At 41.3% G+C, this 72,089-nt stretch overlaps 3 protein-coding genes across 7 annotated transcripts; all 3 read left to right on the forward strand.

The window, feature by feature from the left end:
* Positions 1-27,225: 27,225 nt before the first annotated feature.
* Positions 27,226-34,324, forward strand: nrl (neural retina leucine zipper). The gene is made up of 4 exons (XM_066677882.1): positions 27,226-27,846; positions 29,316-29,609; positions 32,690-32,905; positions 34,178-34,324. Exons 1-4 carry the CDS (start codon positions 27,226-27,228, stop codon positions 34,322-34,324), a joined length of 1,278 nt encoding a protein of 425 aa, XP_066533979.1.
* A 4,728-nt stretch (positions 34,325-39,052) lies between these two features.
* LOC136702335 (GTP-binding protein REM 2-like) lies at positions 39,053-55,586 on the forward strand. Of its 5 annotated transcripts, XR_010803912.1 has the most exons (8): positions 39,106-39,191; positions 39,477-39,516; positions 41,404-41,705; positions 44,652-44,725; positions 48,144-48,321; positions 54,082-54,441; positions 54,965-55,070; positions 55,335-55,586. XR_010803912.1 is itself a non-coding variant. In XM_066677359.1 (6 exons), exons 1-6 carry the CDS (start codon positions 39,179-39,181, stop codon positions 54,378-54,380), a joined length of 906 nt encoding a protein of 301 aa, XP_066533456.1. In that variant the 5' UTR covers positions 39,106-39,178; the 3' UTR covers positions 54,381-55,586. The 5 variants fall into 5 exon arrangements, 2 of the variants coding, with proteins under 2 accessions (XP_066533457.1, XP_066533456.1); XR_010803910.1 differs by having other exon boundaries at positions 54,082-55,070; XR_010803911.1 differs by having other exon boundaries at positions 54,965-55,586.
* A 7,377-nt stretch (positions 55,587-62,963) lies between these two features.
* On the forward strand, positions 62,964-65,803 carry LOC136702740 (carbohydrate sulfotransferase 12-like). Its single transcript, XM_066677884.1, has 2 exons — positions 62,964-62,967; positions 64,713-65,803. The coding sequence occupies exons 1-2, from the start codon at positions 62,964-62,966 to the stop codon at positions 65,801-65,803; spliced, it is 1,095 nt and encodes a 364-aa protein (XP_066533981.1).
* Positions 65,804-72,089: the final 6,286 nt, after the last annotated feature.

A 72,089-nucleotide genomic window follows, 5' to 3' on the forward strand; every position in this document is an offset into this window, starting at 1 on the left:
CGATTCAGTTGAGTTTATTCCAGTTCAGTTGGACCTTAGTTGGGTTTTCAGTGATGTAACCGCACTGATGTAACCAGTTTGGCTGTTTTTCCATGTGCTCTGCTTTAATGTTGTAGTCCAGTAAAACTAGATGACTTCCACTCACACACTGATATCACCAAGAGAATCCCTCATAGTGGAAATATGTGAGTCAGTGAGGTATATGAGTCAGAGAGATGTGTGGAATGTGTTCTCTTTTTGCGTCATGGCTTAAAAAAGAGAGAAACAAACCACCCAGCAGATCAGGGGTGGGGGGTGTTTTCACATCTGTGGGAATATCACATTCTTGCAGGTATTCTGGCTGTGTGGGTGCAAGTGGCCAGGCAATTATAAAGTGTCAGTGTATGGCTGCAGGTGTGTGATGTGACGTACAGGGAATATGTTCCATTGTGGGGACTTATTACAACAAGCTGGTCCCCACTGTGTACATCATTACATTTGAAAGTAAAGGCTTAGGGTGAGTGTTGGGGTAAGAGTTAGGCTTAGGGTAGGAGTACGTACAGATATATTAAGGGTAATGAATAGAGATCTATTTAATGTCCCCACAGTTCACAGAAACAAACTTATGTGTGTGTATGTGTGAGTGTGCGATAGTGAGTGTGACCATGTCCCTTGTTGCAGTGTGTATATGTGTATCATCAGAGAAAATAGAAAAGCTGCTATGACCCATAAAAAGAGGGAAAACCGCCTAGATGCCGGTAATTACTCTTTAGCTGTTACTTAGCAACATGATTTCAGTTTCTAAAGGAGCTACAGGAAAAGAGATTGTGGGATAAGCGTGAGTGGGTAGAGGGAGGGATGAAAAAAGCAGCATGAGAAGAACTGTCTCTGTAAAAGTGTGTCCTTCTCTCGAGGTTATGAAATACACACACACACACACACACTGTTTCTTTCTGCGAGGTACGTTCAGTTCCATTCCAATCACAGGGAGCAGATCTGACAGGGGCATTGCAGACCCATGCCACGTTATTACTCCTAGTGTCACGCCTAGTGTCAATATCTGAGGTATAACACATTCTTGAATGTAGTATGGGATGTGTTTTAAATGTTATGGCACAATAAACTGTGCTTTATGACACAGTACATGACCTAACAAGATAAACACACTCCATTTTGAGTTCAGCTTGAATTTAAAGATGTTTACACTAGGGATTGCAAAGACTAGTCGATTCATCTCCAAGGACATCCATTAATCATCGCAGTGAGGAGCAGTCAGAAGGAGAAAACAAACAGTAGTAAGGATGCAGGCAGATGCTGAAGAAAGCAGTCAAAGATGAACTGGGAACTGAAAAACTGAAGAAATAAGACCACAGAAGATTACAGTGTAGTGCTCAAGTGTTGACACCTTGAACCTTCCATAACCTGGTAGTGCGACTGTCTGAGGGACATTCTATGAGTGCCAATATCTACTGATATCTTCCCAAGTATCACTCCACCTTCCTCCTGTAACGTAGCAACACCGGTCTGTCCATAAGAGCCTCAGTGAAGTGTATTACAAGTGAGAAATCCGGCGAAAAGACCACCTCATCCTAACTGTGACAGAAAATGACGAACCCAGAGTCCCTCCACTATAATCAAAGAAGCAGTTTACAGAGCACTGGTTTTGAGAGATGACAGGTTCCACCTTAAACACTCCAGTTGAATCTGTTACTTTATGTTGAAATTAGCCGAGATTGGGTGAGGAAGATCATTCTTTAGGAGAAATGTTAGCTGTGTGACTTTTCCTCTGGTTTTTACATTTTTTTATTTAAGGAATAAGCCACGAGAGGTTGTGTTACTGCGATTTTTCACAGGGAAGGGTGTTTTTGGAACAATACGAAGCACCTCAAAGTGCGTAAAACTCACTTCCCTGTGAAAAAATCAGTGTAATGCACTGTCTCAAGTTTTATCAGTATACGTTATCACCACTGTCTTGTCAAAATGTCAAAACGAATCAAGTGTATCCAATAGGATAATAGCTTAAGAACACTTCTAATGGACAGTCCTCAAATCTGGGCTTAAGCTATCTAGCTAACTCATGAACCCTGCTTTGTAGAACAGCACACTGGTCCAAAATGGACTCCAGTAATGTCCATTAAGACTCATGTAAAATGACAGTCATTTTGACGGTGATATTACGTAAATATATTTGTTGACGCTATCAGCTAACAGCAACCTGCATTCACTCAGGTTCTTTCAGGACACAGAAGTGGTTCTTCAAAGGCTTTGCTCCAGAGAAGTCTTTCTGACACCTTCATTTTTAAGGGGGTGTTACGGCCAAGTTTCTGCTCAGTGATTCATTAGCAGGTAACGAGCTATCAGTCTGTCTGAGCCATGAGTCATATATCATTGCCGCTGAGAGACGAGGAACTGGACAAGGTTAGCTGACCCTCTACAACGGTGTGCAGGACACTGTCGAGGTGCCACCTTAGCTGGACTGTCCAGCGTCACAACTTCTCAGCAGTGTGGGAGGATGAGGTATGAGCCACGGCGCATGAACTGTCAAAATGAATTGTGGAAATGACTGGACGTTTTTAAAGGGCCAATATCGTGGAACACTGAAATGGAAAAGTAGTACATAAACCTCGTTACTGCTTCAAAAGGTAACAAGGCACTGTACTTCACAGCCCGAATGAGGACACAAATACAGTCTGAATATACCCTGTGTGTGATGTGGCGGCATGGTGGTCTAAGAGCTAGTGTCATCAGGTTTCATCAGGTCACTGCCCGTGAGGAGTTGGATGTGGTCTCCCAATGTCTGAATGGGAGACGCTCTGGTTTCCTCCAACAGTCCAAAAGTAAATGCTGGTATGTAGTTTGCGTATGCAAAATTGTCCACAGGTGCGAGCGTGCAAGTGACTGGGGCATTGTGTGATGCCCTGTGACTCGGCTGGCACCATGTTCAGGGTATTTTCTTGCCTTGCACCCGAATGAATACAAGAGTGTCCCAAAACCCTTACATTGGCCTATTGAGACTGTTTTTTGAGACAGCAGAAGTTATAATAATATTTATTAGTATTCATTCATTGTATTTAACCCTTATCCAGTTCAGGGTCGCGGTGGGTCCGGAGCCTACCCAGAATCACTGGGTGCAAGGTAGGAACAGTCCTTTACAGGGAGACACTCACTCACACACTCACACCTATGGACACATTTGAATCGCCAATCCACCGACCAATGTGTGTTTTTGGACCGTGGGAGGAAACCGGAGCACCCGGAAAAAATCCACGTGGACACAGGGAGAACACACCACACTCCTCACAGACAGTCACCCGGAGGAAACCCACACAGACACAGAGAGAACACACCACACTCCTCATAGACAGTCACCCGGAGGAAACCCACACAGACACAGAGAGAACACACCACACTCCTCATAGACAGTCACCCGGAGGAAACCCACGCAGACACAGGGAGAACACACCACACTCCTCACAGACAGTCACCCGGAGGAAACCCACACAAACACAGAGAGAACACACCACACTCCTCACACACAGTCACCCGGAGGAAACCCACGCAGACACAGGGAGAACACACCACACTCCTCACAGACAGTCACCCGGAGGAAACCCACACAAACACAGAGAGAACACACCACACTCCTCACACACAGTCACCCGGAGGAAACCCACGCAGACACAGGGAGAACACACCACACTCCTCACAGACAGTCACCCGGAGGAAACCCACGCAGACACAGGGAGAACACACCACACTCCTCACAGACATTCACCCGGAGGAAACCCACGCAGACACAGGGAGAACACACCACACTCCTCACACACAGTCACCCGGAGGAAACCCACGCAGACACAGGGAGAACACACCACACTCCTCACACACAGTCACCCGGAGGAAACCCACGCAGACACAGGGAGAACACACCACACTCCTCAAAAACAGTTTGGGAGTAACAATGCGGAAAGAGCTACCACCCACAGTAGAAATTATAAGTAAAGGCTATAAGCAAAGCTTTCCTACTTTGGAAACAGTCACAATTACAATCCACCAAACAGAACACACTGAGTTGGAGTGATGTCTGTTATCTAAAATCTTTCATCCAACCTCTGTACCTGACCACCACTATGTTCTCAAGCTGCAGCCATGTCCAGAATGTACCATACAGCGTTCCTAAATCACGAGAAGGTGCAACAACAGGGGGCAAATAAAATATTTGTGTATTTTCTCAAAGAAACACGAATATATGGGCAATTTAACCAAAGTCTTTTACATGTTGCATCCAACAGGGATGCACACACAAGCCACACCCAAACCCTCAATGCAAAACGCTTTGGTTTGATCGTTATGAGCCCACCAATTCTTAGCAGAAACCACAGGATTTTAATTTTTTCCTCATATTCACACTCAACACTCACCACATGTTTTTTTTAGAATGCTAAATAAGGTTTAGAGCTTTCACACTGATATTTAAGACTGTTTATCTTACTGGGCACTGATTACTAAAGATGAGTTCCTGTGTGTAAAGAAGCAGAGATTGGTACATAAACAAACCCCATAAAGCCAAAAGATGGTGGACAAATGCTCAACAACGTTTTTGAACAAAGTTAAGGCACCATCCTTTACCTTTGTGGTGAGCTGGAGTGCAGTTTATGACCCACAGCTTATCACCATCAGTACCTGACCTCAAAGATTCAAAGAAAAGTCTCTTTCTAAGCTATAGCCTCACCTTTATCTGCTATGTGTCTCTTGTTCCCTTTTTTGTCTCATTTTTCTCCTAAGAAATCTCAGGAGAATCACCATTACGTCTCCTGAGCCATTACAGAGCAACATAGGAGCAATGTTTCTGCTTTCATAACCCGACAAACTTGGCCTCAGCCACAGACACTCCACCCACAAGTGGATGGAGAGTTTGATACCTTTAGGACGTTAAGCTGGCCTCACTTTCAAGATTCTGCTAGTTGCATTCTGATTGGCTCTCTGTACATATGCATAAACACACTTCTGTGTATCAAACTTGTAGTCAAACTTCTTTTCCTGCAGTAGTATTAAATGTGAGACTAGCCTGAGCCCAGCAACTAACTCATAAAATGTACAACGTTAGTTCCAGAAGCAACCACAGTTCCTGAGGAAGAAAGGGCAGTAGAATGCCCTTTGCTCACACAGTAGAATGCAGTGGAATAACCCTAGCGCCCCCCGTGATGCAGTCTCTGGAAATCTACATGCCACAAAATCCATAAAATCATGGAAAGAAGAAACTCAGTTGGTAACATCCTTAACTCTGAAGAAGTTTATTTGGAAAGGAACAGACTTTAGATTTTAGAGAGCGCTAAGATGAAAAACAAGTACCCGAGACCCCACAAAATAGTGCAGTCGTCCATGAAAGACATCCTTGTAGTGCAGACAATGCATGCCCCTACGTGTCCTGCAGAGGTTTCACAAGTAAAACTACCAGGGCTAATCGCGCTATACCACAGCACCCCAAACAAACAAATGTAAACATGCATTTGATTATTAGATACTGGTCCATTTGGTTTGTCTGTTTGTTTTTGACCATTCCCAAGACAGCTGCAGTGTGAAACTTGGTGGAGTGTTTGTTTGGTGTGCTTTAGCTCTGGAGATCCTCCTTGCTATGCAAGGGCAGAATCACAGGGATGTCCTATTTAGGATTATATTTAGGTCCATATTAGTCCTCGTCTAATGTGATCTAAGGTTCCTACTTAAACAGAAGGTACTTGTCCGTTCCTTTGGCACAGCTGAGCAATTCTCTGCCTGAAGAGAGACTGACCCACTCCGAGGTTTATGGTGGTAGCCAGTGAGTAGAGATCAAAGAGTGTCCACATCCAGATTTCCTGATCAAGGGTCACTTTATGGTACCTGCAATACATATCGATAAATATGCCTGCCGAGCAGATGAGGTAGAGGAATCCTTGTATGAAGCCAGTGATTGTCACTCGTATCTGGTTCCAGAGAAGCTGAGACACCCCGCTGTTGCTCATCTTCTTGATGTGCTCATAGAGGTACCGTCCGGTGACACCAGTGGCTGTCAGCATCATGCTCAAGCTCAGCAAAGCCATGACCATCGTAAGAGAATCCAGGATGTTTAGAACTTGATTGATTGTGTCTTTAGGGAGCCAAGGAATAAAGGAATTGTTCCCAATGCTGTTGTTGAACTCGGATGAATTGGTCACTGGATCGTTGTTGTAATTCAACAGGAAATCCAGGATAACGTACACTAAGAAATATACCTTGGTGGCCATGAGAAGAAAGAACACTATGGCTTTGATGTGCTTTTTCAGCCAGATAAGAGGCGCCTTCTTGAGGGGGACGATCTGGCTGCAATAGAAAATGTTGAGCCACAGGCTGGAGGGAATACTAATCCGAACTGAGTAGGACATACATATATCCACAGCATTTTTCAGGTTCTGGCTCACAGTCATCAGCTTCAAGCTCAGGTAGAAGATGAGATTCAGTTGGAACAAACTGGTGGAGAAGACCGTAAGCGCCAGGAGGGTCGTCAAAGGCTGCTTGATGTGTATGTCTCCTCCAGGAGGAAACACCAAGCAGAAAACGTAAAAAATGTTCATCAGGAGACCCAGCAACACAAAAGGGAGGTTTACACAAATATACGTCTGGGGATCCATGGGGAAAGCTGTGCCAGAGGCTGGAGGCTTTCGTTTGAGGTGCGTCCTCCCTGCATGCAGATGTTTATGGTGCAGGATGCTCAATGAGCCGTTAATGATTTACATCCAATTAGAATATATGTAAATACATTCCTTAGCAGGTATATCTGAATTGTTTTAAACACCACAGTCCCTACATCTACGGTTTTGGAGACTCGGTGACCCCAAGACGGTACTTATTTTACTGTAATTGGGAATGTTTTTGCATGTCTTACATATCTCCTCAAAGTGAGTGGAGGTGAAATGAACGTCGTCCAGGGGAATTTGTCACACTTCCAGTGGTTTGGTCATTTTTAATTATCGTCTTAACAGTTGGTACAGGGATTTTCAGGTGAATAGCTCTTTGTAATAGACATATGAAGCTCCACACCATTAACATGTCCTTCCCATGAAGCATGACTAAGGGAATCTGATGTCTGTGTCACCATATATACAGTACCAGTCAAAAGTTTGGACACGTCTTCTCATTAGTCATTGGTGGAAGAGGGCTGTTATAGAGCACTGTATAGAGCTGTGTACCAGCCCCTACCTCTGCACAACCCCAGTTACGGTCAGAAGGGGGCTACTTTGAAGAATCTAAAATATTATATAATGAGATAAAAAGTATATTATACATATTCTGGTTTGTTTAAAACCTTTTTATTTCACGTGTTCCTTCATAGATTTAATGACTTCCATGAAATAATAAAATAAAAACAAAGGAAAACCGTTGAAGAAGAAGATGTCCATTCACGACATGTGGAAAATGGCCCAAAACAAAGGAAACCCTCCCTGAATGGGCGTGTCCAAACATTTGACTGGTGCTGTCACAGTGAAACAGCTAAAAAATTCCTAGACATTACACATTATTAATTAAAAAAGATGCTTTGCATGTTGTGTCTAATGATTTCTAGTGCTGGCTATAACTACTGTAACTGTATTTTTTAAAATATATTGTAAATTTTTGGGGGCGGCACGGTGGCGCAGCAGGTAGGTGTCGCAGTCACACAGCTCCAGGGACCTGGACGTTGTGGGTTCGATTCCCGCTCCGGGTGACTGTCTGTGGGGAGTTGGTGTGTTCTCCCTGTGTCTGCGTGGGTTTCCTCCGGGTGACTGTCTGTGAGGAGTGTGGTGTGTTCTCCCTGTGTCTGCGTGGGTTTCCTCCGGGTGACTGTCTGTGAGGAGTGTGGTGTGTTCTCCCTGTGTCTGCGTGGGTTTCCTCCGGGTGACTGTCTGTGAGGAGTGTGGTGTGTTCTCCCTGTGTCTGCGTGGGTTTCCTCCGGGTGACTGTCTGTGAGGAGTGTGGTGTGTTCTCCCTGTGTCTGCGTGGGTTTCCTCCGAGTGACTGTCTGTGAGGAGTGTGGTGTGTTCTCCCTGTGTCTGCGTGGGTTTCCTCCAGGTGCTCCGGTTTCTGGTAGGTGGATTGGCGACTCAAAGGTTTTCAGAGGTGTGAATGTGTGAGTGAAAGTGAGTGTGTGAGTGAATGTGTGTGTGTCTGTGTTGCCCTGTGAAGGACTGGCGCCCCCTCCAGGGTGTATTCCCGCCTTGCGCCCAATGATTTCAGGTAGGCTCTGGACCCACCGCGACCCTGAACTGGATAAACGCTTACAGATAATGAATGAATGAATTAATTAATTAATTAATGTATGTTTTTGATAAGGCCTTTTCTTTTTTAGAATATTAAAACATGGTTCAATTGAAGGTTGGATTTTGTCTCACTTTCACAGTGTGAGGTTACACCAGTTCATCAAAAGGTTGAGTTTTTATAAGATTTTTTAACGCTTCTTTACCAGGTACCAGGGGGTTCAAAAATTGTGGAGGAGACTGTATTTCATCTCTCAGGGAAAAGCTCTGCAAACATCAGGCCAATCTCTCATGAAAGATTCCAGTGCATAATAAAAGCATGGCTTTCCAAAAATGAGCGGAATTCATCCAGAATGGTCCATAAATGTCATTCTTCTTATTAATATTTATAATTCTCATGTTTTGAATAACTGTCAATACTGTAGCGAAATGATTCAAGGCGACAGTAATGAGGCAAAATGGAGCAGAAAGGAAGAGTCTCAAGTCTCTGGGGGGCGAGTCCACCCCAGTATTTATAGTCACTGCTTACATATTGTGCTGATTTCTAAGTAAATATATTTTCTATAGGTAATAAAGTTGAATATGGCTTTTTAATAAATTTATATTTATTACATATTTCCCAATATATTAAATTCAGCAAATGAAGAGTAAACTTTTTATTTACTAAATCAACACTTAATCAGAAATTCCCAAACTTAGGAGCACTTTATACATCTGTAATTACGATTCATCTGTTGTTCTGCATTCACACTTTAATTTACAGAGCCTCATAAGACCACCACAGAGCAGGTACGATTTGGGTGGTGGGTCATTCTCAACAAGGGTGGCACGGTGTCGCAGCAGGTAGGTGTCGCAGTCACACAGCTCCAGGGACCTGAAGGTTGTGGGTTCGATTCCTGCTCAGGGTGACTGTCTGTGAGGAGTGTGGTGTGTTCTCTCTGTGTCTGCGTGGGTTTCCTCCGGGTGACTGTCTGTGAGGAGTGTGGTGTGTTCTCTCTGTGTCTGCGTGGGTTTCCTCAGGGTGACTGTCTGTGAGGAGTGTGGTGTGTTCACCCTGTGTCTGCGTGGGTTTCCTCCGGGTGACTGTCTGTGAGGAGTGTGGTGTGTTCTCTCTGTGTCTGCGTGGGTTTCCTCTGGGTGACTGTCTGTGAGGAGTGTGGTGTGTTCTCCCTGTGTTTGTGTGGGTTTCCTCCGGGTGACTGTCTGTGAGGAGTGTGGTGTGTTCTCTCTGTGTCTGCGTGGGTTTCCTCTGGGTGACTGTCTGTGAGGAGTGTGGTGTGTTCTCCCTGTGTTTGTGTGGGTTTCCTCCGGGTGACTGTCTGTGAGGAGTGTGGTGTGTTCTCTCTGTGTCTGCGTGGGTTTCCTCCTGTGATATTTACACAGCAATGTATTATTTTTTCTATGACCTTTTTTAAATAAAGTCCTTCTCTATTGTATCAGCTTTTCTGACCGTACAGGTACAGTTTAAAATTCTACATTTTCAGTTTGTTGTCCATCTGTTGCTCTGTATACTTTGTTCCCCTCCATTCAGTCTGATCTTTGTGATCAGGACCCACACGAGACGACTGCAGAGCAGGGTTTGAGGGTCTCCACTGCACTAAACTTTTGGTGTTAGACTATGGCCGCGTTTTGAAAGGTACATTTGGCAGGAGGAAAGAGAAGCAGAGGGAGAGTTACTAACACAAATGACCCAACCCCTGGTGCTGGACATTTCCCATGAGCTGCTACAGCTTACCATTAAAATGTCTGTTGCCTTGGTTACAGGCAGAGCAGGTCACAGGTGACCTTTATCAGAGGCAGATATAATTACAAGCTTCAAGCAGGTCATATTAGAAGGCAGCCTCCACTGACCTTTTGCACCGAATAAAGAGAGTGCCCTGATACATGTGGCAAGTGTTGTGTTTAACACAGACAGACAGGCCTTGAAACCAAGCAGAGCTGAGATGATGCTGTGTGGACTGACTGGTGGAAGGCTGTCCGTTATGGTGTTTTTGCAACGTAGACATGATTAAAGTAGCGCAAAACTGTGGCCCAGCATTCAAGGGATGTAAAACAGCAAGAAAGTAGACAAAACAAAGAGGAGAGACAGGTAGAAGCACATTACAGTAGCCAATTAAACTCCAAAAACTCCAGTAGCAGTGCTTTGTCTGATCCACTCAAACCAGCACAACACACAGTGTCACTGCAGTGTTGAGAATGATTAATTCATTCATTATCTGTAACCCTTATCCAGTTCAAGGTGGCGGTGGGTCCAGAGCCTACCTGGAATCATTGGGCGCAAGGCGGGAATACACTCTGGAGGGGGCTCCAGTCCTTCACAGGGCAACACAGACACACACACACACTCACACCTATGGACATTTTTGAGTCACCAATCCACCTACCAACGTGTGTTTTTGGACTGTGGGAGGAAACCGGAGCACCCAGAGGAAACCCACGCAGACACAGGGAGAACACACCACACTCCTCACAGACAGTCACCTGGAGCGGGACTCAAACCCACAACCTCCAGGTCCCTAGAGCTGTGTGGTGCAGCAGGTAGGTGTCGCAGTCACACATCTCTAGGGACCTGGAGGTTGTGGGTTTGAGTCCCACTCCAGGTGACTGTCTGTGAGGAGTGTGGTGTGTTCTCTTTGTGTCTGCGTGGGTTTCCTCCAGGTGACTGTTTGTGAGGAGTGTGGTGTATTCTCCCTGTGTCTGCGTGGTTTTCCTTCGGGTAACTGTCTGTGAGGAGTGTGGTGTGTTCTCTCTGTGTTTGCGTGGGTTTCATCCGGGTGACTGTCTGTGAGGAGTGTGGTGTGTTCTCCCTGTGTCTGCGTGGGTTTCCTTCGGGTGACTGTCTGTGAGGAGTTTGGTGTGTTTTCCTCGTGTCCTCCGGGGGCTCAGGTCCAAAAACACACGTTGGTAGTTGGATTCGCGACTCCAAAAGTGTCTATAGGTGTGTCTATAGGTGTGACCTTATAGGTGTCTATAGGTGTGACCCTCCTGGCACCCCCTCCAGGGTGTGTTCCTGACTTGCGCCCAATGATTCTGTGTAGACTCCAGACCCACCGTGACCCTGAAGTGGATTAGCGGTTACAGAAAACTTATGGAACACCTCTTGCGCCAAAAATAAACACACATACAGAGAATGTGAATGCAGCTGTTCATTCTTTCATCTTCTCTATCCTTTTCGTTCTGATCTCTGTCTCTAGGTACAAAAGCCTACCTAGAATCATTGTGTGTAGGGAAGGAACCTAGACAGGGTGCGAGTCCATCACAGTCCAACACACTCACCCAGCCACTCACACATTCAAACCTGTGGACAATTTTAAATGGCCAATCCACCTACCAACATGTGTGTCTTTGGATTGTGGGAGGAAACCCATGCCAGCACTGGGAGAACACATCATAATCCTCACAGCGACCCGAGGAGAGAATTGTACCAAGAACACTGGCACATTCGCACAAACATGCTGCCCTGAATAAGACCAACGGGAAAAATATACAGCAAAATGAAATCAACAGAAAAACACATGAAAACTTCCTCAGTAAACAATGTGTTATGGGAGACATGATGCCACCCACTGCTCGCTCTCCCCCTCACTTTTCTCCCACACACAGCTCAGTGTGTGCTGCTCAACACCCATGGCAGGAGATGCTTGTATTATTTTGAAGCAAACAAAGCTATTTAAATAATTTTATACAAAAAATAACATCTCTGAACAACACTTGGTTTTATATTTTGAATATTTCACTTCAAAAGCTGAAAAGCTGAGACTGAAACTGTCACGACAGCGAGTGATAAAGAGGAGGTCGAAGCACCTACACAGGAGCTTTAAAGGCGTGAACTGACTCTGCAAAGCATTGCTAATGCCCCATCTATGCTCGGTTCTCCTGTGTAGGCCGCCCTCACGGTTCCTTTATTAAATATTAAACTCCGCGAGGGTCTGTTCTTCTCCTTTAGGGTCAAAGCGAGAGGTGTGGAGTAAGGTTGAAGGTTAAATTATACTCCGTTCCAAGGGCTGAAAGCAAAGTGAGAGAAAAGCAGAGGCTTCCCTCATAAATATGCATACATCATTTGGCCTCGGATTCCTTCCCATTTCACAGTGATTACGGTGACCAAAGCCGAGGCCAGATTAGCCCTCCTACTCTGCCTCCTCTGACTTCCTTGGTGAATGTAGGCCCAGAGGTTTGTATGTGCAGTGATCTAGCAGTGGATGACTCACGCGTTTTCCATCTCGCCTCTCTGACAGACTCCCCCTCTGGCCTGCCTCCACAATTACAATCATTATCCAGTCACTTAAATGCCATGATTACACCTTGCAGTCATCAAATCCCTGCCCATGTCTTTCTGTGTGTATACAGGCCATTTCGGAGGACGGCTGATTCCCGGGTGATTTTCTGAACTTTGCTGAGGAACTTACTTCCCCCATTTGTTTATGGTGCACCAAATTTTCAGCTGGTACAAAAGCTGTAAAATGCAGTAGTGATACCAGAATGACGCTAGTGTCATCGTAGTGTCAAGCTTTTCAAGCGCGTACAGCTTATGATTGAGGCATCACACAACACTAGAGTTGTCCAGTAGAGAATGAACCATCCTAACTACAGCAAGGTAGCTGGCATAAAGCCAACAGAGCATTTATACATTTATAACAAAGTATTTCAGACACGATGAGGCCTTCTAATATTTAAAACACTACTCAGATGAGGTTAAAACTTGATTTTGTTTTACTGGAGGTGGTCTTTAATAATGCATTCATGGTGGGGAGATACATGCAGGGTGTGATAAGGCAAAGTAGTCCCCAAAGCAAGCTCTCCCTTAACATCTCAGTTAAAACCTGTTGATGGTAGTAGTGTTACTCATACTCAGACGCCTGGAATGTATCAGGTTAGGTCTGGTTCTGAACTGATGGAACATTTTTGCTTGGGAGATCTGAGATTTTTAATGTAAATTATTTATCTTTATCCCCTTAGAATTGATTCCAATATCTTCTTTCATTCATTCATTCATTATCTGTAATGCTTATCCAGTTCAGGGTCGCAGTGGATCTGGAGCCCACCCAGAATCACTGGGCGGAAGGTGGGATCACACCCTGGAGGTGGCGCCAGTTCTTTGGACTGTGGGAGGAAACCGGAGCACCCAGAGGAAACCCACGTGGACACGGAGAACACACCACACTCCTCACAGACAGTCACCCGGAAGAAACCCACACAGACACACGGAGAACACACCACACTCCTCACAGACAGTCACCCGGAGGAAACCCACACAGACACAGGGAGAACACACCACAGTCCTCACAGACAGTTACCCGGAGGAAACCCACACAGACACAGGGAGAACACACCACAGTCCTCACAGACAGTCACCCGGAGGAAACCCACGCAGACACAGAGAGAACACACCACACTCCTCACAGACAGTCACCCGGAGGAATCCCACACAAACACAGGGAGAACACACCACAGTCCTCACAGACAGTCACCTGGAGGAAACCCACACAGACACAGGGAGAACACACCACAGTCCTCACAGACAGTCACCCGGAGTGGGACTTGAACCCACAACCTCCAGCTGTGACATTACCAGCCACCCTGGAACAGTTCTTCGATAGTTAAAAAAAGCTGTTGCACCAGAGAGAGAGAGAGAGAGAGAGAGAGAGAGAAATATATGGAGTGGAGGGAGGGAGGAAGGGAAGGAGGGAAGATGATGGGGGTGTCTGTGTGGGAGAGAATTAACAGATTTAGTGTCATCTTTCAGACTGGAGGCAAGCCAAAGTATTGACCACATTAATCGGCTCATCTCTTCCTCCCTCCTTCCTCCCTCCTCTCTTTTCTTCCTGTCTTGTCTTCTCTCCCAGACCCTGCTGTCTGCCACATATAGATGGTGTTATTTCATCTGCATGAGACATTGTTTGGGGTCTGACCAAATTAAAGCTGCCTAATTCCTGTGTTTGTGTGGTTATTTAAAAGAAGCGGGACAAGTCCAGGAGGTCAGACATTCACACTGCTCCCAGGAATAGGTCACTACAGGGTTTTGGTGGGTGGGGAGGGTGATGTCAGGAGTAATAAAAAAAGAAAATTACAGAATCACTTGTAAATTGTGGAAATAAATAAAAATGTATTTACAAAAATAATAATAATAATGAACAAGGAGAATGGTGAAGTAAAATAAATGAACAAAACAGGACTTTCTAAAACTGTTGTAAACTGTTGCCGCTACAAGTACATGCTGATTTTAGAACTAATTTCTCTGAGGTAAACTTGCCTCTAAATATTCTGATAGGGAAAAACAACAGAAAAATGTGTCAGCCATGAATACAAAATGTATTTAAAAAAATAATCCATCAAAGGCTTTGCAAGAAAAGGTGAGTCATGGCTCACCACTTTGGGCCCAACTTTGGAAGGGAATTGTCAAACAGTTAAAAAGAACATTTCTTAGTGCAAGACTTTAAAACTGAATTTAAATCTGTTCTGAAGCACTTCAAAAAAATCCAAGAAATTTCAGTCGGTGTGGGGCAAGGCCACACAAAACTGATGGATCAGCGTGGTCTTTACGCAATCACACACAGCACTGCGTGAGAAACTGTGTTGCTACTATGATAAATATAGCCATGCATAGCCACTGTCACCTTAAAATAGTTCGGTGCATCAAGAAATCCATATTGAAACTCTATTGATCTGTCATGGTTTGGGGGTGCATCAGTGCTCACAGCATGGGTGAGGTGGAGGTGTATACTGGGATTTTATTGATGCATATGCTGCCATTAATGTGACCTCATTTCCTGGGAAGTCCATGGTTATTTCAGCAAAACAATGGCAGGTCTAAGGAGCATGGTGTTTCAAACTGCAACTTCAGTTCCCAATTGCCACTAAAAAGTGGCATTAAAAGAAAAGATAGTGACACAGATACAAATCTGAAATACAAATACATAATAAAATCAAACCGTCCAATAACAGCATTTGAAAACGTCTTGTGCTTTTGTCAGTGAAATATATTTTTAAAAGAATGAACACATATTCTTGTTATTATTGTATTTTACAAAATGTCTGCACCTTTTCTGTAATTGGGGTTTGCCTAATATTTTATATTTAGTTATTCATTATTATTTGATTTATTCATCTACAACTAAATTGGATTTGACTCCAGACTTTTGAAAGCTAGTGTCAAATATCTTAATCTTATTTTTATTATTGATTATTGAAAGGGAGTGTGTCTTTCCCAGCTCAAGTAAATTGAGGCCTGTCGTGTTGCAATTGATTTTCATTGTTTCCTTCTAAATCTGACTTGCCCCCCCCCCCGAGCTGTTTTTGGCGGGATTTAATTATGTTTTTATGGGGGGTGGTTTTTGGGTGGTTGTGTTGTGGTGTGGTGGGGCAGTATTAGTAGTGTCCAGCCTCTGTCTACATTACAGACAGTTTATTAAAGCACTAGGATCTGTTAATCTGACACCAGATTATAGCAGGAGAATCAGCCACTTAATCCAGTGACTAGCCTCTTAATCCCACCCAAAACAAGACCCCTGCACATGTCTAACACACACACACACACACACACACACAATACTTTTCACAAAACACTAATTTACAAAGACAAAATGTGATCATCAAACACAGAAAATCAAAAATTGAATATTAAACATTAATAACACAATGGTTAAGTCCTGCACTAAAACCATTGTCTGACATTAGTGCGTTTTAATCTGGAGATGACTGGCATTCAAATGGCCACTCTGATCCCATTAATTCACAGCCTGAAGACTGAGGTAAACAATGCTGAAATGTATGAGTGTGTGTGTGTGTGTGTGTGTGTGTGTGCTCAGAATCAATAAATCTATTGCAAAAACAATAGGAAATATTATCAGCTACATCCCAAAAAGTTTCTGGGAAATAAGTCAAGGGAACACAGTGATCCAGATGAAATTTCAGAATTACACCCGGCACTTCACCATAATATAATCAGGAGAGGAAATAAGGTGGAGGACATCTTGTCCTGAGGAGGTCCTCCTTCCACTAAGTTACTTTACGCTCAGAAAATAAAAAAGAGGAAGATGAGATGAAAGAGAGGCATAGATAAAGACTTCTCTAAATGGAAAAACAGAGAAAGGCCTCTAAATCTTCATCCGATCATTTCATTCATTGTCTGTAACCGCTTATCCAGTTCATGGTCACGGTGGACCTGAAGCCTACCTGGAATCACTGGGCGCAGGGCAGTAACACACACTGAACTGGGCACCAGGCACCCACACATTCACACCTATGGACAATTTTGAATAACAATCCACATACCAGCATATGTTTTTGGACCGTGGGAAGAAACCAGAGGACACAGAGCACCCAGAGAAAACCCACACAGACACAGGGAGAACACACCAAGCTCCTCACAGACAGTGGTCAGAGCTGCTTGATATATCCCACATTTGGCAGGTGCTATATTGCTATATGATGAGGTGTTACAATAAATGTTGAATGTTTTTCACTTCACCTATCAGTGGTTTTAATCTTGTGACTGATTGTTACAGGTGAAAAACACATAAAGAAAATACATGGTGGTTTGAGTTTTAAAATGTGTATGATTTAATATGAACTGACAAAAGGGAGGGCGGCGCAGCAGGAAGTTGTCACAGTCACACAGCTCCAGGGACCTGCCTGTGAGGAGTGTGGTGTGTTCTCCCTGTGTCTGCGTGGGTTTCCTCCGGGTGACAGTCTGTGAGGAGTGTGGTGTGTTCTCCCTGTGTCTGTGTGGGTTTTCTCCGGGTGACAGTCTGTGAGGAGTGTGGTGTGTTCTCCCTGTGTCTGTGTGGGTTTCCTCCAGGTGACAGTCTGTGAGGAGTGTGGTGTGTTCTCCCTGTGTCTGTGTGGGTTTCCTCCAGGTGACAGTCTGTGAGGAGTGTGGTGTGTTCTCCCTGTGTCTGCGTGGGTTTCCTCCAGGTGACTGTCTGTGAGGAGTGTGGTGTGTTCTCCCTGTGTCTGCGTGGGTTTCCTCCGGGTGACAGTCTGTGAGGAGTGTGGTGTGTTCTCCCTGTGTCTGTGTGGGTTTCCTCCAGGTGACTGTGAGAAGTGTGGTGTGTTCTCTCTGTATCTGTGTGGGTTTCCTCCGGGTGAATGTCTGTGAGGGGTGTGGTGTGTTCTCCCTGTGTCTGTGTGGGTTTCCTCCGGGCGACTGTCTGTGAGAAGTGTGGTGTGTTCTCCCTGTGTCTGCATGGGTTTCCTCCGGGTGTGAGTGTGTGTCACCCTGCAAAGAACCGGCGCCCCTCCAGGGTGTGTTCCCACCATGTGCCCAGTGATTCCGGGTAGGCTCCAGACCCACCACGACCCTGAACTGGATGAGCGGTTACAGACAATGAATGAATAAGGGATCAGTAGGACCATTCCCATTCTCATTGGTTTGTATTTCTGCATTTACACTGCATGGAAAGTAAAAGCACCTAATGCGGCCTGATGCGACCCTCTTTTACTGACCCCATCTCACTAACCCTCTTCTCAGACCCTTTCTCACTGACCCCAGCGAACCTCTGCACCAGCATCCAGGTCCTGCCCCAGGCCGACCTAGATTGTGTCCACTGTGAACACTGTGTATAATGACTATTGGGGTGAACATGAGGTCACGACTGGGATAAAGGGGCCTCAGGTATTTGGGGGATTGGTTTGTGCATGGGGAGGGGGGGGGCTGCAATTTGTGGGGAATTGATGGGGGGCCAAATGGATTCTTCATATAGGTGGGGGTTGGGAGTGTGTGATTATTAATGCTCTTGGTTATGTATCTGCCTCCAAACATCTCTACAGAATCTATTGAGATTATATTCATTTCTGAGAGATTGGAGATATTCATTCATTTTCTGTAAGCTCTTATCCACTTCAGGGTCGCGGTGGGTCCGGAGCCTATCCGGAATCACTGGGGGCAAGGTGGAAACACACCCTGGAGGGGGCGCCAGTCCACACACTCACAGATTCGAGATTGGAGATATGAATTCATTTAAATTCTTTGTGGATTTTTCATTCATTCATTCATTCATTCATTCATTCATTCACCTATGACCTTGTCCTATCTTGCCCGAGTTTGTCCTATCCTGTACTTTTCTGTCCTGTACAATCTTGTCTTGTCCGTTCCTCTTCTGCAGTGTCCTGTCTTGACTTCAAAAGAAAACCTGCAGAAGATGCAATTATGACTAGTTCAGAGAGCATGCAGTAGGTGATTCAGTAAATCTGACACATCATTACCTTGAGCGACACTTTAATTTTGTCAGTAATGATCTTCTTTGTTGTGGATATGCAGAAAGAAGAGCATCTAGTTAATAATGATAACATCACACAGGAGCTTCATCGCCTCGGGACCGCTGGAGGTGTTGCCGTATTATTTTCCTTTACACTGCTCCATAACACAGTCACAGTGTCTCATATATGAGCAAATGAAGTGTTCTGTACCCGATCAGGTACATAGTATTTACTAACTTGGACTGCAGACATCTAGGTTTAATAGAAAGTGATGAATCAGGCTTCTTTCAGCAGTGTTTTGAAATTAAAGGTCATTTTTCTTGACCTCTCTATGCCTTTTTGTCCACGTCTCCAGTGGGAGTGTGTGCTGTTGTTAGCTCTAAGCTCTTCCTCTGAAAACACTCACAGCAGACACGATGGAGAGAAAAAAAAAGCTGTTGGGACAAGAACAAAGGACAAATTCCCACCCTGTCAACAGCTGCGTGCCAAAGGTCAAATAACAATTTCTGTTGACTTTTTATTGTAAAAAATAATCAAAACAACAATAATAATAAATCATTTAATTTCAGTAACCTTTCAAACAAAGGCCATTGCACAGCGCAAACAAACAAACAAACAAATAGTATGTTGTGCTTTCATAAACACACAAAAAATCAAAAATATTTTTTTAAATATAAACAACAGTAAATTTGAATATGAATTAAAACACAACAACAGTTCAAAGCAGTGCTCTTATCAATAGACTGACATTCTCTGAATAGGAGCTAAACGCTAAATTTAAGGTGGCACACTAAAAAAAAATTCTCTCTCTGTGTGTGTGTGTGTGTGTGTGTGTGTGTGTGGTAGTGTGAGACAGAGACAGAGACACAGAGAGACAGATTATACTTCTCTCTTTATTATTGCATTTACACTCATGCCCTAAATCAGATTTGGTCACACAATATTACCGCACTGATTCCTTAACTAGACGTTATTAGAAGCCTCAGATTAGCAGGGTGAGCCCTAGAGGGTCATTAAAAAGTGCTCGTTCGGCACTTGCCTGCTTTACGCAGCAGTAAAAATCCAGAATTACACACTCTTTGTCTCCCCCACTTGTGCCTGGGTCTGAGAGCTGAAGGGGGGTTGACTAGTCCAAGGCATTCTGGATCCAGACACGGGAACCAAAGCCAAAGAGACACAACAAAAAGCTCACTGCCAGAAAACAAAAACACATCATGCTGGAGCAGTCAAAACACACGCACTTCTGGTCAAATTAGTGCACTTTTTACCGTTAACACAGTTCTCCACTTATTAAATACTGATTATTTGGAGAATTTAACTTGTGGGGGATAAACTACTTATTTATTTGTATATTTATTTCCAATATGTTAAATAGAAATTGTGCACTAACATTTTTAGAACAACGCTGTATTTGATGTTGCAGCATTAAAAAGAGGCTGCAGTCACTTATTTTTACTTTGAAAATCAGTAAAACATTTCATTGATATGTTGACATTTACATACAACCAAAATCTGAGCAAATCTGATTCAATTAAATAACAGTAAATAACAATATTCAGAGTAAACCAGGTGAAATTTGGAATCACTTTCCTGTTGATAATTACATTTATTTTCAATCAACGTTACATTACAGAGGCAACTGAAAACACCAGAAGATAATTCAAATTGTTTCATTGAATATTAATGAAAATTCACAGTAGTGAAAAGTTAAGAAAAAAACATATTCTAATTATATATTTATTAAATGATTATGTAGAAATCTAAATAGTAATTATATGTGTTTGTTCACTGTATTATAACTTCATCACAGTTGAAGAATAGCATCATAACAGGCCAAAATGATCAAAGAAAATTTTAATAACACTGTGTGTTCTCTCTGTGTCTGCGTGGGTTTCCTCCGGGTGACTGTCTGTGAGGAGTGTGGTGTGTTCTCTCTGTGTCTGCGTGGGTTTCCTCCGGGTGACTGTCTGTGAGGAGTGTGGTGTGTTCTCTCTGTGTCTGCGTAGGTTTCCTCTGGGTGACTGTCTGTGAGGTGTGTGGTGTGTTCTCTCTGTGTCTGCGTGGGTTTCCTCCGGGTGACTGTCTGTGAGGAGTGTGGTGTGTTCTCTCTGTGTCTGCGTGGGTTTCCTCTGGGTGACTGTCTGTGAGGTGTTTGGTGTGTTCTCTCTGTGTCTGCGTGGGTTTCCTCCATGTGACTGTCTGTGAGGAGTGTGGTGTGTTCTCTCTGTGTCTGCATGGGTTTCCTCCGGGTGACTGTCTGTGAGGAGTGTGGTGTGTTCTCCCTGTGTCCGTGTGGGTTTCCTCCGGGTGACTGTCTGTGAGGAGTGTGCTGTGTTCTCTCTGTGTCTGCGTGGGTTTCCTCCGGGTGACTGTCTGTGAGGAGTGTGCTGTGTTCTCTCTGTGTCTGCGTGGGTTTCCTCCGGGTGACTGTCTGTGAGGAGTGTGCTGTGTTCTCTCTGTGTCTGCATGGGTTTACTCCGGGTGACTGTCTGTGAGGTGTGTGGTGTGTTTTCCCTGTGTCTGCGTGGGTTTCCTCCGGGTGACTGTCTGTGAAGAGTGTGGTGTGTTCTCTCTGTTTCTGCGTGGGTTTCCTTCGGGTGACTGTCTGTGAGGTGTGTGGTGTGTTATCCCTGTGTCTGTGTGGGTTTCCTCCGGGTGACTGTCTGTGAGGAGTTTGTTGTGTTCTCTCTGTGTCTGCGTGGGTTTCCTCCGGGTGACTGTCTGTGAGGAGTGTGGTGTGTTGATGAATATAACAGATGAATAAATATAACAGAGGACCACAATTTAATAATAATATTAATAATAATGTCATAAAGATTATTGAAAGATAATATAATCATTGATAATAACCGTGAATTTAAACCTTTGCTCAATAGTATAGGCTACTTTATTTTATTTATTTATTTATTTATTTATTTTCCAGAACATGAAAGCTTTATTTCTAAAGTCTTATATTTAAATATTTTAATAACTGGGGCAGCATGAGCAGGTAGCGTCGCTGTCACTCAGCTCCAGGGTTATGTTTATGGTTATAGTTATAATTATGTTGTAGGTTGTAGCCCTGTTAAAATGTACTAATTGTTTGCGTACACAGAAACTTTCGAAGTGTTAATTCAACACTGTTAGGGATAAAATGCAACAGTGTTTGTGTTATTTACTTTAAATGTAATCCTATGTAAGTTTAACACACATTTGCTGCGTATATAGGTTTTTGTTTTCACTCGTATCGAGTGAATGAGCTAATGTTTTAATGCTGAAGTCATGTTGGGCTCACTTTATGTTTTCATGTACATTTTCTGCTTTATACAACTGTATATCTTTCTTCTAACATTATTATCTCTAATATCATATACTTTACACAAACATAGACAACACATACCCAACACCCACACACACACACACACACACACACACACACACACACACACACACACACACACACACACACACACTAGCCTGTATAGAAAATGGACACTAGGTGGCAGAAGACGGACAACTGCCAGCCTCCACAGTGCCCACTTCAAAATCATAACAGTTATCTCCCCGTATGTCATCCCTCATGTCAATATTTCATTACCATCACCATTGCTGTAGATACATCTATTTCTGTTTCTGCTTTCAGGCTGTTGTCACGGTAACCCCAGTGGAGGCCTGGCATTGGTCTGGTTCTCAGAGTGGAGTGATGGTGTGAGCGTGAGACACACACACACACACACACACACACACACACACACACACACACACACAGTGGGGACATTACATAGACTCATTTTGTAGAGACTAACTCTGACCTTCTCCACACCTCTACTGCTGGATCCTAACCTTTACCCTAATCATACACCTAACCTTACCCTAACCTTAAAGCATGTCTTCACCTGAAAACAGATTATTTACTTTTGTAGGGACAAGCTTGGGGTCTCCACATGGAAGAGACTCCTTCTATTGAATTCTTTCAGTTTCTGTTTGATTATTTCATTACAATTGTTGTTATTTTAAAAGTGTACTGTGTAAAACTATTCCAAATTCAGATGCATTTAACCAGAACAACTAACAGAGGAATAGAAAGAGAGGGAGAGAGAGAGAGAGAGAGAGAGAGAGGGAGAGAGAGAGAGAGAGAGAGAGAGAGAGAGAGAGAGAGAGAGGGAGAGAGAGAGAGAGAGAGAGAGAGAGAGGGGAGAGAGAGAGAGAGAGAGAGAGAGAGAGAGGGAGAGAGAGAGAGAGAGAGAGAGAGAGAGAGAGAGAGAGCATGGACATAATAGAACAATTGAACCAACCTGTGGCTTTAGGAAGGATAAAAGATTGGGGGAGCATGAGAGAGAGAGAGAGAGAGAGAGAGGGAGAGGAGAGAGAGAGAGAGAGAGAGAGAGAGAGAGAGAGAGAGAGAGAGGGAGAGAGAGAGAGAGAGAGAGAGAGAGAGGGAGAGAGAGAGAGAGAGAGAGAGAGAGAGAGGGAGAGAGAGAGAGAGAGAGAGAGAGAGAGCATGGACATAATAGAACAATTGAACCAACCTGTGGCTTTAGGAAGGATAAAAGATTGGGGGAGCATGAGAGAGAGAGAGAGAGAGAGAGAGGGAGAGCTGGGGGCAGCGAGGGATTTACATGGAAGAGGAGGGGGCAATGACACAGTCCGTTACAAAGTGGCACACGCACGCTCAGATGCTCACAGTCTGACACACGCTCGCTCCCACACACACTCTCACACACACACACATACACACACACATTCACACACATACACACTCACACACACTCATACACACACAGCGGGTATCAGTCATTCAGTGCAGTAATGAGGAAAGAAACAGATCAGAGGGAACCCCACTGCCTCACTGTGAATGACCCACGGTAAGAGCAGAGTCTGACTTCTATCACCTCTTAATTGTCTCTTTATCGTCTTGACCCCTGGGCTAATGATTGGGTTATTAATATTAAGCCTCATTATTCAGGTACGGCTAATACAAATCATTTGCAAGCAACTGTTACGGTGTAGTGTGAGCACAGGCAGTGAAGAACTAAAGCGTGGGCCCGTATACAGGCCCCTTTGGCTTCATACCAACTGCCCTTCATCCTGAATTTCTAACATGTTCATGTGGCACAGTGTCCAAAGGTGTGTGATATTGGTGTATTGTTGTATCATCATACCGTCAGAACATGGGCCCAGAGGGTGAAAAAACATATGATGTGACAGTTATAGTGTTCAAACACAGTGAACGAGGAGAGTCAGAAAAGACACTGGGCTTCTGCCTATTGGTTTCTATTGTAAGTATATGTTCAGTCAATGTTTTCTGTCCATTTACTAGGTCAGAGGGAACGTATCTATCGTATTGTCATTGGTGATCAGCCATATACTCACACAGTAGACGGAGATTGTGTTGAAAAATGTTGGACTATTCCTTTAAATGTTAACCCTTTGAACCTCTAATATCTCACATCTCTGGGCGCTAGTTCTTTTAACTTTAGACTCTGATTTTAGCTTTCAATTCGCTTCTCTCTCTCACTTTCTCTGTCTCTCACTCACTCACTGACTCACTCAATCTCTCTTTGAGGCTCTAGTGTTTGGGCCTTATTTCTAAGGCCTGTAATTTTCTGTGGTCAGATGGCCATTCATTCACTGAGCAGTGATTTGGAATGATGTCTTTAATGTTGGCTACACAGGTGTTTTTTTTGGTTGGTTTTTTTTGGAACAGTTTAAGGACTTTACCGAACCATGACCCATGAAATGTACCATACGCTGATGGCAAACCCATCGCAAATGAGGCTTGAAATTCATGAGAGGACAGCTATGATTTCCATATCTCATTTGACAAATTGTTTTCCACCTAAGGCAAAGTGGTAATGAGGACTCTGGTGGTGCCCATAACATTGTGTGGTGGACAGTTTAGATAGTCGTGTTTGCAGTAGTTCTTTACATTTAGAACAGCTTCATTTTCATAATAGCAGATGATAAAGTAGGCAGTGAAGCTTTGGGAGATATTATCAACAGTGTGACACTTCTTAGAACTGGATTTTTTGTGTGTCATGGAGTTAAAAGTAGGAGAAAGCTAGAGACTGCTCAAAGTTTTATGGAGTCATTTATATATTTATTTATTTATTGTTATACTAAATTAGAGTGGTATGAGTGGTAAGATATTATCCTGATGCTTAATATTTCATTTTTCCAAGGTTTGTGAAGTTGGAAAAGATGTATCAGTTGTGCCATACTTTAAATAATGATGTCATATTGAATTTTTTTATATGCACTGCCAAACATTATATATTCCGTTATTTTAAATTCAATATTTCCTATATTGTGCAGAATTAAATCCAGTTAAACTATTCTATATGTGCTTTCAGACAACACACAGTCAATACAGAATTATCCACAACAGACTTCAAAATATACATTTATTACGAGTACCTTCTTTGTCTCAGAATGAGTGGAGTCTGGATTTAGATGAGGGCTGGTACATAGGATTGGATTTAAACTTTTCCTCCCTGTAATCTGAATCAGATTTGTCTGCCTACTTTATTCCTTCTGACATGGATAGGAATAAACTGGCTTATACTTTTAGCAGCAACACAACGGTTCAACTTCACCACACTGTCATTGCCAAGTGTCGGCAAGGTTTATGAAGCCCACCAACCAACACTAGGCTGTGGAGCATGGGAACCTCTTCGGATCTAGTTTGATCTACTACCTTTGGGAAAAGTTGAAATGGGGTTTGTGATTTTAAAAATGAATCATCTGGCCTCTATTGCTCTTGGCAAATGCCAATTAATCCCCACAGCAACGGTCCCATGTCTAGTTTTAAGACTTCCCAAAAGAGAAGCTTCTGCTTAATATCTTCTGTTTCAGTGCTGGATAAGGTATCCACAACCTGGAATTGCTAGGCTAACTACTACAAATTAATAGCAGATGTTCCTACATTACCCATAAACCACAGTTATACCTCACATAACATGGAGTGCATATCTCCTGCACTGTGTGAAAAACTAAATTGTAAACAGTGATTCATCTGTGGCCAGGATTATTAAACGCACATGAAAATACTGAGCAAAAGTTCCTTATGTATTCACCACTGTACATTTCATGTTGTAGCATGCTATTTTGTTGTTAAGCCACTTAGTAGCTCCATTTAACTCATTTTTGGTCTAAATCTATGACATTTAGCATTAGCATGATAGGCATATACCACATTTAGCCTATTACCCAGTGTCCTGCGAACATACATGAGGGCTTCACATGAATAGGGCACCTGGCGCGGTGGGTCCATAGGGGATGGGCTGTCACTCTTGTGCTGCTTTTGACCTCTCGACCCTGGGCTCAATGATGTTATCGTCACTTCAGTTCCTGCTGAGCCAAATCCAGTTGTATTCCTGCAACAACATTAGATAGGCATTACAACAGCTTTCAGAGAAAACACTTCCTGGTTTGAGGCAACAGCTAGAAGTCGCTAAGCTTTGCTGAAGAGAAACAGCAGTAAATGGGAAGTGACTCAATTAAAATGGTTGTCATGATTTGCCAAAATAGGATCTGTGATCTTAATTAACATAGACAAGCCTATACATTAGAAAACACTAGTAAAAGTAGGTCCAGGTCATAATTGTACATACTTGTACTGCTCATTCCTCCGACTTGGTCTTATTCATGTGGTTTCTGTGGGAAGTAAAAAAAAAAATGGATGCTCTCAAGATTGTTTTTATGTCATGTCATGTTGATTTTAGCATTTCTGTGGGAGTTATTGAACACACATATATCAAAACAACACATATATTCATTGTAATTATAATCATACACAGGATAAGATGTAAAATGCTAATCCTTTAGCGCTTCACATAGGACTCACCACACTCTCTTCCTACCTGCAGCCATAACATTCCTGTTGTTTGAATCCTACACTTCAACACTAAGGTTGTTGTGGCCGTTTATGATCCAATCAGCAACCAGCTATATCTAGCAACTTTCAATAGTATCCTATTCCTAAACCAACCCACTAGGGTTGCTGTGGTTGTTCATGGTCCAATCAGCAACCAGCTATACTTAACAACTACGGTTACTCATTGTTGATATTTACAAATGACGTTGCTATTAGAATTAAGTACAAACTGTACATTATAGGATATCTTACTCTTGTTTGACTGTTCCACCAGGTTAAAAATAGTGTTTATGGCCAGTTTGTACTGCATCAAAAATGTAGCTATGTCCAACTTCAGCTTCTGACTTCAGAGGGTGTTTGTGTGGTGCCTCCTGGTGGGAATTTTCCTGATAAAATTGACACCACTTGAAAGCAGCATTACTGTGCAATACCGTTTTTCAATAAATCAATGCTGTACGTTTAGTATTGGCAGCTTTCCTACTCATACATGTGGTACTGCAGAGGACTAGATGCATAGATGAATTTATATCAGGCTGTTATTCTCAAAAGGCCTATGTCAACGCAAATAGCAACCATATATCCTGTTAGTTATGATTGGATCTGTGTTATCACTCTTCATCCTCATACAGTTTTGCCACCTCTCTCATTTGTATCATCTCTTTTTTCTGTCTGTGTCTGTTTCTCTGGCAGGATCAGGAGGTAACACAAAACATCCTCCTTGAAAAGAAGCACCCCAGTAAATTGCTAAGCTCACTCAGGCATCTTAGGGGCTTCATTGTTGATCCTGCCCAATTAGGGCACTGAGGTTGCAAACTACATTGCAGCGTGAAGCCCTCCATCTCTCCATCAAAAGACTAAGAGGGTGTCAAACTTGAGGGTCGTTCTCTCCACCTGAGGAACTTACCTAACTGTTGGCCTGCAGGCTTTCCACTCAGTAAAACAGCGGCTATGTCGTCCCCCTCCCTTCCTCTCCCTTCACTGCCCCCCAGCCCCCTGGCCATGGAGTACCTCAATGACTTTGACTTACTCAAATTCGAGGTAAAACCTGACACTCCGCCACCTCCCCAGCAGCCGTGCTCCTACCCTAAAGTAGGCCTCCAGCAACAAAGGGACACCTCTGGATCCCCCTATGTGGTGCGCCCCCCTCCGGACTCCAGCCTTAGCTCCAGCCCGTATACTTCCCTGCCACCTTCGCCGACCCTCAGCGATGCCCATCCGCCTCCTTCAGCCTCGTCCTCCTCCTCTTCCTCGCTCTCCTTCCCCATCTCTGTTTCCACCGGCTACGTCACTGGACTCAGTCAGGCCTCTCAGGGCAATCCTGATGGCAATCCTGCACCAGGTGCTCCACCACAGTGCCCCAATCCTGCCTCTCTGGAAGACCTCATATGGTTGGCCGCACTACAGCAACAATTTGGGGGAGAGGCCGGAGGTGCTGCTTCTCTCTTGGGGGCACTTGGGGGAGCACCAGAGAGAGGCGACAGAGATCGGAGTGCCATTGGAGGGTTCCTGGGGTGTGAAGATGCAGTGGAGGCATTGCTCAACTCGGCTGCTGCGGCCGTAAGTTCACAGGTACGGTCTGTTGTTCCCCCTCGACTTACATTATTTTCCAAATCTTAGTACAAGTCATGCAAGAAATCTATAAATTGTTAAGCCCTGAATTTATGTGGGTGTGCTAGGAGTTAGGACACTAAAATTTGAAGAGCATAGGTAATGAAGGCATAGGAACCTCTACATGTTGTGCCCATCCCACTGGAATTTTGGTGTGATTGGATAGGTATCTGGTTTCTAAGTCTCTTTTATTTTATAGCATGAGAGATAATATTTTCAAGTGGTTCTAGGAGTGGGGCAACTACTGGCCTTTTCCCACTGCATGGTACCTGCTCTACTTGATTCTACACAGCTCTACTCTGCTATATTCATTTTGTTCTTGGTTTGGTTTTCCACCATAAAGTCCCCAGCACTAAAACTGAACTGTGGGCTTTGGAAACCACATCAACAGCTGTCGTAACATGAGCAGTGTTTACTCATGGTGTTTTTGCATGTTGTTGTTTTTTGGGATTGTTTTTTGGCTCTGCATCACAGTTCATACAGAGCAGTGGAGTTTTTCTGTTCCTAAGTGCTCCATCCGGTTCTCGCTGGAGTTTTCTTTTTGGCCACCAATCCAGTGAGCATTTGAACCTTTTTAAGAATGGAATAAAACCCTGCCTAATTTTACAAGCTGAAAAAACGAGTCAGAAAAAAACGAATGTGGTCACTACTCAAGCTTGGAGTTTTTACAAATGGCTAGTTTGGGCAGGATGTCTGCATTTCGCTTTGTAGACGATCAGTGCTCTGTAAAGTTTTACACATTACCTGTAGCTTGTTTAGAACCTCATGTGAGCAAGGACTAAAAAAGTGCCTGCTTCTGGGGACCAGGTACCAGATTTGGGAAAGCAAAAAAGCAGAGTAGACCCAAGCCGATTTGAGCAGGCTCCATGCAGTTGAAATGTGGTTCCCAATCCTAGTCTTGGAGCACCTACTATCTTTGCTCCAATATGCCCACTTGGAAGGGGCTGGTCAATCATTTTGAAAGGACAGTATCTGCCAGCAGGTCCAAATTTTTGGTAAACTGTTGTACTACATTAATATGGCCAGTTTAAATGTTACGCCTGAATATATATATATTAAGTTTGGGATTTTAATGAGTCAGTTAGCTGGACAAGTATGTTTAGAGCAGGTGTTCTCAACTGACATTCTTCAATACCATTGCCCTGCAACACTTTGATTCAAATTACTGATGAATTATCAAGTTTTGGACCAGATATGTCTGGGAAAGGAAGGCTTGAATCATTTCAAGATGGTCTCCAGTGTTGGAGACGAGAATCACTGTCTTGGAGAACTTGAAAATGCAGGGAATGGTGAAGAGTCAGTAGGTTTCCATATACATGGTTGTAAGTTTGGTCTTAAACTTCCAGTTACACCAAAATCTCAGCCATTTTAATTGTTACATATCAGCGTACTGATGTCTATCCATCTCTCTCTCTCTCTCATCATCATAGTTTCCGGTCCTGTCACAGAGCTCGGGAAGCAGTAACTTGGGAGACTCCAGCAGTGAAAGTGGAGGTGACGTAGCTGTCAGCAAAACCTCGGAGCTGTGTCACCGTCCTCTCCTCTTCGTCTCCTCCGGCCCTCCATCTCTCCATAGCTCAAACCCTACTGCTGCTGCATACCCTCAGCCCACCAGCCCTCAGGGCCGCCTTCATCACCCACAACACCATCATCATCATCACCCCCATCATCCCCTGCATGGCAATCACAGTCACCATCATCACCATCAACTCCAAGTTGGTCAGGTAAAGAGGAAGTTGGCCTGAGCTAGTGGCATTACTTTTAAAAGATACCCACCAAACACCAGACTAAATCTGGTGGGTCCGTCTAGGGACCTGGAGGTTATGGGTTTGAGTCCTGCTCCTGGTGACTGTCTGTGAAGAGTGTGGTGTGTTCTCCCAGTGTCCGCATGGGTTTCCTCCGGGTGACTGTCTGTGAGGAGTGTGGTGTGTTCTCCCAGTGTCCGCGTGGGTTTCCTCCGGATGCTCCTGTTTCCTCCCACGGCCCAAAAACACTTGTTGGAAGGTGGATTGGTGACTCAAAAATGTCCGTAGGTGTGAGTGTGTGAGTGACTGTGACTGTGTGTGTGTGTTGCCCTGTAAAGGACTGGCGCCCCCTTCAGGGTGTATTCCTGCCTTGCACCCGACGAGAGGGCACATTTAAAATGCTCAAAACTGTTATTTTATTAACAGCCATGAGATTTAAAAGCTTTACTTTTTGCTCTGATCATCCATTTTATCAACTCCACAGTCCATAGAGATGAATCTGTAGAACCACTGGCCACTGTATTAGACACAAATACGCTGTAGATGACAAAAACAATTTTCTGCACAATTTGTGTTGGTTGTCCTCTGGACACAGGATGCTTTTGGTTGAATTTTGGCTTGTGGACGCATTCTGTTTATGACTTTACACCTATAAGGTGGACCAACAACATTGTTGTGTCTAATAAAACGGGCAGCATTTAAAATCTCCAGCAGCACTGCTGTGTCTGATCCACTCATACCAACCCAACACACACTAACACGCCACCACCACATCAGTGTCACTGCAGCGCTGAGAATGATCCACCACTCAAGTCAAAGCTGCTCTGTGGTGTTTCTGATCATGGAAGCATAGGAAGAAATGGGGCTAGTGAAGTATGCAGAGCAACATGACTACATTCTGTAATTGTAGAACTACAAAATTCACCTCTATTGTATGTGGAGCTGATAAAATGAAACAAGGAGGCCATTTGATTATTTTTGGTTGGTCAGTGCAGAGTGACAGTGCTAATCCCTGTTACAAAACCTGCTCCATTTTATACCAAGGCTGCCTATAAAGCCTAGATTCCACACACAGGACTGACAGAGTAAAGAAAGTTGAACCAATAGTGAATTACAGGATGTTACTTCTGAGACACAGGATTAATTGGGTTTTAATTTGAGTTTTAGGGTCGTCATCATCAGTTGAATAAACATTATAAACCTATAAAGGGTCAGACCACCAGGAAGAAGTCTCACATATTTGAAAAAAAGTGAAAAAATAAATAAATAAACTCACACACACACACACACACAAACACACAAATATATATATATGGTGGGTGCCTGCCAGGACGCCAGTTGGAAATCTGTGAGGTTGAATATGGAACAGGTCTATGAGATTAGCATAATGTCTGCTATTATTGTTGTGTAATCCCGATCACTGTCACTCACACTCAAGTCAGATTACACTATAGATTATGAACATGTGCATCTGAAATGTGCAGCCAATCACACACACACACACACAAACAGACACACACACTCATAGAAGCAACTCTACAAACACCCAACTTTCTGATGCACGAGCAGCGTACACGTGCATGCATCACACACAATCACGTTTTAATTTGTAGTGCCAGTACCTACTATCCTCATTATCATCATTTACAAGGACCATCCTTTACGTGTCTTCTGGTCGTCTCTAAAGGCTAAACAAACTACCTGTGATTTTTCAATTAGATGCATTTATTTTAAAAGTACATCATTAAGCATTTAGAAATTAAGGACTGTCCATTTTCATAACAATAATAAACAATAAATAAAAGGAGCATTGAGTTTCTTATGGGGGCATGAATGTGGTCATGCTAAGGATTTGCATTATGAGAGGAATACTTGATTATCCATGTATCTGAATACTGAATTACAAAGTGAATGTTGGTTAAGCTTCAGTAAGTCACAGAGAAAATCTACAGGCCAACAATTCATCAAAATGCTATTAATTCTTACAAAAGGATTGCTCATACTGCACAAAGGATTTTTCATTTGTGTAATACTATCCTACTGGAGACATAGCCTATTTAAGTTACTCATATTTCGGTACCTGGTCTCCCTACCACAGCTACTCAAAACTGGTGGCATCGCAAAACACTGTCTCTAATAGGAATGCCAACAATGACTTGTTGAGCATTGTTTGCTCATCATTTATTCGCATGTTGTTGTTGTTGTTGTTGTTGTTGTTGTTTGGTACTGAATGCAGCTTTGCTGCTCACCTGTTCAGCTCTTGCATGATCCTTTAATTGGTCACCAGTCCAAGGAATTACCTCTTCAAAAGACCACAGTGTAATCTTACAAACTGCTGTTGGAAGTGGCATAAAAAACAAGTGTGATCTCTACTGTAGCCTGGAAATTGTACACATGGGTAGATTCTCTCTCTGGCCAATCAAAGCTCTGCAAGGTTTACTTGTCATATTGTAGTCCCTTATTGGCTCCAAACTAAAACTAAAATAAAAAAAAAAGTACCTGGTTCCAGGGAGCCTTTACCAAACGTGTCTAAAAGAAAAGCAAAAACTAAAACTAGTACATGTAAAATGCAATGGAAAAGCCCCATTAGAAACATGATCTAATGCCTAGATCTAAAAATAAAAATATATATGTTTTTGAGGTTTACACTGTCTAACATATTCCACTGAAAAGAAAAAAATATCAAGTCTATGAGTCATCACCGCCTACCACCATAATGTTTTGCACTACTGTTAGTGATTAGCATTAGCTCATTAGCTCATTCAAGGCAGCCTGCTACTGAAGTAACACTCTGTTGGCTATTTTTGAACAACAATCATTTTCAGTGAGCTGATGACTTTTCTTTGCTTACATCAGTACATGGTTATACTCGGATTTAGTAATTATTAGTCATTTATAATAGGCTTAGCATCAGTCTGGCTCAATGGCCTCTTTTATGCTCTTGTCTGCTAGTGATGCTAACGTTTACTTGTTGAGTTACTTCTTGACCACATGCACTAGGTATTCATGTCTCTCTCTCTCTCTCTATCTATCTATCTATCTATCTATCTATCTCCCAGTGTGCGGTGGACGAGCGTTTCTCGGATGAGCAGCTGGTCAGTTTGTCAGTGCGGGAGTTGAACAGACACCTGAGGGGCGTGAGTAAGGATGAGGTGGTCCGTCTGAAGCAGAAGCGCCGGACCCTGAAGAACCGCGGCTATGCCCAGTCCTGCCGATACAAACGACTACAGCACAGACATGCACTCGAGTCAGAGAAACACGTCCTCACACAACAGGTACATACACACACACTCACACACTTTTTAAAGTCCCATGATTTACAAAGACTATTTGACAAATTGAAATGTAGATCCACATTAAATTCTCCTCCAAAACAATACTGTATTGAGAAGTGATCATGTTCAAACCATACTCATTAATATGAACACTATAAGCACAGTGGCGCTGCAGGTAGTGTCGCTGTCACACAGCTCCAGGATCCTGGGGTTGTGGGTTTGAGCCCCATTCCGGGTGATTGTCTGTGAGGATTTTTGTGAATTCTCTATGTGTCTGTGTGGGTTTCTTCCGGGTCGAGAAACACATGTCGGTAGGTGGATTGGCTATTCAAAATTATCCGTAGGTGTGAATGTGTGTGTGTGTGTGTGTGTGTGTCACCCTGCGAAGGACTGGTGCCCCCTCCAGGGTGTGTTCCCAAATCGTGCCCGGACCCACTGTGACCCTGAACTGGATAAGCAGTTACAGACAATGAATGAATGAATGAATGAACCCCACAAAAACAAATACACAGATATCAACATTGAGTTACAGAGTCTGTGCTGTTTCATGACAGATTTGTTACAGTTTCAGATTCATCCCATTTTTCACTCCGATATCCAAACCTATATTTTCTGTTGTTATCATCATTGTTCATTGGGCTACAATGTCTCCCACACCACATGTTTAAATACAGCAAAAGCGGATTCCCATGCATATTACACTGTGAAACATGCTGAATACACATTGAAATAACGAACTAAGTGCAGAAAATGAGGAAGGATGTGTTTCTATGTTTGAGTGGCACACGGAGAAGAGTCGCTCAGTGTCTGTGACGCTTTTAGCCTTTTCAGTATTCATACACACGCTGAGAGCAGGCTGATCCGAATGCACTGAAACGAAATGCGTCTTTAATAGTGTGCAGCTGGCAGTTGAAGGCAGTCATGAATGCCAAGAATTTTGTTATTATGTAAGAATGTAGAAATTAACCCTTTTTCTCTCTTTCCATCCCTGTCTCGCTTCCTCATCTCTAACTTGCTCACTCCATGCTCCTCTCACTCTCTCCCTCTCTCTCTCTCTCTCACACACACACATTCTCTCTCTCCCTCCCTCTCTCTCTCTCTCTCACACACACACACATTACTACTCTTCCTCTCTCACTCCATTGTTTCTATCTAATTTCTTTTCTCTCATTCTCACTTTATCTCCCTGTTTCTCTTCCTTTTCTCTCTCTGGCTCCCACAATCCATTCTCTCTCTCTCTCTCTCTCTCTCTCTCTCTCTCTCCTGCTCCAGCTGGAACAGCTGCAGTGTGAGTTGTCCCGTGTGCTGAGGGAGCGGGATGCCTACAAGGCTCGTTATGAGAAACTCGTCAGTTCTGGTGAGGCCCCGCCCACTCAAGCCAACAACCCGCCTTCCCCACCTCCTGATTACTTCCTATGATGCTCTCAGGTGAACGGAATACACTGGAGAGCAGTCAGATGATGGAAGAAAATCCAAAAGAGACATTTGCCCCAGTCTCTCAGTTGAAGAAAAAGATGATGATGATAACGATGATGACGACAATGATATGGGAGGTGAGAGGGGGCAAGGGTCGGGGGGCGAGGGGGGGCCTCAACAGTGAAATAAGCTACTTAACCAAAGCGGGTTCAATTTGACTGTCAAATTTGGGCTCAACCTGAAGCCCTAGACTGTATTTTCATAAGCACTGCCCTCTCTGCTGCTGGTGGACAGTTCACTGTGAGGTTTGTTGTAGCACAATAAAAAAGGCTTTGCCACTTTCAAATGCATGCTTATCTTTTTTTTTTCCACATATATGCCCTGCCCATACTGGCCAGGAAAATACAATATCAGAGAGCCATCTCATAACACCAGACCAAAGCACAACCAAAGATATTAAACTCTGAGGCTCCTCCTGATCTCATAGGATGGTGTTACCATGTGCCACAGCCCCAAAACTCACTGCTGGATGAGGACATTGTGAAAGATGAGTTTTACTGCTGCTCGATAACCTTTTGATCAAGACTTTACAAATCATAAGGTTAATCTTTGTGTGTTTGAGGGATCAGATTCCCAAAAGGTCAATGCAAATCTTCCATTATATAAAATACATAGGTCTAGAAATTTGAGTGTGTGTAGAAATACAGCAACCAGCAAGTGAGTCTTTTCATTTATTTATTTATTTAATTATTTTTATTATTATTATTATTAGAGATGTCGAGGTGGAATCAAATTAAAAAAGCCGGCTCTAAAAGCACTCAAGGACATTGCTGCGTTGTGTTGTGTACTAATGCCTCATTGATTCCAAAGAAAAGAAGATACAAATGAGTGGATGTTCAATGTCATAATTGTAATTAATCATACTTGTGCTAACCCTCATTCTTACAATTTATTCTGATTTTTGAAAAGACATTGCTGGTTTGGAAACGGACATACGCACTCAACAGGAGATCGCAGTCTGCTTTTACTGACACTGTGTGAATTTTTTTTAACGCAGTTGGAACACAAGGCATCATCCTTGTGGAATTGAGATGAGTCTGTGATTAGCATGGCTAACGAGTGAATTAAATGGGTTTGAGTGACTGAGTCTTTCGCTATGTCTTAATATTAAGTGGGCTGTCTACTTAGGCAGCGTATTAAAACATCAAATGTATCTCTGCAACAAGGAGGCTAAATATTACCTTAAATATTCTGCCTGTTGTCTGGTCCTGGTTAAACTTTAATGTGACATATTACATATATATAAATCAATTACAACAGTTACAATGTGGCAGATAGCATATTCAACAACTTTCATACACACAGAGATGCTAGCTAGCTCTTTTGCCTCATGCTATTGTTTCATTTAGAAAATAGCTAACTAATTTTGCCAAGTTATCTAGCACTGGGTTGCTACAAACTTGTTGTTAAACATGGTGGGAGTGATTCGTTATGTAATAGCTATGCTTTAAACATGCGTTTTGGTCCAATCTCAGAGTTTTGTCAAATATTAGGTAAAATATTATGTGTCTTTAACAGAAATTAAATGCTAACTCTATCAAGTAACTCTTACAAATAGCCAGCTAGCTAACCTACATTCCTTAGCTAGCTAGCAGTACATTTTTGGCATGTTGCCATCAAAAATCGTCATCTAGGTACAGCAAGTGGGACTGACATTAATCCCTGTGTAACCTAAGTGTTGCGAATTGTTTTGCAAGTGTAATTTTGGCTAACATGCTGCCAATCTAGACAGCTCACTTTATACGGAGACACTTCCACTGAAGCAAAATTAAGAAAACAGAAAAAAAAAAACCAAAACAAAAAAACAAAACCAAAGGGAGCACCAGATTTGTTACAGAGTGACACTCATGAACCAGTTTCAGAGACTAACAACCGATTCACCTCCGAATTCACAGAGCTGGACACTGTGGGTTATTGTTGTTATTATTTTTTTTTGTCATTAATTTTTTATTTTCAGAATCATCAACCAACCTATTACAATTACTTTTAATTTTAAGCATATGAATATACCCACCGTTATTATGATGTTATTAATGACTGGGTGAAATGCAGGGACATACAGCAACATTTCATTAGCACACATCTAATTATTCTTTATGCATACAATTATACTACAGAGTAGCTTAGGACTTTTTTGTTTTTCTGTTTTCTTTTTTTTTTTAGGTCTGTGGATGACACTTGTCTGTGTAATTTATTACCCCTTATTTATTCACAGTATTTATTCATTGTTTTGTTCATGTTTCGATCATTTTCATTTGAGTGTTTTGCTGGTTTACTGTTTCATTTAAAGACTTAGGGTGTATTTTATGATTTTATTTATTTTGTAGTTTAATTACATTATACTGCCATGACTATGATGATGCTGACCATGACTCCAGTCACTTTAATGGTCACCTTTTTGGGTATGCTCTGTTGTAGTGGTTTCTTATGAAATAAAGATATTTTTACCAGTATGGGTCATTGTTTTTTCATACACTCACCATGTAGCTGATAAGTCACCGTAATTAAGTACCTTAATGAAGTCAACTCACTCCAAACAAATGGATTGGAGTGTATTTGGGATCCTGCAAGCTCCCTATTTTCTTTAGCAGTTCATGTTTTTCCTAAACCCCCACCCCTTCGCCCTCCCTTTCTCTCTCATTCTCTGTATCCCTCGCTCTCGCTATAGAAAGACAGTGACCCTGGCTAAGAGCTGTTTAGGATGACCTCACCCTTGCCCCTCCCTCCCTCTCTCTGTCTCTCGCTCTCTCTCTCCCGGGCCTAGTACAATAGGCTGGGGATTAGGGGGATAATAGGCCTGGGCCAGCTCACTGCCGGAGCGCTTTGGAAAAGGCAGGAGGCCATTGTGGACAGGACGTACACAGAGTTACATGCACACTCACCCCCCAACCCACCCCATGCCACGCTGACGCTTTGCACATACACACACACATTAGTTGAGGTTAGAAGCCTGGACAGTTTCGCATTCTAAATGTACAACAAGCAATTAACGAATTCATGTGAATCACTGCGATGCTTGACTATAAATAAGATCAAGACACATGTAATACTACACACGCGTAGACCATGTATGTGTAAGACACGGATCCAAATCTGGATCCGCCCCTGAAATGCATAGAAATGTTTGTATTCCTATCTTTGTGAGGTATTTCATATTAGCAACAGTAGCTATACACAGTGCTCTATGCTTCAGTAAGCACTAATTAAACAGAGATTACCTCTTCCATAGAGCTTCGTTGTTATATACAATCAAAGAGGTATTTTAAACTAATATGACACATCAGATGTTTCCATCATGATAAATAAATCATTTTGGGGGCATCCAGTCCTTGCAAAAAGCTGAATACATTCTCATGCCACACACATACACTCCCACACACAAATTTGTATTCCAGTCTTTCTGGTGTATATCTATTGCTTTCTGTGATCTTCTAGGTAAAGCCAGCTAACCTGGGTCATTTCTGAATATTTAGGAGCTCTAACTCACATGGTACTTGTACTGCCCCCACACCTCCCACCCCCATCATACAATATGCCTAGACAGTTGCTCATACAGTATTTCATTTGAAGGGTATTAGTAGGCAGTTTGTCTTGCCAGCTTTTATTCTCCTGGGAAAGGTTTTCATTAGATGTTAGAAACTACCTGTGAGGATTTGGTGGCAGTTTGCGGTCAGGTCCTGAGGTTGGGTCATTAGGTCTAGATCAAAAATCAGTATTGAACTCAGCCCAAAGTCTCACATGGTGCTCCATCAATCCAGAGAACATGGTTTCACACTCTTTAACCAAATGCTGGAGGGCTTCATCCCAACTCCCTTTCATTTAAAGCTTTACTGTGGAGATTATACAAGCTCTGTGTGTACAGTTAAAGGTCTGTCCCCCCGACTTGTGCACCTTAAATTAGCTGAGTTCACTCAAAGGTGTGTCTACGAAGTACAAATTACACATGCACATGTTTGTTGGTGATAAGTGGAAAAGGCTTAAAATGGAGTTGTGACTGGTTAATGTGAATATTTGAAATGGCACTCTGGACTGGATGTCACTGTTCAATATCATCATAAAAGGCATCTACCGGGAAACAATTAAGTACTCTACGTCTACGTCGCCCTTACTGTGGTCTTTTTGATTGTTCTCTGCCGCCCCCTACTGACTCTTCTCTCATTGTGAGCTTTAATTGAGTTGTAGACTGCTGCACAACAAAAATTATCACTGGAAAATAATGTTAGATTAGCCTCTCTCTCTCTCTCACACACACACACACACACACACACACACACACGCACAGACTCTTCACACGAATATGAGTCATTAATGCAGGGATATTGAAAAAATTAAAATAAAAGATGAAGGAAAACATGCATAAATTAAAACACGAAAACATAAGAGAAAGAAATCTGATGGAATGAGAAAACACACATCCAGAGTGGTTTAGATGGGGGAAAAAAAACATCACACAGGAAACAGAGAGATCGCAGAGAGAAACACGCATAAGAAAAAGAGAAACAACGTGAGTTAGAAAGAAAACCATAGACAAAAACGAGGGGGGGAATATAATATAGGGTGTGAAGGAAAGAGATGACCAGAAAACAAACGTACAGAGATAAGCGAACAGATAGGAAGGATTGAGAGAGAGAGAGAGAGAGAGAGAGAGAGAGAGAGAGAGAGAGAGAGAGAGAGAGAGAGAGATGCTATAGCCGGTGAGTGAGAGAGTGGACTGGAGAGCGGCGCGCGCTCTGAGCGGGAAAGCAGCAGACAGCGGAGTAACGGTCAAACCGCGCGCACAGAGAGAGACAATCTCTAATGGGAGAGAGAGGTAGGGAAGACACATGGAAACAAACATTGCCTTACATTTTACACTTAGATACTCCTCACACTTTCAGAACTGATTGAAACTTGACTTAAATTCGCTGTAAACTAGATGTTTGTGTTAATGAGTTTATAGGTTTAAGGCTGTCTTCCGGGCGAAGACTTAGGTAGCGATAAACGTCGTGTAGTTCTTCAAAAAGCTGAAATTAGTTTCTGATTCACCAGTTCCTTTTTTTAATTCTTCATTCCACCTTAAGTGGTTCAGCAGGTAATTATTTTTTCGCCATTTAAGGTGGACTCGAAAATTATAACGATGATCTAACTTCAGCGTGGTGAGTTATTTATTAAGTTTATGCTCGCTGTTTCTTCTCCTTGGGTTTTCTAGTCCTGTTTTATCCCTCACTCATCATTTTGTCTGGTGAAAACTGCTATACCCATGGTTAGTTAAATATAAACTCATCATATTGGTGGCTAGTATGACACCATATTTACTGCCAGATTCAAGTTTTGTTACTCTACTTTCTGGGCAAAGCTAAATGTGCCCTGATAAATAAGAAATGCAAAATGGACATTTAAATCCTGAACAAATGTAAAAATCCATATCTGACCAAAGAAAATCAGTTTCTGAGGTTTCTGTCTGAGATACAGGGCCGTTTCACTGACTCTATACCATTGGGATATTCAATGTATAAATTGGGTGTACTCGTTTTTGCTGGCTTTTTGTTATAAAATGAAGGAAAGCTTGGAATTGGGAGATTTTGTTCCTAAAATATGTTTCTTCAGCACAATTTCAAAATCATTCGTTTTCAGCCTTTTTGGTAATTCTGACTAGAGCTGGTAGCTTCATAGTCTAAATAATTCCTTGGATCTCACCTATGAATGAAGAGACCACTAATGTCAAGGTTTGATGTGTGGGAATAACATATCTTGTCGATTCATGCTGCGTCTAACAACATCCTTCTGAGTTTTGAGGGGATGACTGTCATAGTTGAAAGAAAGAAAGACCTGAAGGTTTTATTAAAAGAAAGACGAAGAACAGAATAAAAGATGGGACTTAAGTTCAGTGTAAAGAAAATGAAGGCTGTGATGTCTACGAAGATCGTTTACCTTTAATGGTGAAGATGAAGAAGTGGTGGATACACTTTGATCAATTATGAACCACAAAGGAGCTAGCTGTCAAGAAATATAACTGAGATTGACACAGACAACCAACAATGTTGGGGCCTGAAAAGATCTTCAAATGTAATGATTTGTCTCTGTACAAATGAACGTTAGAATGTGTCATGACTATGACCTTATTTGCGGTTCATTAATGGATGCGAAAAATGGACAATAAAAAGCACAGGATATTGATGGCTTCAGCCATTAGTGTTGGCAAAGTCATGACTCCATCAAGCCCCACCTCACATATTTAAAGCAGATAGCAAAACTGAAGCACATATTTTGCACATTTGATATGAAACAGTTAATTGCAAAAGAAATTATGTTTGGAAAAGTGGTAAGGCAAAAGAGGAAGAAGACAGCCAGGAACAAGTCTGATGGGTACAATCAGAGACCCCATGAAAATTTTCATTTAGCCAAGAATTGGAACTTATTTGACTGCAGTTAAAGTCCTCGGGGAATCAGTTAAAACGAATTTTTTATTCACTAGTATGTCTTAAAAGTGGTGTTACATTCTTCTTAAAGATGTGCTGAATTAAGTGCTGTGGTGGTGTCTCCTTGCCCTCATCATACAGTTTTAGTACAACCTCCTCACTACCCCTAGGTACAACATCTTTAAGAGGAATGCTACAAGTGGCTTAGATTTTGGTTGACACCTTTGCCTTTATTTAGTACACTCTAATCAGTTAGTCCCTGCCTCTATTTTCATCCACTTCTTTGCTACTCTCCTGTCATTCAAGCTTTCTTGAAAGCACCATCCCCCAAGTTGATGGGATTTGTTCCTGGTGTTTATGATGTAGGAAACCCTGGCTGTCTGAATCCACCTATTTGGGACTGTCTTTAGAACACTGCAGTTTCAAAGTGGAAATGCTAACGGTGTCAACTGCTTATTTTTTTATGATGTGTCTTCTGCATATAAACAACACCACAGTGGACATGTTAATATGAGCAAAACATATTATACTATGGCATATCATCATATTGCGTATTTCAGGTTCAGCTCAATTAATGTTAGATTTTTATTGCAGTTGGCTAATGTGGTATTTTCATGTGTGTAGCATGACTTTGTCCAGTGCCCCGCCACTTCGTAGAGGAAGCACGCCTGTTCCATTTAAACATCAACTGAGAAGAGAAGAAGCAGTCAACGATGACTGTGACTGGACGCCGGGATTGGGCGAGACATCCCCTCCTCCAATAAGTTTCATCCCAGCCCAAGATGAGGTCATCTGTGCAGACGTGGAAGAAAGACAAGGTGGCCCACTGAGGATCGCACTACTTGGCCAGAATGGGGTGGGCAAAACATCCCTTGCTATTGCCCTTGCAGGGGAGATGGACAGGACTGCATCTGTGGATTCGGATGGTAAAATGAGTTTATGCAGCTATGTACTTTATTATTCACTTTATTATTTTCATCCACTTCATTACAAATTAAGACCTGCACCTACATTATTTGATCCCTATATAGGCGTACAGTTACATGTGATCAGTTTCAAACAACTAAACCACAGTGTTTTCCAAACCTTATTTTTGTACTGAACTGTTCTCAAAAAAGCAGTGACACTGACAGCGTGTGGGCACTGGGTTGAGTGTATGAGACACAGCAGTGTTTCTGCAGTTTTAACACACCTCAGTGTTGGGCTGAACTATTTTTGGGAAAATATCTAACTGATATTTTTCAGCCCATTACAGTTTCTGTAATAAAATGGATGACTGTTCATTTCCAATGAGGCTTGTTAGTTTGGCATAGAATAACCATCTTTTTATACTTGAGGCTTAACCACTGACAGTTGCTTCTAGTTAATTATGGTTTTGTTGTCACATGGGTGTTTGACTGCTTTTGATTGGTCTTACATACAAGGAGTTCACAAGCATTCTGCATTATTAGGGAATGTTTCCCACCTAAGGCACCACTTTTAACAATAGACTTGAATTTACATGTTTCATTTCAAAATTCAAATTTAGATCCTGATTTAAAAATGATTAACTTTTCATTTCTGCAAAACGGTCACTACTAATTCAAGTGATCGACCACTTAAAAATAACTTGCCAAGAGTGGTTCTGTGGTTGGTAACTGATAAAGTGATAAAGGCCTAATGGATGGCTAATACATATCATGAATCAATAGATTCTCCTCTAATGGTACCTACCCATCTACTTGGATATTTTGCTTTTCCGTTTGGGACTTTGAACCAGATACTTTTTTAGTACCTGCATGCTCGTAGTTCCGAGCAAGCTGAGTGGGGACTTAATGTGACTTCTAACCTTGCAGAGCACTGATTGGACACAGGGACCTGTCAATCAAGATGAAATGCAAGGGTCCAGCACAAACTAGCCATTTGTAAAGTCTCCACACTACAGCAACTATTTTTGCTGATAAAAGAATCCAACGAGAGCTGACCGGTGCAACAAGGGAGTGAAAAACCTTTACTAATCTCTCTTAACTGTCATATTCAGTCCCAAAACCCCTTAACACTACTGCCACTTTAGATTCCAAAACCAGCGTTTCTTGTTAAACATGGTGTTTTGTGATGTCACTGGCAACATCTCTGGGGGAGAGCCACTGTAATGGAAAACCACATAACACCAAAGCGTACAGTTCTCAGATTCTGATAAGCAATAATATTGAGCAGTGTAATTTAATAAGCAGTGTAATACAATGTACAATGAAATATGTCCGCAATTAACCCATCTGTGCCAGCGAACACACACACACACACACACTAGTGCACTAGGTGTTGTGAACACGCCATCCCTGGCGCCTGGGGAGCATTTGGGGGTTCATTGCCTTGCTGAAGGGCACTTCAGCCATGGATGTTCCTGCTGGTTTTGGGGATCGAATCGGCAACCTTTCAGTACCAAACCTGGTCCTCCAACCATTAGGCCAAGGCTGCCTCATTTATTATATTCTATCAGTCCTGACATTTTTCTGGAACTCAATTTTTTAAAATCAGTTTTCTTCATAGACATTCATAAAAGTTGCATAGAACGTGTTGATTTGATGGCACTTAATCATGTACATACTATTCATCATCTGATTCATGCTAATTTGATTTGATGTGGAAACAAGCGGATTTGGAAGCAGTTTATTTAATCAGGTTCAGTTGGTGCCTACCAAACTGACATGAAGCATCAGGCAGATGTTTTAATACTGAGCCCCTGAAAAGATGATATCCTGAAGGTACAGATACAACAGCTGTGGAGCTTGAGATAAAGCAGCAAGTGCACTGCTCTCCTCGATGACCAAAATAATGTACTGTGTAAAATTGCATTGACAAGAAAATGTGAAATAATCTTAGCTTTATCTACGACAGAAGAATGATAAAACTCTGTAGTGTGATTGTTTTCAGAAATACTATATATGATACTGTGTATCAGATGCTATTCCTGCATTGTATAAAACGAATCATAGTGAATCAGAGTCTTTTAATGAATCACCATGTTCATAAAATTAATGAGTATTATTGTTATTGTCTCATGATCATTGCTGTTATAGATTATATTGATATATTTGATTATTAAATATATATATTAACCCTCATATGATCACGCACTCGTACCAGACATCGATATACACCAAAATTATATTGATGGATATAAAATTGGCTCATGAACCTTGAATGCACCCTGTTTATATTCAAACGTGACCTTACTTATATATAAGGGGATTTTAACATGTTTTTGTCTGCGTCAAATTAAATCTTACAGTTTGTAAATTACTTGAGCACTGTAAAAAACTTATATAACACTTAGCATTATATTACAAAGTGAATATTTTCCACATATAAAAAAATGATTGTTTGTTGCAATATAAATAAAGGCAGCAATATTTTAGCAATGACATTTTTGCTGATAAATCTGTAGGACCTCAGTATTGGTTGATATTACCGGCCGACTGATACACTGCTTGAGAGCTTATGCAAACAGACATATCGGTTGATTTACACAGAAAACAATGTATTAAGTGCCAGTGAAATGTCATCCTGTCTGCAAATGTCAAATTATGAGATAAATGCCCTAGTTATGGCTTTTCTGACGGGATAACTGGCTTTTTAAATGGAGACCAGAAGCATGACCTTTTGATAGCTAATATGGTGGAACAGAGAACAGTGCTCAGTCAAATGTAAGTTGTTTTTCTGCAGTCGGTCTGTGGTGGTCTGTGCTCTGAAGGGAGCTTACTGCTGTTACACAAGCCCTAAGAGAGGGCAGAGAAAACACAGCAGTCCCTGAGGAGCCTTTACAATCTCTCAGGTCATGGCTGTTTGTCTGTGTTAATGTGTGTGTGTGTGTGTGTGTGTGTGTCTTGTAGGGGAGGGTTATGTTCGAACTGTCACTGTGGACGACGAGGAGAGCACCATCTTTATTTATGATAATTGGAGACAGGTGAGTTTTTAGAAAGTAAGCCCACATTTTTTTATATTTAATATCTTCATAAGTCTTAATCTGGATCATAGCTTGTTAATATCATTCTGACTATAAAGGCAGCCAAAATATTTTCTTTGCATAATAACTATCAGTAATAATTATTATCATATCTCCCCATACAACATGACGTCCCTAATTATCCTCATAAGCTATAAGCTAATATGATAATAGTAAATAATAAATGAAAACCATGTTTACTAATAACGCTTTCATCACATGTACTTCATCATATGTTCAAAAATGTCATCTTACTGGTGTGACTTTATAGTGATGCATTTTCACACGTGTCTTGTGCAGTTAGTCTTATTGATGTATTTAATGCGAACCGCAGCAATGCACTAGACTTTCCACCCATGAGGGAAAACAACTTTGTAGCTTTCATTTTTCCAAGTGTTAGGGTGTGTCGTAAAATTATAGAAGAACAAATAATTTCCTAGCAATTTATATCATTGTATAATTAAAATTCCTGACATTTTCAGTGTATATCACTGTACTGTCAATTTTCATATAGTTTTTAATGGAAACATAATTACAGCAATGGCTTTTTCCACTGTGAAGGGTTGTATTTAACCCTGAATTATATGTCAAAGGTGTTCAAAATTGCATTGTTTGTATAAATCAAACATTTATAAACGTATTCACATAAATAGAACTGAAAAAAACGTTAAAGTGTGATGTTTCTTACACCCCTAAATCCAAACCATATTTAATTTTGCCCAATAAATCACTGCTGGACTGAGTGTACACTGGAATCGTGTCTTTGCATATGTGGAGCATTAATGTACTGTATTTGCTATTTCACTCAAACATGCTATTGTGGATCTATACAGAATATTGTGAAAATGGAAAAGGTCTTAGCATGTATCAGATCGTTTGTTTTTAATGGATCCTGCTGGTGTATTAAATGCAAACTGTTTTTGTATATTTGGTTTAACCAGTTGCTAGTGTCCTTCCACCAACAAAACTGGCTCAGTTTGGAATGTATGTTCTTTTGCTCTAAGCCTGTCACTTGCAAACATAAAAGGCACAGATGGTTCTGTGGGTTTTCATGAAAACCTATTAAAAAGTATCATGTCCATTATTTATTAGTGATTAGTCAATGTATTTTTACAAACCAAATATCATGTTCATTACGACAGAACTGATTAAGCAGTTTGTCTATGTAACATATGGGAATGGCTTAAGACCTAGCTCTATCATCAGATATGCTGGGAATGCTGGGAGGTACTTACATTTGCATTTGAGTGCAGAAGTGTTCCAGTTTCACAGTCTCTTGTGAGTTTATGCAGATTGAAATAAAGTCATTCACTTCGTGGCAAATGAAAGGTGCAGCATGAGTGGAGATATCCTGTGAAAAAGCTTTTTGAGTTAAAACACAGCAAATTCTCCAGTGTTAACTGAGAGTGTTAAATTATTACACTAACAGTGTTAATTTAACACAAATACTGTTGATTTAACACTGGTGAACTTCCTGTGAACGAACTAACACTTTAAGAAGAAATGTAGCTAGCAGCACATGTTATATATAGTTGTACTTTAAAATGTCTGTGTTACTTGTACATTATGTGCTAGATATTCAGTTCAGAAGAGTTTGTCTGATTCTCTGTGTACTTTCGGCTGATTGACTGAACAGCCTCGTGTCCAGCGTGCCTTTGTGCTTTGTGCTTATTAGGTGAGGGTAATTGCTGCGGATGTGTTGAAGCTAGCTAGTGTTTCGGCTGCGCTCTGTGGGGTGTTGCTACGCTAATGAAGAGGAGAGTAAAGCAGCTCTCAGGGAGATTCTCTGACTCTGTGGGTCTTTAATGGCTTTTCCCAGCAGGCAGGAAAGAGTGTTTCTGCAAAAATGTTTTATAGACCACTGGAGAAATGGCAGGGTCAATGATTTGTTAATTTCACTGTGTTTTGTGGTATTATCAGACTGAATCGTGATGGCTCGCCAACTGACACTTTGCTGTCAAATTGATGCCTGTATACAAAAACAATCCCTTAATAAGCTGTGGTTATATGTGAAACTGTGAAAGGTTAAAGAACTTTCTTAGAAGTAAGTTTTGACCAAAATAAATCTCATTTCCATCTCCAGTACTCATACACTCCATAAAAGAGTTTAATTACTCCACGGCTCCTGCAGCTAATTTGCTTGGGAAGTAAATAAATTGCTACTCACTTCATTATGAAGATGTTTCAAATAGCATTTACCCAATCTCTCATTTGCATATTGGGTTGCAGTTCTAGCCTAACCATTCTGAATAGAAGAATTTTAGATTTACAGAATTAAAGGAAATAGATTGGCAAGTATGTTTTTTTTCCTTCCAAATGCAAAGTTAAAAGGATCCTAACAAGTGAATTGAGATGAGCAGCAAAACTGAACAAAATGTCAAGATCAAAAAGAACAGGATTATAAGCAGCGCTCTTTGTGCATGTATTCAAATTATACAGTTACCCCAAACTCCCCTCGAACAAAAAAGAGGAGCAAATTAAGCAGAATTTATATATAAAGCTTTTCTTTTTCTCATAAAATGGCTAATAATGCTGGTCTGAGCATCAGAAAGCTTGTTCACTCAAGGATAATTCTTAGACTGAAGTAAATAATGAAGAAGCGTAAGTGCTGTTTTTTTTTTTGACAGTTCCACACTGTCCAATTTGTTAAAAAAAATTATAATCACTAAGGAGACACTTTACAGGGAACAATAGATGTGGCATTGTGAATGCCATGAAAGCTATGTCCCAAAACATCTGGGGATGTCATGAACATGAATATACCTGCAATATGATTTCAGTCATGTCTCATATAATGAGTATTTAGTTTTTCAACACATGTCTGTGTCATTTTACACTGCTAAAGGACCTCATAGAGGACTACATAATTGCTGTAGAAAAGTTGATTTAACAGCTGATTATAAATCTTGTCACTAACAACCTTGAGAATCAGCACCATAGAGAGCACACAGATTACTTTGCCATGGCCTTTCAGTTATCATGGTCACTTCTTCAAAAACCTCTGGAAAGTCATTTTGAAAGTCACTTATTACCCATTATTGAACACTTATGCTATTTTTACTCCTACCACTCGGTATATCACTTACACAAGAGCTCCTGAAATGGCACATTAGATCAAGTATTCACAAAGAAATCCATTAATCCAGTGGGCAGCTCATAAGAGAATTAGTACAGCTTCTACTATCACTTACTTCACATGTATTGAAGCACCAGCATCCGTTTAGCAAGTCAGCATGGCTCATGCGTATGTTTCAGATGAATCATGTATTTACACCAACAGTAACACATTGGTTTCTTTCTGTTTCTTTCTTTCACACTGTCTGCCTCATACTCTCTCTCTCTCTCTCTCATTCTCACTCTCTGTCTCTCTCTGTAACAGGATCTCTCCATGCTGGTGTGTGAAGTGTGTGTGTTGGTGTTTTCAGTGACAGACAGGCGCAGTTTCCATCGCACTGCTCAACTCCGCCTCCTCCTCAGGGAAAACCAGCCCCAAACACCCATCATCCTTGTGGGCAACAAGAGTGACCTGGTTCGCTCCCGAGAAATCACTACAGAAGGTATGTTATGTTCAAACTCTTCACTGCTGAGTTTTAACTAAACTGAGAATTCACTGACTAGGAATTGTCTACCTTCAGTGTTCCTCCCTACCACAGAAATCGGGGGGGGGGGCTCTGTCCAGTACTATTGATCACAGCTAATCCTGTGAATAATTGTTGTCGATACTGTTTTACTGTTTAGATTACTTGTGTATATATATATTTTTAGTGATTGGATACCAAATGTAATTTGAAATTTGAGCTAATGTTCAAAGTGAATATTAGTTTTAAATGGCAAAACATTTGGAAAGAACACTTTCTATTTGTATGTTTTTAATTTTATTTATAACAGTACTTTACAGTAGTACAGTAATATATATATATATACTGTATATTATATATAAAGAATGAATAAAGCAGTAATTGATATCCTAATTTATATATATATATATATATATATATATATATATATATATATATATATATATATATATATATATATATATATATCTCAATTAGGATTCATTCTTTATTTGGCCATGAAACATAATTCACTTTGTAAAAAAGAATGGACATGCAAAAGTCACGTTGTTTGTTTTTATAAATAGCTTTTCAAACTACCTCTATAAGCAGTTTTTATGCTTAGTCTAGTCTAGTCTAGTTTTTGCTTTCTTACAACAACAATCAATGAGTAGCACAACAATCAATGAAGCCAAGTATCAAGGTTTTGATGGAAACACTAGTATTATTCCTGTAAATTTGTATATGTTCAATTTTGTTTAAAGGTTTTTTAATAAATATAACCTTTATTTTTTATTGACAAAAGCACAAATATCATGATCATCATGATATATAAAATATTGGGATAGAGACATGTTTCCTGTTATATTAAATAAACCGTTCCTTTTAATTACATTTTCGTATATTTGGGAACTGAGGATACAAATTGTTGCAGTTTTGCAAGTGGAATTTTTGCCCACATCTGATACATGACTTCAGCTCTTCAGTAATCCAGGGCTGCTGTTTTCTCTCTTCATGTTGCACCGTAGAAGACAGATCTGAACTACGGGCAAGCAACTAAAGCACATGTACCCCGTGCATACAAACCATACAGAATGAGACCTTTCTTAGTCTTTCTGAAATAACCATTGATTAACCCTTAAAAGACATCTCCTCCATAGCAAAATACATCTCTCTAAAATCCCAAAATATGTCCCCACGTCAGAGATACTCTCACACATATGCAAGTCACCCATGCTGTTGGCACCAGGGCACCCAAAATTTATTACATATTACAAGTATGTTTCAGGCCTTAATTTTAAAATTAGATTTTATTTAACAAAGAGAATTTGATCATTCAAAGCATTGATGATTGTTTCTTTGTTTCATTTGGCTGTTAAATAAACAGTGAATTATCAAATTATAGGTTTCAGTTTTTATTGCATTTTTAAAAAGTGTCCCAATTTTTCTAGAAATGTATTTGTATATATGTTTTTTTTTTTTTGCTCTTAGCTATTTCTAAAATCTCTCCAAGAGAAAGCTCAGTATTAATGATGTTTATAATTCAATACCTGGTTTAGCAAACCTGTGATTTTACAAATCTCTAAATTATTACTAAGGCAAAGTACAGACTCAAACTTGTGTCCGTTTAAATATCTCAAATCTTAATAGCCTCAAAGAATGTACGTAATTTTTTACTGTGTTTATTCGTATGTGAATTCACTGTTATGTTACATGATGTTTTTATGTAATCATTTTAATCGTTGTGTGTAGGTGCCTTGGACTTATTTCTTTTTTCCCACACAGATAAGAAAAAAAGTATAAAACATAAATTACACAATGTAGTTTGAGTGTTTTAAGGATTCTTGTGTGTTTATACAAGTAATAATGAAACAATAATTACCAATAGCCGAGTTCTTTAAGAGATATTTGTATCATCCCAAAAATAACACAGTGTCAGTTGGCTGACAGCAGTTTACTTCAACGATTGTTAAGCCAAGCACATTCAGATCTGGATGTTCTTCCTGGAACTGTGGCCTAGAGCCAAATTGTTCGAATGTAGATTCAAAGCAAGTCAAAATCTAAAAATGTCTGGGTGCAGTTGTGCAAGCTGGTAGCTTGAATATAGATTTTTGTGCAGCGTGGCCTTTAAATTTGTGCACATGCTTCTATGCCAAATGTCTTTTTCTGTCTGTCATAAGCAGTCCCAGGCTCTTTCTACGTTTGCCTCCATTTCGTCATCTCTTTTTCTCTCCCTCTGTCTCATTTTCTTTCTCTCTCTCTCTCTCTCTCTCCACCCTCTCTCTGTGGTGTCAGACAGTATGTGTGTGAGGGTTTGCAGGCGGTTGTTTGCATGTGAGTGTGTACTCATTTTTTCTTTCGGTGTGTGCGCGAATGTGAGTTTGTGTGTGTGTTCGTGTGCATGTGTGTGTTTCTGTATGTGGGGGTCCTGTGTGGATCCCAGCTGGAGGAATGGGATGCTGGCAGTTTTATGAAAGCAGAGATCCACACTGGCAGTGAACAGCAGCATCCACTCTGTGTGGGAGGAGTGGAGGAAGGGCTTTAGCATGTAACTATACAGTCACACTCACACAATTCTACATTACTCTCACTGGCTGCATTTTTATGCATCTTTATCTATGTTTAAAGACAAAAGCAAAAGGCAAAGACTTTGGAAAAACTGGCACAACGCCACACATACATTTACACTTTCTTTGAGGTTCCTCGAGTTTGTGGTTGTTGTGTAATCTCTGCTGTCTCTGCGTGTGTGTGCGCCTGCGGCGTGTTAGATGGTGTTTGGGGTTAATTGCATTCAGAGGCATTGGATGGAAATTGTGGCACACTCATTCCAGACTCTAGCTCATTTTAAACCTCCAAAAAGTTCTCTTAATCCCTTCCCTGATTGCGTTAGTTTTTTTCTGGAGAATGTCTGTAATTGTGTTTCCTCTGTGGTCAAATCTACCCAGTTATGGACCCTGTACATATTATGTATATGTGTGTACATTTAAATATGACCTTTTTTTTTTTTTATCAGATTTTCTTGTCAGTAATTAGCATATCTGATAATATGGCATTGCAAATAGTTTATGAGAGTTGTAATTTACAGGAATTTGTGTCCTCAGTGGCAAAATATTTGATCTATCTACAGTATCCACAAAGCAATAATTGACGTATGAGTTTCTTGTGGGTTGTTTTTTTTTCAAGTTCCGACACTCACACCAAGTTAATGATTAATAAATCGTTTAAAGCATAAGTGTAATCTGGATATGTTTAATATGAAGACAATTAAGACTACACATGACAATATCAGTGCTCAAATGCTTTATTTCAACAGAAGGACACACCTGTCTGGAAAATAATGTAGACGTATATCAAGGTGGGATGAGTTTTTTATCATATTTTGAAGTGGTTTGAAATCTAATTCAAATCAGATTTCTGAACATGTGCCTCAGTTGGTTCAGACAAGTCGGATTTCATGTGGGTTGTTTTTCATCATGTGATTTTCGTCTAATGGCATTGAACTCTGAGGAAACCTCCACCTTGTTCGAATGCCATGAATGACCTTTCAGAAAGGTACAAACCTCATTTATAGTTAAACAGGTGATGTTTTTTTCCTCCACCCAAATGAGGGGAACTGACGTTGTTAGTCACCACAATAAAACCGCCATGTGCTTCTCATAAGGAACTTACTACTTTAAATTATAATTAGTAAGAGTGGGTTGTAGAGAATTCCCATATTAATATTTCCCTCTGTATCCTAATGTTATCAGGCCAGTCTTTATCAAAATTCCTCAGGTTACAATTCCTTCCAGTCGTCGATCTTCTCCAGATCACAAAGTCCAGATCACTCTCAAAAATGTATGGTTTGCAGTGACTGCAGCAACAAATATGTCCCTTTTTCTGTTGTTCCCTACTGTGCCAAAATTGTTGGGAATCGTGACTGGAAATTGTCTTTACAGAAAACATAGTTCACAGAGAGTTATCCAGGGGGTTATTCGCTTGCTTTTACTTGTACTGAAGTAGCCAACGCCCCCACGCCTGACTCGTTACCATGACATCCACAAAGGATATTTGAGCAAATGCGGCTACGATGTGAACAAACAGATTGGACTTTGTCACTTGCAATTTGGACACGCAATAAAAAATCTAACTTGCACTGCAGTGTGAACAAAACCAGAGTGGCCCTGTTAAAGCGGAACATATCCCATTAAACTACGCATATTTATTTCCATCCAAATAGGCTTAAGCCATTTAACTTCTTTTTGTATCTAATAGCAGAGTTGTATCACACTCTAAGACATTCTTAATTGTTGCCAGTAATGAAAATTTCAATTTTTGTGGTGGAACGTAATCATTAGACTCTTACTTTGGCAGATTTCTTTTTCACCCTCTTTCTTTCTTTCTTTTTCTGTTATTTTTCTTGAGAATTATGTGTGAGAGTTTGTTGACATAGGTGAAGTTCGATAATGGGGTTTTTCATCTGTAGAGGCAGGTATCTGTTACACTGCTCTCTGTGAAATGTTTAAAGGCCAAGGTGAGGATGACTCAGAGTGTGAGATTGTGGGAGACAGGAAAAGCAAGGGAAGAAGGAGGAGAGGAAGATACAGAGGGAATGAAAGTGCTTGCCCTCAGTGACCCATGCTGAACCACAGTAATGAGTTGGTTGATTTTCCCCTTGTCTCCACCCCCCTCCAGCCTTCTGTTTCCGGCTGTCGTGTATACCACCATGTCTGTGTTTTGTTATTTTCATCCATCTGATTATAAACTTTATTACAGAGCTATTTACAGAGGCTGTCGCAGCTCTGGGAAATTGCTTTTGCTGTAGTCTGACACAAATGTTATTAATTATCAAAGCATCGATATGAGACCACAGAGTAGAATTTTGCATTTAATGTTTCATATTTGGCATTGTATCATTTAGGAGTAGAAACAAAGTGGGAAATGTATAAGATGTGTTTGATCATTTTAGATGAGCATCACATTACCGTCAGAACATGTCCTTTTTTATTAGGTGTCCAGATAGCAAGTCATTCCCCTGAAATCTTTTGTCATTTTATTGTAACTGCTCCATGTAAAATAAAAAAAAATAAAAAGTATTAATATGCTACGTGGTGCAGCAGGTAGGTGTCGCAGTCACACAGCTCCAGGGACCTGGAGGTTGTGGGTTCGATTCCCGCTCCGGGTGACTGTCTGTGAGCAGTTGGTGTGTTCTTCCTGTGTCCGCGTGGGTTTCCTCCGGATGCTCCGGTTTCCTCCCACGGTCCAAAAAACACATGTTGGTAGGTGGATTGGCGACTCCAAAAGTGTCCGTGAGTGTGTGTGAGTGAATGTGTGAGTGTGTGTTGCCCTGTGAATGACTGGCGCCCCCTCCAGTGATCCCGGGTAGGCTCCGGACCCACCGCGACCCTGAATCGTATAAGAGGTTTCAGACAATAAATGATTGAATGAAAGTTTACATTATTAAAAAAGTATTCAGTCAAACTATGCTTTAATTTGGAAATGAAAGTGAATAGACCCCTAGCATTTGGTTGCAGACATCTTGAAATAAGATGCTGAAAGGATATTCTTTCAACAGACTCATGTTACCCTGCTCTTCACAAGCTGTTCATGGCTTTCATCTTTTTTCTATCAGCAATTTGCAACTGCAATCTATTGTGTTTCAATGCCATTAATGGCACAGTGCTATTTTTCCCTATCTCTCTCTCTCTCTCTCTCCTTTCTCTCTCTCTCTCCTCTCTCTCTCTCTCTCTCTCTCTCACTCTCTCTCTCTCTCTCTATTAGAGGCTCGTTCCAGTGCTGCTCTCTATGAGTCTCCGTATCTGGAGTTGTCCGCCTCGCTTGACCACGGCACTGCTGAGCTTTTGGAGTTGGCTGTGCGAGCAGCTCGCGGCGAGAATCTGGGGTCCCTGGGCGCTGGCGGGGCAGATGGGGCTTCAGGGGGACGCCGCGAGAGCCTTACCACGCGAGCCAAGCGCTTCCTCGCCAGCCTGGTGCCACGCTACCCTCGCGAAAAGGAGCGCGAGAGTGGCAAGTTCTTCAGGCAGAAGTCTCGGTCTTGTCATGACCTTGGAGCTCTGTGAATGAAAAACAAAAGAGAGGAAGAGATATGCTCAGAGAACATAGGAAGGAGGAAGAGAAGAGGTAGATATCGGTAATGTTAGTGTGACATTAACATCAGCAGTGGAGATTTGAAAGGGAGAGAGACATAAGGATTTTTGTTTGTTGTGGATAAAGTAAGCGTTTCAGAGCAACATAGGGAAAGTCATGAAATAAACCATGAAATAATAAATCACAAAGGGAAAAAAGACAAAAAGTTTTATGACATCTAGAATGTTTCTAATAGCATTGTAGAGCTAGAGCGAGTGTTCACCACTGTACATTAGTCCATTGGTCCTGTCATGTTCCATCGCAGCTGAGGGCCAGTTATAGCGTTTAGTACATGCCAAACTCTAGCATTTTGACTGATAGAACTTGTATTCTGCATGCTCCTCTATAAAAGGTAAGAAGTTAGGTTCACTCAGTGATTTGAGGAAACCAGTTTTGTGGTGTGCTACTATGTTGGTGTATTTTGATTTAAATAGATTAGCAGAAATAAATTAAGAACAGATCTGTTATGGGGAATTCTGTTTCTCCAGTTTTCTTGAATGAACTTTTTACATTGCAGTATCCTGTCATCAGCTATACCACTGAAGACGTATGTGCAAGAAGTTTACATGTACTAAAGGCTTTGATAATAATAGCCCCAAGGTTTCATCCTCCGTTACTGAGAGGTAAATTAAATGTATTTGAAAATCTATTCATTCACTTTTCTTTTTTTATTCTGTGCAGTCACCTGTTATACTGATTTAAAATGGTCAGAAATATCGTAATTACAGTGCACATAAATGCACATATTTGCTAACACAATGTTGGCCTAACTTGTAGGAAACTGGTGTTGTTATTATAAAGCATGGCTGCAGTTACTCAGCAGACACACCGCAGCCTAAGGTCTTTTAACTCCACACATGCAAAGTCTTGGGTTCTTCTTTTTTCAGATCTAAACCACTTGAACACCTATGTCGTTTTTACAGTTCAGTTCATAAATAAGAGCATGAGGAGGACTTGAAGGCAGCCTTAGATGTGAGCTGGAGCTGAGTTGTACAGGTTTGTAATCACTATTTAACCTTACTGAAACAGTAGCTGGAACTAATTCAGTTGTGCTTTTGATTGTTGACATGCCAGACACCAATTATGGTGAACCTGTGTATCACAGAGTCCAGCTGTTTATCTCATTAAAAACATGTATATCAACCTACTTATGAGTTGAATACGAGTTATATTATTCATGAGTCGAATTCAGAGTGCCAGATACACACCCGTCCAAGCTCAAGGTAAAAAAGTGTCTTGATTTCACAGCAACATGCCCTCACCCACTTATTCTTAGTATTAAAGTGCAAGGTTTAAAAGGTGTGATTAAAAACATGGTGGCATTAACACACTTGAGATAAAGCAGAAGCTAAAGTTTAATGATGAAGAGAAGCCGTTTTTTTCCAGAGAAGCCAATACCTGGCAAGGGCAACACATCTGTGTGATTGACTTCTGTAGTAATATGTTTCCGTTCATTCCACAGTGCAAATCTGATATTAGCCTTATTTTCAGCTGGCTTATCAACATGCTCTTTGTTACTGGCGCTTAATGGCACAACATCGTTTTGTGATTCTCCATGGCAGCACTGAGTGTTTACCATTCTCTTCCACATAACACAGACATTTGCCAGTGTGAGTCAGTCTGTAGTCTTTATTGAAGTAGCACTTTACTACTGAAGTGAGATCATTTTCTTTATAATAGACTAATAAAATTAAGCCAATGTTAATTACTTTTGAAAATATATGTAAAAGGCAACACTAAAAGTTGATAAAATAATCAGGAGTTTATAGAACTGGAAAAAAAAATGAAAACAATAAAATGGAGCTAAAATCTGCGCAAGACCAAAACTTTCCCCATCAGGTAAATGGCACTTAAAGCTTTCATTTTTCCAGATTTTGCATTCCCTAGTACTAAATTAACACCTAAAGTGCTGAATGAGCGCTTACGATGTTCGTTTAATAGCAGCGATGCTCAAAAACTAGATGCTTTACTGATTAGAAGAGCTCTTGTCTATAAAACTGGCCTTTCACTCGGTATATGGACAGATATGAGAGAATGGGGGCTGTATTATTGCACGTTATTAAGTGACTGCTGCTGTGGATTTACTCCTGGGTTGATGTGACATAGTCAGCCAAGCCGGATAGGAAACAGAAACGCGGCGAACGGCCGTCCTGGTTTGTGTTCTTTAATCAAAGGAGATGGTGCAGTGTATATGGATGGATCGTTGCCTGGCGACAGTAGTCATAGAAACTGAGAATCTTTGTGACATGGACATTCTTCTACAAGCCCTCCTTTTTCCGAGCATGTTACAGAGCAGCAGACCACAGGTAAAAATAGGACACGGAGATTGGGTGGAAGGCATGGCGCTATATGACAAGTAAACCAAAGTGATATTGTTTCCTCAGATGTGCCCTTTGTCCCAACAATTATATTTATTCATAATAATATACGTACGGATATTTTATTAGGACCTAATAAAAGATTTCTGTACATTTTTAATATTATGAATGTTTTAATGTCATGTTACAGTGCTTTGTGGTGAGGCTGAGCAAGGCGTTTCATTAAATGTTTCTTATAAACAGAAACGTGCCTTGTTGAGAGTAGAGCTCCAGTAATTCACTGAGGTGTGTTCTTTCCCCGAGCTGTTTTTGTGGTTAGAGACGGTGCAGCTGCAACTTCAGGTCAATGCAGTTGGTCTTAATGTTCTCACCAGTGAAACCAGTGAGGATCTGGTTAGACACATTTACCTACCCCAGCCTTCACAACTATGCCTCTTGAAAATGAAACAGAAACCTTTACAAAATCGACTTGGTTTGGCTGACATTAAGGGGTAGGCTGCCGCCAATGCGCCTTACTACATTGCTACAGATGAAGCAGTCTTAGGACCCGTTTTTGTTAAGATAAAGGACACTGTGCCATGGTACGCTGACAGACCAAAGAGTAAAAAAAACTCTTGTAGTTGTTCTGAAGTTTACAAAAATTAGTGAAGAGTTCAAATGAATAAACACAGATATGATTTGTCTTGCAGATGATTTAAAACTTGGACTTGTGTACGTAAACCTTTGCAGGTTTTGGGCTTTTGTGTTTATGTCTACTAAAGTTTTCAGTTCTGCATCTTAAACTGAGGCTCCTGTGGGCATCTGTGCTTTGCATCTTCTTCAGAGTTCACTGACCATGCAGTTTGATCAGCTCCCTTCACAGCATTTAATTGAACCATTGTTAAATGTAAAGTCAGCATTTTCACTGATATGCTAATCATTTTCTAGCATAACAGCTTCAAAACCAAACTTCCTGCACTTACTTTACCTGCCCATCTTGTTGGTCTTGTTGAACTAATAATAATAATAAAAAAAAAAAAAAGACTAGACACACTGGCTCTCACTGAGCACTTAGTGTGGATGGCTACACCATTAAGCGCTCTGTTGATTGCAAGTGAAGCATTGACTACATAAGGACATCTGTCTCACTGCTTGAACTGCAAGTTTACAGGCCGTAACCTAGAGATATTTAAACCAAGTTTGATAAGCCAGTACCTACATTTGTTTGCCCATCTCCATGTGCTTATATTTAACAATGTCATAAAACTAATTTCAGTATTACGCATAAATTTTTGAATTTGAAACATCAGCATTACGTCTCGTATTGATTGAGTTTGGATTTTTTATGAAGAACAATTCCGTAGGCTATTATATGGAACTAGTGGCAACTCTAAACATGTGTGTGTGTGTTTACTTGTGTGTATGCTTAGTCAGGATGACATTCAAAAAGGCAATTTTATGGTAAGAAAACTGTTGCTCCAAGCCCAAATCTCCCCACAGATTTTACACACACTGTTCAAGTCCAAGCCTGAAGCTGCACTGCCTTAAAGTGATATTACACCCAAAAATCACAAACACAAGACCAGTTCCATGGATTGTACAGCACATTTGTACATAACTGAAGCTACAGCACATTTTTGGTTTAAATTTTTTAAACTCAGCAAATCACTAGAACTGGTAAAATAAAAAACAGAGAAATGCCATAATTGCCAGTGAATACGGGTTTATTCACTGTAGAAGATGCGCTATGTGAGGCATTTCTTTTCTCCAAAATAAAGGAGGAAGGTCTTTAAATAAAGCTTTATTCACAAGCTCTGGAGAGACTGTTAGACATCTAACCTGCCTCACTTTCTATGTATAGGAGGTTAAGAGACCTTTTTATTTTTCACAAATACCCAGCATGAGTGTTTAAGAGTGCACATGCACTACCACAGACAGGGCATCTTCCTGATTTAGAGAGTCAGGCAGTGCATGTATTTTCACAGTTTAAATACAGAGCAAAAACTTGTTTTTTCACACTCACCGATGCCAATAGCCAAACATGGACACTGGATCAAAACTTCATACAACTGTTACATCCACTACCAACTCAAAAAAGAAAACATCAGCCTTTACATCAAAACCACTGGTTGCTTCTTAACTATTGATCACTTAGTAACGTATTGACCATAGTTAGCTTATTTTTACTCAGAAATATTATATAAACTCCTAGGTCTGCTATACTGTATCAGTTATATCAGTTATTTACAATAGACTCATTTACCCCCATCCTCTGTTGTTTAAAACATCGATTTTCTATTTGACCAATGTCTCACATTTGTTTCACACATAAAATCTTTGTCCAAGACAGCATTCTTTTATCGTCCCAACATTGCTAGTTTCCACCCTACTTACCTCTAAAGGTACTGAGCTCCTGGTGCATGCTTTTGTCATATCTAGGGTAAACTACTGGAATTCTCTCTTCTATGGTCTACCAGCTAAAACCAATCGACCTACTAACGTGTTTTTGGAACGTGGGAGGGAACCAGAGCACCGGAGGAAACCCACGCAGACACAGGGAGAACACACCACTGTCAGGAGCGAGGGACGGACTGATGGAGCGGACGCATTCGCTAAAGCACAGATAATGTTTAATTTACAAAAGAACAACAAACAGAGAGCTTAACATAACAAGATGACTAATAGATAGCTAACAGAGGCATGGACAAAGGAACCAAACGAACAGAAGAGGAGTAATGACAAACTAGAGATACGGACAGACTGGATAACACAACTGACTAAACACGATACAGAGAACAAGAGAACAATGACCAACAAACAGGAAGTGTAGGAAGGGGACTTAAATACAAGACACTGACGAGACGCACCTGAGACATAACGAGATAACGAGAAGGACGGGTTAACAGATGACAGACGAGGAGGCGGGACAAAGGCGGAGACTAGAACATAAACAAAACAGAGCCATGTGCAAATAAAGCACATGGCGGGGACAACAGACTGACAGGACGAAGGCGTGACAACAACACTCCTCACAGACAGTCACCCGGAGGAAACCCACGCAGACACAGTGAGAACACACCACACTCCTCACAGACAGTCACCCGGAGGAAACCCACGCAGACACAGGGAGAACACACCACACTCCTCACAGACAGTCACCCGGAGGAAACCCACGCAGACACAGGGAGAACACACCACACTCCTCACAGACAGTCACCCGGAGGAAACCCACGCAGACACAGGGAGAACACACCACAATCCTCACAAACCCACAACCTCAGATCCCAGGACAGCAATACTCCCTGTTGCGCTGTATTTGGCAAATTTTTCATGGGCGCAACCCACATACTATTAACAGGCATTCCAACACAAATTTCCTTACTTTTTTGTGCTATGTTTATTTAAACTAATGCCCTCTCAGTGAATGTGGTGCTTGTATAAAGTTATATTTTACATCACAGTAAATACAAAACAATAATAATACAAAAGAAATAAGAAATATATATATTTTTCTGTAAAGTAGTAGGTGTGAGTGGGTTTGAAGAGCAATGATTTGTTTAGATTTTCTTGATCAACAGCACACATTATTTAAAATCATTGTTTATTTTCCGCTAAAACTAAGTATTGGATGATAACCTCAAATAATACGGACTCCATGAGGAGAGATTTGGAAAAAGTTAGACCAACACATTCACACACAGAGTGTCACAACGGAATAATGTCATTTAATTTTATTCTATTGTTGGTCATTTATTGAGTTTGTTTTTTTAGCAAATAATCACTGCTCCGATAAATAGCTTTTTAAATCTCATACTCTCTGGTGCCTAAAACTTTTGCACAGTACTGTGTGTATATATATATATATACACACACAATACAAGGCAGTGTTTTGTACATTTAGTGACAAAAATAATCTGTACAGTAACTATTTTCTGACCGTTTATCGGGGCCATGTCTTTAGCAGTGTTGGCCCCTCACTCTGGAACACTATCCTCATCTATTCACTCTTCTACCTCTTTTCATCTTCAACGCTCAGGTAAAAAACTCAAATCTCTGAATACTTTCACTCCTTCTCAATTATGCACACAATTTTTGTTTGTTTACATACATTGTTTTTTTGTTTTTTCTCCCCTCTCTTCCTGGTATGGGAAAGTGACCATGGGTTTGTGCAAGGCACTATAGAAGAAGATTATTCATTCATTCATTATCATTAACTCTTATCCAGTTCAGGGTCGCGGTGGGTCCAGAGCCTACCTGCAATCATTGGGCGCAAGGCAGGAACACACCCTGGAAGGGGCGCCAGTCCTTAAGAAGATTATTATTATTATTATTATCATTACTCATTGTTGACACTGTTGTACAGCTGTGTATATTCTCTATAGAAAAGTGCTGACAGTAGAACGTAAAGCTCTGATTCTAAGGACTTCATACTCAGTGACTGATGTGGGCCTGATGAGTATAAAGCCCCCCAGCTTTGAACTGAAACTGTATTCTATGGAATGATGTAGCATTATCCAATGTGTTGGGATGCTTTGAAGGGTGTTTCTGATTTAGAACAGCTTTTTGGACAAGCAGGTGTCCACAGACTTTTGGTCATGTAGTGTCCTCTCTACAATCTTGTTAGGAGGATGGTACACTCTATACCAGAGTTCTGAAAGGACATAATTCTATCAGCAGGTGAGCTTTCCTGCAAGCGTAGGAAGGACCTTGCAATATAGTAATCATCTGGCTCCTTCCAAGGGACACCTGCTGTATAAAATGACTTGTGGGTTTCTCTGTCCTTTGTAGAGCCTGTTTCAGTGCATTAAAAGCGTCTGTCCTACTGAGTGCCCCTCTCGCTTTCTCTCACATAATAAAATGAAGTGAGTATGATACTGTTATAAAATCAGTGTGCACTGACCCTCTAGGTGGAGACATATCCTTACAAAGAAAGCACAGTAGCTCTGTGCCACTATTTCCAGCAATCACACAAGAAGTGCTAGATGTGTCTATATCTTACCTTGAGGTGTGCTCTGATTGTTACTGATCAACACATCCTTTAAAACACATTTTTGACAACGAATTGTGTTTGTGTGTGAACTGCCGTATCAGCCTCATGAACCTAAGTCTGTTTATCTCTGGGTTGCGTTGTGTTGTAATTACCAGTTGCTGTGTTATTTTAATATTCATGTACACTCAGACTTTTTTCAAATTGTCAAATGAACTTGGCTCAGATTGCTGTGATGAAGCTGAAACCTTGAGCAATGGTCAATCCCAGTACAGATCTGTTTTTGTTTTGTTTGTTTGTTTGTTTTTTAAATGAATAATGAGCCTAAAAGTCAGTGTTCATATTCACTCAGCTACTCAAAACACTACAAACCCTCAGGGTGAATTACACAACTAACATGACATCACCCAGTGCTATTTCAGGATAGATTTCTTACAGGTACAGATCAGATCATTTCTTTCTTAAACTGTTACTTGGAATTGAATCACTGTTTTTTACAAAAAGGTAACTGAATTTCATGCACACACTTGGTTTGGTTTGTATTTGTGGCCTGTTTGAGGGTAATCTAATTAGTAGAGATCTCCAAATATCAGATTATGTAAGGATCTGTATGAATTTAAAATAATTACCGTTTGCTATGATGCACAGCATTGAACTGAGGACTCTTAAAATGGTTGGGACATGTCTGCAACGACAGTGCAAGAAATCCGGATTGACTGTGCATGCTGAGATATACAATCACCATTCATTATGGTACAGAAATGCACTGAATTCTGTTCAGTATGCTTTTTATTCAGCGGTAATACTCTAACAAGAATATTATACATGTTGTTCACTATTTTTATATGGTGTCCTGTCTTTTTAAGCCAAATTATATTGAACAATTTTAATTCTCTCTGCTGTGCATAACTTAGATTATGGATCAGTTGCTAGCAGATGTTACCAGTGTTGATCCATATAACTGTCTTTTTGTCATCCATTTTTAGCATGGAGAATTAGGTTGTAGCTACTGTTGTACTAGAGCAGGTTGAATTTATGAAATTATAAAATTTTGCATCTTATAAGGTTTAAATTGTTTAAAATTATTTGGGTTTATTCTGTACAATGCATCTCCTTGCTCTGCTGGTGCAGGTACATAGTAGCTTTGGTAAGACCTCATTTATTTTCATTCTTACTTCAGTAATCTGCAGAACATTGTTAGTATCCCCAGCAACTGTTACTGTATGTTCTACATGGGTAAGTACTTGGACCACTTTTAATTTATATTTATAAGCACCAGGGGAAGTTTTTCACATCTATACCACCCGCACTTTTTACCTGTGTCTCCCTGGATTCCATATAAAGTATTACTTTTCACCCGTAATACTATTCATGGCATTGCTGATGATTACATATCTGACGTGTTATCTCCTTACTATACATTTTATGACCTCATTTTATCTAGCTCTGGGTTTATAGTCGTCTCAGTCTCGTCTTTGTTCTGTGGAAATGGTGTTCTGTATGAGAGGTATTCTCAAGGTTGTTAGCAGATAAATAAAGATATGTTTTTTGAAGATGCACTAAGTTGGCAAAAATAATGGAATCAATATATTTAAAAAATAATCACCCAGCATTTTCTACTTTGTAGCAAATGACAAAATTACATACCACAAAAAAGTTTTTAAAAGCTGATTGTTTATGGCTTAATAAAACACACCTCAAATTTATTGAAGTGTACTCATTGTTTGTTCATTCATTCATTCATTATCTGTAACCGCTTACCCAAATCAGGGTCGGGGTGGGCCCAGAACCTACCTGGAATCATTGGGCGCAAGGCAGGAATACACCCTGGAGGGGGCGCCAGTCCTTCACAGGGCAACCAGACACACACACACACACACACACATTCACTCACACCTACGGACACTTTTGAGTCGCCAATCCACCTACCAACGTGTGTTTTTGGACTGTGGGAGGAAACCGGAGCACCCGGAGGAAACCCACGCAGACACAGGGAGAACACACCAACTCTTCACAGACAGTCACCCGGAGGAAACCCACGCAGACACAGAGAGAACACACCACACTCCTCACAGACAGTCACCCAGAGGAAACCCACGCAGACACAAAGAGAACACACCACACTCCTCACAAACAGTCACCCGGAGGAAACCCATGCAGACACAGAGAGAACACACCACACTCCTCACAGACAGTCACCCGGAGGAAACCCACGCAGACACAGAGAGAACACACCACACTCCTCACAGACAGTCACCCGGAGGAAACCCACGCAGACACAGAGAGAACACACCACACTCCTCACAGACAGTCACTCGGAGGAAACCCACGCAGACACAGGGAGAACACACCACACTCCTCACAGAGTGTCACCCGGAGCGGGAAACGAACCCACAACCTCCAGGCCCCTGGAGCTGTGTGACTGCGACACCTACCTGCTGCGCCACCATGCCGCCCCGTGTACTCATTGTAGAGTTTTAATTGACATGATTGTATTTGGTGACCAATAGTCACTGATAGAGGTAGGATGAAAACAAAACAGACAAGTAAACAAATACAATAAATGAAGAAAACTAAACTTAACAAGACAGGTGCAAAGTCTTCCAAGAAAAGAGACAGAGAGTCATTAGGGTTACTTATAGCAAAGGTAACCATTACAAGAAAGGACTAGAGACGAGTAAGGGTTAAAAAAAATCAGGACAGGGAAACCACAGTAAGACCGTCGTAGTATATTATGTGATTAGGTCACTGAAATTTGGGGCAGGCATATATCATGTTCAGAACCAGTTTGGCGAGTGTATTCTTTTGCATGAGGAGGGCTGCCTCCTTAAATAAATTATCCACATATTATTTACAACTGAACGTATACTTTTGGTTAGTCATTCTCAGCTATTGGGGAAAGATGAAATTGCCAAGACTTCTGCAGCTTTTCTTTTTTCTGATATCCTTCTCATTGGTCTTTGTGTATTTCTGGTGCTTAGATGTGAGCGAAACCAAGTTTTTTTCTCCTAGCACTGTTCATGGCACCTATCTACAGCTGTATTCAAGTCGTCCAGGAGACCAGCTCCCATCCCCTTCTGGTCATGGCAGCTTCAGGTACGGAACTCTCAGCTGGGGGACCAGTGGATATCCAATGTCTGATGAAGATTTGGAGAGTCTTGATGTCACAAAACTAACAGGACAGAAGTGGCTGAATCTGCAACACAGACAGTACTCCAGGAAAAGGCTGATTCATGACATTTGCAGACACAATGCCACTTTCCATGTTTTAAGGAGACCCACATTTGATGACATCCCGGGGAGTCAGTTGGCCAACCTTATTGTGGACGACCGGCGTGGGATAATCTACTGTTACGTTCCCAAGGTTGCATGCACAGAGTGGAAAAGCATCATGATATTTCTGAGCGAGAGTCTCAAGGTCAACGGCACTCCCTACAGAAATCACTCGGAGATTCCCAGAGACCTTATTCATGGGAATAACGTCATATATCTGAACCGGTCCCACAGGAGCATGATGAAATGGAAGATCAAGAAGTATAAAAAGTTTCTGTTTGTCAGAAATCCTTTTGTTAGACTCATCTCTGCCTACCGGGACAAGTTTGAAAAGAAAAACGACTACTTCTACAAGGCCCTGGCGATTCCGATAATGAGAAGGTACCGGTTCCTGTACCCGTTGATCAGTGCGGAGCAAGCTCACACAGCTGGCATTCGTCCATCCTTCTCTGAATTCATCCAGTACATTCTGGACCTTCCTGACGAGGAGGGAGACTCTTTCGAAGAGCACTGGAGAGAGGTGCACCACTTGTGTCATCCGTGCCAAATTGAGTATGATTTTATTGGCAAAATGGAGACCATGGATGAGGATGCTGAGCACCTTCTGCGCATCCTTAAGGTCGACCACATTGTCCGTTTTCCACCGGGCACCGGCAACAGGACCGAGGAGAGTTGGATAAAGACCTGGTTTTCCACAATCCCCATCGAGTGGAGGAAAAAACTCTACCAAATCTATGAAGCGGATTTCAGGCTCTTTGGATACTCGCTGCCTGAGGACTTCTATGAAGAAGGCTCTTGAAATAAGGAGGAAAGTTTGATATGCAGTTTTTGTTTACCGTCGCTGTCTGACAATAGCCATAAATGAAGAATAGTGCAGGGTCTGTGTCGACTATGACACATGATGCAGAGAAATTTATACTCGAATGGCTTTATTTGTCATTACCTCATGTGCACAGTTTTCCACTGTGAGCTTTCTTATTCATTTTTTACGTTATAGTACATGGAAAATGTGATCATAATGTATATAATTTGAAAAATAAAGGTCAATTATTAAAAGGAGTGTCAGTTTTTTCTTCTATTTAATATCATTATAATGATATAAAAATATGATTATTGGTATTTTTTTAATTCTTGCTTTTACTCTCTTCAGTATCTCAAGTATTTATCTATTTGGACTTCTCTCTCGTTCTGTCTCTCTCTCTCTCTCTGAATATTCTGCTGAAAGACAGCACATAGAAAGTGATGGTATTACATTCAAAGCTCACATCCTTTGCCAAGACTGGGTACAGTTGTTTAAGGGAATTTGAACTCTCCCAAATGAAACGACTGCAAAATGTTTCATTTCAATGCACAGTTTTACAATGAGTTTACAATAAAACATGCAAATGAAAATTAAAATCCTTTCCCCTCATTAGTCACCAGTGGCTTAGATTCAGTGTCTGCTCCAGATAAGGGGTTCCTAGTCCATTTGTGACTGCTGCCTGGATGATCATTCCTGGGAATTTTGATGGACACGGTGTCACATTCACATAGCCACAACATACAAAAGCGCAGGTGAAATATGAACTTGTTTTAGAGTCCAGTCAAATAAAAACTTCTTTTGATGGCTGTCAGTGCTGAAAACCTGGTCTGACACAAATATGTGGATGCAAAAAGTACTCAGGGACAGAAAGATGAGACAGATTGTAACGTGAATAAAGTCTTTGGTTCTCATGTTTCTTTGTTCATGTAGTTGGATGTAGTTTCAGTGGGAGAGCTGATGATTCAGAAACAAATGGGTCAGATATCCATTTAAATGCATACATTGTCATGGATGTGATGTATATGATGCAGAACATTGTTGTATTAATATTCACATAAAGTTCAGTAATTATCTGTAACCCTTATCCAGTTCAGGGTCGCAGTGTGTCCAGAGCCTACCTGGAATCATTGGGCGCAAGGTGGGAATAAACCCTGGAGGGGGCGCTAGTCCTTCACAGGGCAACACACACTCACACACACACATTCACTCACACCTACGGACACTTTTAATTCACCAATCCACCTACCAACGTGTGTTTTTGGACTGTGGGAGGAAACCGGAGCACCTGGAGGAAACCCACGCAGACACAGAGAGAACACACCACACTCCTCACAGACAGTCACCCGGAGGAAACCCACGCAGACACAGGGAGAACACACCACACTCCTCAGACAGTCACCCGGCGGAAACCCACGCAGACACAGGGAGAACACACCACACTCCTCACAGACAGTCACCCGGAGGAAACCCACGCAGACACAGGGAGACACACCACACTCCTCACAGACAGTCACCCGGAGGAAACCCACGCAGACACAGGGAGACACACCACACTCCTCAGACAGTCACCCGGAGGAAACCCACGCAGACACAGGGAGAACACACCACATTCCTCACAGACAGTCACCCGGAGGAAACCCACGTAGACACAGGGAGAACACACCACACTCCTCACAGACAGTCACCCGGAGGAAACCCACGCAGACACAGGGAGAACACACCACATTCCTCACAGACAGTCACCCGGAGGAAACCCACGTAGACACAGGGAGAACACACCACACTCCTCACAGACAGTCACCCGGAGGAAACCCACGCAGACACAGGGAGAACACACCACACTCCTCACAGACAGTCACCCGGAGGAAACCCATCCAAACACAGGGAGAACACACCACACTCCTCACAGACAGTCACCCGGAGGAAACCCACGCAGACACAGGGAGAACACACCACACTCCTCACAGACAGTCACCCGGAGGAAAACTTAATTAGCTTAAGCTTAATTTTGACACTCTGTCAAAGATAAAATCATTGGTGGAGACAGTTTTAGTGGTCTATCAGGCTTTGCATTGAGTCCCATTTTCTTTACATCTTGCATGTGCACTTTATTCTTTAGGGCAATCAGGCGATAAACCAAAAGAGAAACTGATAATTTGTCTATCACACTGTACCTAACTAAATTAACTGTGTCTGTTCTATAGACAGTTGTCATTCATTCATTCATTGTCTGTAACTGCTTATCCAGTGCAGGGTCGCGGTGGGTGCGGAGCCTGCCCGGAATCACTGGGTGCAAGGCAGAGAAAAACCTGGATGGGGCGCCAGTCTTTCACAGGGCGACACATACACACTCACACATTCAGTCACACACTCACACCTACGGACACATTGGAGTCGCCAATCCACCTACCAACGTGTGGCTTTTTTTTTAACCGTGGGAGGAAACCGGAGCACCCAGAGGAAAACCACGCGGACATGTGGACAGTTGTCCTGCCTCCTAATATCAGCCCATTCAGCATCAAGTTCAGTTCTGTATTGTTCTTCCACTTTTGGGGGAATTCAGTATGGTTGACAGTCGCTCAGACCGCTCTGACATGCTCATATCTTTTAGCTTTTCTTCAAACTGTAGAGGCTGCAGTGCAGTCTGTACCTTCTCTGAAGAACTGTCACTGTGGTGGTACACTTGAGTACTTCCAATTAGGGAACATAACTGTATTATATTCTATATTAAGAGTAGGTTTTGAAATCTCCAGGACTTATATTTTGTTTTGCACAGTTGAATGAAGTGTACCTTTAGGGAACACAACTGGACTTTAAAACCACTGCTGTACCTTTTAAAAGTACATTTACCCTTTGTACCTTGAGTGACAAGAATGTACCTGTACTTTTTTCCAGTGTATGGGTTCTGTGCTTCTATTATACATAACCTGAGGCCTGTTCAAAATGTCCCCTTCTGACATTTCCCTGCATTACTCACTGTATATAGTACTCTATTATAAGGAACTGAATTCAGGTTTGTCGCCTACATGAAGTGACCAGAAAAGCTATTAACCAAACAGTTCACTGTTACGTGACAATGCCAATTGTTTAGATGGCTAGCTCTTAATTTACCAATTGGAGTAACTTTAGTCATCATCACAACAGCCCCCCACCCCCACCCCCACCCTGAGAGATCTGTCAGGAGCCAGCGCTGACTTCATGTAATCCATCTTTTTTTTGAACCTGTTAAATGCACACATCTTCCACTTTCTTTTGACTTTCCCTTGGTTATGCAAGTGGATTATCATATCTAATATCTTTAGAAATATCTCCTGAGAATGGAATACGTTGTTCTTCATGGCCTCTCGCTCAGTTGGTCTCTGATTGTGCTGTATGTGCCAAGCAGAAAGTTCCAGACACCACTCACGGATGTAAATAGGATCTTTGAGCACGTAAGCAACGTATCCTACATAAAAGAAAGTAGGCCTGAGGATACTGGAGAAGGACTTACAGAACAGCATTCACTCATTGAGTTACATAAAAGGTCATGCTCTAATGATGAAAATGAGGAGGAATGACTTTGCCAGTGGCACCACAACGTGGGTCATAATTGTCGTTCAAATCTGTTCTTCTGTTTAAGAATTTGATTTGGAATGGAGATATACAGAAGCTGCAGGGGAGAAACTTTGTCAAGAGATAAGACTCAGAACAGGAGTTCATTCTTCTCTGGAGAACAGAGGAGAGTGAAGTTATGGGTGAAATTTTCATACACAGTTTTATTCAAGGCATTCCATGAGATAAAGTCTATTAATGGGTGGAAAGTATACGAATATTACTAAATATTCCAGGTAAAATGATGGGAAATATGCCAAAAAATGCATTCAAATTTATTCTAGAAGTTCACTGGATGAATCACCACAGGGATTCATTTTTGTCATTGACTTATAGTGATTTATTCATAGTGCAAGTGACATATATATGGACTCAGAATGATCTCTGCATACTTTCTTATCACTATTTCACTCTGTTCTTCAAAGTTCAGGACACCCACTGTTTGTGTGCTGTGTTGGTGTAGAGTGGATCAGACACAGCAGTGCTGCTGGAGTTGTTAAACACTGTCCACTCACTTTCCAGTCTGTTAGACGCTCCTACCTCGTTGGTCCACCTTGTAGATGTAAAGTCAGAGACAGTAGCTCATCTGTTGCTGCTTAGCTTGAGTTGGTCGTCCTTTAGTCATTCATCGGTTGACACAGGACGCTGTCGGCTGGATGTTTTTGGTTGCTGTACTGATCACAGTCCAGCAGTACCAGAGTGCTTTAAAAACTCTAGCAGCACTGCTGTGTCTGATCCTTTCTTACCAGCACAACACACACGAACCACATGATCCACCACCCAAATCATACCTGCTCTGTGATGGTCCTGTGGGCGTCCTGACCATTGAAGAGCAGGGTGAAATGGGGATAAAAGTATGCAGAGATAAATAATGGTCTACAATCTATAACTGTAGAAATACAAAGTGCTCCTGTGTGGTCAGTGGAGCTGATAAAACAGACAATGAATGTAGATACATGATAGGTGTTCCTAATCCAGTGATCGTTCGGTGTACGTTCATGTGTATTTAGAACATGTCCAAAATTTTAAGAAACAGTCAATTCAACTACTTGAATTTGCATCCATTGTGGACACAACCATTCAGTATAATCTCCAAAGAAAAGCATGAAATGTTTTCTGCTGAAGCGTGAGGTCACCATGCCCAATGTCAGGCATCTACTTGAGAAATACAAAGCCCCCTGCACTGGGCTTTGAAGCAGTGGAATTGCATTCTCTGGAGTGATGTTGCATCATTTAGTACCTCTGAAATGAGTTGAGTGCTGTTTGTGATTTAGAGCTAAACATCCAATTTAAGTATTTGACTTTATTAATGCATCAGAGGCTGAAAGCTATGAATACCTCAAAACAATGTTCCAACATCGAGTGTACAGCCGTACTAGATAAGTAGAGACTTATCCCAGCAAAGGGGAGCAAATAGGCTATTGATGGCCTTCGCTTCAGAAAATACAATAGTTACGCTGTGTCTACAAACATGTGAATTCATAGTGTAGGTCCTGTATTTGCTCCTCTGGAGCCATCTAGTGAAGGAAGCATTAAGTTGCAGCAAAAAGAGCTCAGAAATGAGAACAGAATCTGGAAACTAGCTCATCACCTGCCTCACTCTATTCAGTCTTGAAGGGTTATGTATTCAAGTGTGTAATATGATGCCTGGAAGGGTGTAATACGGTGTGAGAGAAAGCAGAGATCAACTATAATGTTGTAATATTACAAATACCTGGAATACAGCTCGTCATAAAAGCCACTGATCGGGTTTGTCTTCACAAATGTTTTAAACAGAGTTTCAACAAAGTTGATAAATGCATCTACTTTACAGACTCCACTCTTCATTTACTGAGTATATCATTAGGTATATTTTAGGTATATAATAAACCACCTGAACAAAAGAAGTGAACATTATGAGTGGAGAACCTAGAAAATTAATAAATTATATATTCAAAATATGTTAAATATTTAAAACAAACAAACACTGAACTCCTAAAATGCACGGATCACCAGATCTCCTGGTAGATCACCCGAACTGTCAGGATCAGATAAACAACATTTTAAACTTTCTTATCTCAGAAACAGGAGAAAATTAATCTCCACACTTGATTCAGATGTTTCTGTACATCCTTCGACTGTGAGAAAACAGGTCAGTGCTATGGGTAGGAATGGATTTGGGACTACCCAGGAAAAGAACTTAAAAATAATTTAAAAAATGAATATAGAATGTTCTTCTATTGCTCTTAGAGTAGCAAAAAGTGCACACAAATTTTTGAGAAGGGAAGATAGACTAAATTGTCAATGATCATTGAATAATGTGGATTCACTGAATAGAATAGCAACTTAAATTTAAAATGAAGACGGAATTTGTACAAGAAGCCAGGGTGTAAATAACCTAATAACCCAATAAGTGCTGATACCGAACTTTGGAGTTGAGGAAAATATGATTAAATATTTGATAAGAAACTGGACTTTTTGAGGAGAGGAGTGGAAAATGAAAACCAAACCAAGTCTGAGACTGAACTTTGAAATGTTTTAAAAGTCTGAAAATAAGCAGTTTCCTTAAAAGGATATAAATGTTTAATAAGTAACGGGACTTCTGTGAGAAACAGAAAATACAAATCTATCAACTTCTAAGACTTTATTTCAGAAGAGGGTGAAGATTAGCTGCAGGTCTCTATTCACCAAAGTATAACCTCTTTTAAAGACT

This window comes from Hoplias malabaricus, chromosome 7 (assembly GCF_029633855.1).
Source record: "Hoplias malabaricus isolate fHopMal1 chromosome 7, fHopMal1.hap1, whole genome shotgun sequence".
NCBI classification, from domain to species: Eukaryota; Metazoa; Chordata; class Actinopteri; order Characiformes; family Erythrinidae; genus Hoplias; species Hoplias malabaricus.

Excerpts from the sequence above, each read along its gene's own strand:
- nrl (XM_066677882.1), top strand. The coding sequence starts at position 27,226 with ATGTCGTCCCCCTCCCTTCCTCTCCCTTCACTGCCCCCCAGCCCCCTG. Across the intron at positions 29,610-32,689 it reads ATCAACTCCAAGTTGGTCAG|TGTGCGGTGGACGAGCGTTT; the intron begins GTAAAGAGGAAG and ends TCTATCTCCCAG. Across the intron at positions 32,906-34,177 it reads AACACGTCCTCACACAACAG|CTGGAACAGCTGCAGTGTGA; the intron begins GTACATACACAC and ends CTCCTGCTCCAG.
- LOC136702335 (XM_066677359.1), top strand. Across the intron at positions 41,706-44,651 it reads TGCATCTGTGGATTCGGATG|GGGAGGGTTATGTTCGAACT; the intron begins GTAAAATGAGTT and ends TGTGTCTTGTAG. Across the intron at positions 48,322-54,081 it reads CCGAGAAATCACTACAGAAG|AGGCTCGTTCCAGTGCTGCT; the intron begins GTATGTTATGTT and ends TCTCTCTATTAG.